Source organism: Homalodisca vitripennis, chromosome 1 (genome assembly GCF_021130785.1).
Source record: "Homalodisca vitripennis isolate AUS2020 chromosome 1, UT_GWSS_2.1, whole genome shotgun sequence".
NCBI classification, from domain to species: domain Eukaryota; kingdom Metazoa; phylum Arthropoda; class Insecta; order Hemiptera; family Cicadellidae; genus Homalodisca; species Homalodisca vitripennis.
Genome location: NC_060207.1, coordinates 117,379,212 through 117,451,300, shown reverse-complemented (window position 1 = coordinate 117,451,300; position 72,089 = coordinate 117,379,212). Strand labels below are relative to the sequence as shown.

Sequence of the window (72,089 nt, the reverse complement as noted above, 5' to 3'; positions counted from 1 at the left end):
AAAATAAGTTGGTTAGTGCAAACCTTTATGTTTTGTGTTTCCTTCGAAATATGTATCACAAAACGAGGGTTGTAGTTTGAAGGTTTTGTGTATTGTATGTAGTTTTAATATGCTCAAGCATAATTTTGATTGTAATGTGCTTTGTGTGTACTAGCTCAATAGTGTGCCTACGTTTTAAGGCGGTATCACTATTGGCCTAAAATAAACATCGTTTCATTTTCATATCTGGAACTAAAAAATAGCTGCAGCAAAAAATATAGTAACTGCACGCTTTTGTTGCTTTGTGCGAAACTGTATGAAAAGCTGGATAAAATCTGGACGAGTGTAAAATCCCAATTACAAAAGGGCCGAACATTGGCTTCTTCGAATCTCGTCAACTGCAATCAAAGTTCATTGACTCGAGCCTCTGATGCTGATGGTAACTGTTTGCGGGCATTTGTTTACGGTGAATCATCTACAGTAATTGTCAACGATTCACGTATACGCATGTGTGTACTACTTCTCTGATATGAATCACGAATATTGTAGGCTGTATTTGTGTTGACAGTACAAAACATGTATTCACGGTGAATCATCTACAGTAGTTGTCAACGTTCACGTATACGTATGTGTGTTACTACTTCTCTGATATGAATCACGAATATTTGTAGGCTGTATTTGTGTTGACAGTACCAACATGTATTCACGGTGAATCATCTACAGTAGTTGTCAACGTTCACGTATACGTATGTGTGTACTACTTCTCTGATATGAATCACGAATATTGTAGGCTGTATTTGTGTTGACAGTACCAACATGTATTTCACGGTTGAATTCATCTACAGTAGTTGTCAACGTTCCACGTATACGTATGTGTGTACTACTTCTCTGATATGAATCACGAATATTGTAGGCTGTATTTGTGTTTGACAGTACCATTATGTATTCACGGTGAATTCTACAGTAGTTGTCAACGTTTCACGTATACGTATGTGTGTACTACTTCTCTGATATGAATCACGAATATTGTAGGCTGTATTTGTGTGTTGACTTTACCAACATATATTCACGGTGAACCATCTCTTAGGACAATGCCCGTGTATACGGATAACATTTACCTGACTCCGTTGTCCCTATATCGTAGACAGTGTTTGGTTTAGAGAACATCATTTGTTTACGATGAATCATCTGGTTGAGAGGTTAAGGGATGCTTATGTTCTTCAGGATAACGGACCCGTAGAACTCAAGACTCAATACAGGCTACTTTAAAAACCATCGTAAACAAACATATCAATGACTTAAAGTCAAGAGTGGTTGAAGATGTCATTTTCACAACATAAATATTATCAACAGCTTTAGATTTGATTTAGTCGGTCGTCGTGACCCTGGAGTGTGTGAGGTGGAAGTAGGCTAAAACAATTTGTAGTCTATTAGAGACAGCCCCGTTTTTAACATGTTTATAAATATCTCTGATAAATAACAGCCCCAAGTAATATGTTTATGAAGATGCTGTATATAAACTATGCAATATTTGCTCTGCGATGCCTGTTTCTACTTTTTCTCAGAATAATCGAGCACTGTGTATTGTTTTTTATTGCCAGGGTGACTTTAATAGGAATTGTATTCTGCAGAGGAGGGCTCTTAGGACTTTCTGGGGCCTGGGCAGGAGGGACAGTTGTACACTCTTATATTTATCTTCCAGCACCAAAATCTTTTCCTACACTGAAACATTATTACAGTACCCGACACAAATCCAAGTTGAGTATAGAAAATTCAGGTTATATTTGTTTAAAAATCACTACATTTATACGGTCCCAAAACGTGCGATTATGTCTCCTAAGTTGAAGTTTTCAAGGCGCGTCTGAGGTGTCTCTGATCGTCGTGTGAAATATATATATCAAGAACTATTTACGATAGGCTATAAATTGTTAATAATTACTTTTAATGTGATGACTAATTATGTTATGACGTTCACACACAACTGTATTGTTATAATAGTGTCAATAAATTATTTTATTTGACAACAACCACGTATACGGATACTACTTCCCTGAGTCTGGGCTCGTAGCTGATATACATTTATTATAATATGTGTCAATTTTTCTGTAGTCCTTATCTAAAAATCTTCAAACATTTTATGAGTGGCCCACGGACAAACTGGGCGGATTCTTGCCGATTAAATCTAATAGGGGTAATAACGGTGTCAGTAATGGGATGGCTATAAAAACGTCTTCCCTGGGGTGATTTTTTGTTCATCATTTAACTTATTTTTTGTATCATCTAAACTACTCGTAAAAGGAAATTGTATTTATAAACGTAGAGTAGACATGAGTTATCTGGAGCTCAGCTGAAATTGTAAGGCATATTATTATTATTACCTTACCATCTGTAGTTAAAATATTATTTATTACCTCGAAATGTATCAGACTTTACAGGCTAGTTCTGACCGGTCTGCACGGCGCGGCGTCAAGCGTGCGGTTAGAGGCTGGAAATAATGGAAATAAAAATTATTACCTGTAAGCAAGTAAAGAAAAACTGTTTTAAGACTTTTCTAAGAACTGACTTGGAATATAAAATATGCCATACACTCACTTATTTAATTCAAAGACAGTTAGTGCCTAATATCGTAATATCCGAACTATATGGTGCCTGTTTGAGGTGATAGGGTGTGTTATATGCGATATTGTAAAGTGGTTTGTTGGCCGCCCACCACCACCAAAATGCTCAAAATCCTTTTTTTTTATTTGTTTTCTTTCCGTATGACGATTTTCAGAAAGGTGTAATCGCCATGTCTTGAAATGTTTAAGTTTATACATGCCCTTATACGATTTTACGTTTTATTCAGAGAGGAAACACCATTCCTCGAAAACCATGTATTTCTGCTGTTATAATAATAATCTGATGATGTTGAGAAGATTATATGTTTGGATATACAAATTGAGGAGGCAGAATAGGGAAGAGGCAGGCCAATTGAAGGATGTGATGGGAAAATAGGATATGCACTGTGGAGAGGAGAAAGGAGTGGAACAGATTAGGACCTACTAAAATAAAGAAGATGGAAATACAGTATATATGGAAAGGACTACATATGTATAATGTATGAAGTAGAACCTATGACACCTTGGCCTTGTTACTGGAATATAATGGTCTCCAATTTTCAAGATCTTGTTACAAGATTATGCTACAGAAAACAGAACACCCAATTTAAAGAACTGGAACCTGCTCTTCTCTTCAAGAGTCCAAACTTAAGATATAAGGAAAATTTGCCTGTTGTCAAGTTTGTCGAGGTCATGGTCATGTGTTTTTGGTGTTGTTTATAATGTTTCAACGTACTTAGCCATATGACTTAAATTTTAACACCAGAAAGAGTCAAATTCCAGTTCTCGATACGTAGTGTTCGTTTTGCAAACAATATAACGATGGCAAATATCTGAAATCTTGTTATCTTTCCCATACCGTTATCCATTATACTTTTTTTATCTTGTTGATATCCTTAATAATTTGAAATTACGTTACCACCCACTGGTGAAGGAAAACTGAGAGGAACGAATTTATAACGCTTAATACTAATAAACTTCACAATGAGTTACAACTGTACGGGCCCTGTAAACAGAACGTGTTGTTAGTTGTGTTTACAACCATGAGGGTGCAGACCCACTATGAATGAAGCCTCACATGTTGTGGTGAGGACCGCCATAATCCCTGATAAAGCTGATAAGGCTAATTGGTCTGACTCGACTGTTGATGAGAGGTTGTGTCTGTTATCCCAATGTTTACAATATTACAGACGTAAACACCGATAGTGACTTCATTGGGTATTGTAACCTAGCGGCTGCGTGTAAGCCTCGCGATCGTTTACTCGTTTCAAAGAGGATATGTTTATTCACTAACTAGCCTTTGATGTTTTGTTATATTCTTTATTTTTCTGTTTGATACTTTAGATAGGGTTGAGAAAACATTCTAAATCCTCGTATTGAGTACTAAAACTGACCTGGACATTTTCTCGTATTGTCTCAAAGACGGTTTCAAATTGTCTAGATATGACCACAAAAGTACGGACAGTTGGTTGGTATGTTAAATTTAATGTTATAGCTTTGAAAATGTGTTCTAATTTTTTATGTGTTAGAGTAATTATCTAATTAAAAACTAAATATTTTGTTCGATTTTGACTATAAAAAAAAATCTGTATGTATTACGTTAGCAGTTGTTGTAAGCTGTGAATATTGACATATCCTGTTCAGAGATTCATAAGTGTGGATTGCCCGCATGTGTGCTCACGGTATATACACAGCTAACAGAAAGACGGCTCAAACTTACTCCAAACCTAAACACAACCTTATCAAATAACACTGTTTTACTGTGACAATTTTTGGAATGTGTTATGTTCTTTTCTGTAAAAATACCTGGAAATATCACTTGGCAGCTGGAAATATCTATATATTGGAGCTATAAAGAAACCTGCAAAATTGTGAACACTAAGTTGACCTCACTAAGTGATCCTCATTCTACGATTACAACCCATATTTTGTTTTATTAATTAAATTTTAATTTGGGAGTATTTTCATAACAAAATTAAGTTTTTTAAATAAAAATTTATTTTTTGTCCGGACATTCCAAATGTTGCTACCAGATCGCGAATCGGCTGAATTTACGAGCCAAGTTACTTTCGCCGGGACATAAGACTCGAGCAGCAATTCTGGCGCTCTTAAATTGGTTAATTTTCACTTTCATTTCAATAATTCTTACTGAAACGAAGCAGTCATGTTTCAACTTTCTTAAAAGAAACTCGCTACTCACATGGCAGTTATGCATCGGAAACTGTTAAACCCCTCCAAGTGCTGAGTTGAACTTCCTTAAGTACTAGGCATTTTTCAGTATGTTTGCAAACGTTTTGAAAGATTTTTTTACATATTGAGAACTTTCTTGTAAACTCAATGTAAATAGTATGTATAGTACATCATTACTTTCAGGAAAGATCACAGAATAAGAAGATATACTTATAGGAATTTTTGTTTGTATGGTAAATATTGCTAAATGTAAATCACGACAAAGAAAAATAAATTTTATTTTTTCACTTTGAGCTTAGATATTATTCACCAAAGTCATGAAAATAAAAAATTCAAGATATAAAAATTGTAGATAATTTAATAATGAACACAAAAAACTTATACATGTTATGGGTTACCTCTTAATAGAATTTACTCAGGGCAAAATATGATAAACTGTAACACGTAAAAAATATAAATAAAAAAATACTGTAGACAGTAATATATGTCAAATTATGAACTACATTGTAACATGTAGTCTGTTTTTACTCTCTGTCTCTAGATGTGTTCGGTTCAAAAAATGTCACAATGAAAATGAACAATAAACTAAAATATTTGATTAAAAATATAATTACGTAGCCTATATAAGTGTACAATATGGTGCGACAAAAAGTGTATTTAGTCAGAGTCAACTTCTTCTTGAGTCTTCCTTTTTCTCTTGCTTCCCCCTGATGGCCTCCCAAAAATTGTACTAGATCTACTTAGTTCACTCATTTTCACATATAAAAAAATAATAGTCAACTAAAACAACAAAGATATGATGCAAACAAAGACGAAACGACACATAAACAGAACGACTGATCAGTATGGCTTGGAAAAAAACATACGCTTAGAAACAGCTGTCGTATAGCGGCAGTCTTTGAGAAAAGACGTACTCTATACAGTATAAACGATTTCCGTTTTTTTCTAGTTTAATACTATATAAAATACTTCGTGATAATCCGTCATTTATAGCCGCCAGCGTGTTTTAAGGAGATTGCGTACCTGTCGTCGCGCTGCGCGTCGTTAGCACATGGAGGGAAGAGAAGTAACTAGCACATTGAAAACATTATCTTTTTTAATGTAGAGAAGTATTTAAGCTGTAAATAATAAAAATCATTATAATACATCCATTTACATTAGCAGGCTTATTCTTGTTTGCAATTCACTGCTTATTTGTGTCCCTTTCTATGACAGACTCGTATACAAATAGGCAAATATGCGAATACATTATAAATACACTATTGAGTACACATACACACTTAATTGTGGAAGAAGCGTAATTACATTCAGATATTGTAGCTACATTCAGGAACTTATCAACTAGCTTCAAAATGCATGATTGTGTTTCCAGGTATAGTTTTATGTAACTAATATTTGACCAAAACTTAAAGTAAAATAGACAATTGTTATCAAAACCGTCTTCTCTCTTGTGTCTAACAAAACAAAATAATTGTTTTGAACTTGCTATTGGACTGTTGTCTCTAAGCTTTTGCTCCCTTTAAAAATAATTATATTTGATCAAATATTATGTTAATTTTAAATTTAAGTGGTTTTATCGGATAAAATAATGTTTTCTGTATAGTTTTCACGCATATCAATGTATATTTTTCACACGAAACTAAAGCTTACGAAGTAAATGTATAAATTATATTATGATATCGACAAACAGTGTAACTTTGCAAACGAAAGAAAAGTGGGGAGGGTAGTGTAGCAATGTTTACGTAAGGACATGATAGAAATGTCCATAACCAACGGCGATTAGAAAGTTGAGAAGAACTTCTAGTGTTAGATCCGGTTTTAACTTTTACCACCAAACTAATCGCCGTATCTCTTCCTACGTTTTCCCGCGACCAGTAAGTGTACAGCGCAGGTTTATATGGGAATGTAAACAAGTTATTGTTGTCAGAATGAAAATAGATTGAACCGCTGGCCTAATTACACAAACCAAACCTTAAATTAGTTGGCTTTGTTTTCGTATTTTGTCCGCCGAATTACGATCATGTTCGGTTGCTTTAACCTGAATCTAACTAGTATATTGAACGGTTTGCTCTTAACGCATCCGTGTTGGAAGTCCCTTTTAATATTTTATGGACAATAATATGTTAGTCAGAGACAGCTGTCCAGAGACAACATTATTTTTGTGAACATTTACGTTTATTTTACGTTTTTGTTGCCACGTTTACGTTGTCAAAAATTATGTGGTAAATTTTTATTTAATAAATGGATAAATCCTTAAAAGAATGTTCCACTTGTAAAATAGAGAGAAATATAAAAGAATTTGGAAAAGAACTCGAAAAATCGGATCATCTTGTAAACAATGTGTATAAACGTTTAGATCGATATTAAAAACAATAGAAATTATAACAAAGACCTGGAGTTTTATGACAAAAAATGATAACAGTCTTAATTACAGACGCACACAATCGCATAACAATCAAGTTATAGATCTGTTAGAACAATATAGAAAATCAAGTCATTTTATAAGAGAAAACGAAATTTTAAATAGATCACTAAACTTTGTCAATATTGTTATTAAATAAATGGCTAGTGCAAAAACATTATTAAACTGTTATAATAATTATGAGTAGGCTATCAAACTGAAGGGGTTTTATTCCCGGATTTGGATGTGGTTCTGGGCTCCATACAATTTTTAACATGATCACCGGGTCTATTAAGAAATAAATGACAAACCGAGCAAAAAATAATTTTTTATTCAAGCTGGTATAAAATTAATATTGTTTTTACAGAGATTCTGAATACAACTCTCATTTTTTACTGTAGAAATATGCTCAATACCGGATCGTGAGATATAGGTGTGTATAAGAAGTGTGGTCAAGTGCACGAGTGATGTACAAGTACATGTTACAGGTCCCTTCCCCGAATACAATATGTATATGTATAAATATGCTCAATAACCGGATCAACAATACTGAATATCGTGAGATATAGGTGTGTATAAGAAGTGTGGTCAAGTGCACGAGTGAATTACAAGTACATGTTACAGGTCCCTTCCCGAATACAATATGTATAAATATGCTCAATACCGGATCAACAATTACTGAATATCGTGAGATATAGGTGTGTATAAGAAGTGTGGTCAAGTGCACGAGTGAATTACAAGTACATGTTACAGGTCCCTTCCCGAATACAATATGTATAAGTGTATGCTCTTGTTCTCCTAGGGTTACGTAATAACCTATGATCTTTGCCTGTGAGTGTGAGTTACATGTGAATGTGCTACCCCTGAGCATGAGCATGAGGTATATGCATATATACTTGGCTACTGACTATGAGAAACAGGCTCATGTTCTCGGCCTCATAATCTAGACGACTATGTTATTGACCTCCTAACGTTAAGTACAGTTGTAAATGTAAACCAAGGCATATGTTTGCCATATAATTATGAATTTCTTCAAGCCAATCAAAATTCGTTGATAATTAAATATAAATAAGATTAAACAAACACTTTCGATTATTTCAATCTTGACTATAAAATACTGTCAATCGCATTCCCTCATGCTCTTCGGGTCAAAAGGTAAACACTTCAGTGTGGCATAATATGATTTTTGTAGTTTAATGGAACAACCATCAGGGTTCAGATTGCTCCATTTAGAAAAAACGGTAAAAAATGTTGGGTTAGTTTCATTACTTTTCACCCGGTTTCGTTTATTATTTGTTATCAATAAGTATTTGTGTCACTAGTCCTAGATAGATCGGAACAGTTATCAGTATAACTGTTTTATTAGAGCAAAACGCAGGTGAGATATTATCGATTGATGAATGAACGTTATGCCAGGTGTTGAAGCTTGCTGCCAAACTATATTTAGATGGCCGTGACCGTGATAGTGTCACCAAGTCAACCGTGACACTTCCCTCGCGCTCGCCAAGACAGAATCATGCCAAACTGGTATTGTAAGGGTGAACGTGAGGTTACCGTTATACTAGGGTCCGTTGTGAGTATTAGTGTACACTCTTAGCCAATTTGGTGTAAGAGTCCTACACATTTGAGAGTAGGACAACGAAACCCCTAACTACTGGCCAAGTTTATCCCGTAATTGTAACAGTTTGTAATTATGATATTTTGGCAATCTTCGATACCAGGTGTCCCATAAGGTGATATTGGAATTAGCAATAAGTCTCATTTAGAGATGAAATGTATAGTTGTTAAATTTTTACAGACTTAGAACATTTACCAAATATATCATTTAATTAGGTTGGTGATGTATCGCCAACTGATCTTTTTAACTATGAAGTTATTTTTTAGTTTACCTACAGGTCAACTCGTAAATGAACGGTAGATATTACAAATATAATTAGTCAAACGATGACTAGTCCAAGTAGCAAAACATAATGTCAGTAAAAGTCGCTTAGTTTCCGAAATATCGGTTTTTAAATAACATAACAGTTTTTTTCTGTAAACATTCAGCTATTCCTAAAAAACTTTTTTTTTAATAATCAAATGGAGTTAATTTACAACACGACCGTATAAACTATTGATAAATATTAATTTTATTCCAGATTAGGTATTGTATATAGTGGTTCATTAATTTCATTTTTTAGGACGTTTGAATTATTGTATATACTTGATGGATTTTTGGACAATAATGTGTAAAACAAATTTCATCTTAACTTAAAATAAGGAGTTATATTGACTGTCTTCAAAGATTCTAGGTAGTAACTTTGTCTAAAATATTTAAATAAATTAAATCTGGTAAATTATTATCTGGGTATAAATAAAACATTGCAAATACAATTGAAATGTTGAAATAATTCAGCCTGGCCTTCAGTGAACCGAATGGATACCGTTATTAAGTTAAAGATATCGTCATGATTCTAGATCAAATATTTTAAGTAATTAAGGTATCCCAGTGACACCGGTATTCATATCAATTAGTTTTTTACGTGTTATCTACCCATAAATTATAAACTACAGTATCTGCTAACGTCATTTCCAGTAATTACGTACACGTAACAATCATTTTTACACACGCTCTCACCACGATGGTACCAGAAGTGATACAATTTAAGGCACCTCAATTTCTCACCCGGAATTCATAATCATAATATTGTAACACTGTATTGTATTATCAACAAGAGAGGAAGTACGCCACGTGTAGTATATCTGTAAATATTGTCGCTTAATTGAAATAAAGTACAAATATGGCTATCACACTATTGTAATATCGAGCACTACAATGTTTACCACCCGAACAATAACACATTATCTTGAGCTTTTGTCAATACTCGTAGCTTGAATAGCGTGAGAACTTAGTCATGCTTGACAAGTCTCTGCGTTTATCATATATTTAAATACATATACTACTACACTAACTACTAAGACCAGCCTAGAACTACTACTTGGAAAATAGTACCAAGGATTCGACTCTGAATTAGGAGAATCAATTTAATTTAATCAGTTAATTTTTTTTATCTGACCACTTTTAAGTGCTGCCTTACTCTATATTGACATCGATATGACATGGTGAACACAGCCATTCTTTAACGATTCTTTCCCTATAGAGTCTAGTCAAGTACGATCATTTGTATTAATCTGCTAAATTGATTAACAGAGTTTAATTAAACCACTCTGATCGGCTAACATTAGGTTTAACTAGATATTACTTCATCAAAGTTTACCCAAATTTGACTAATGAAAATACCTGCAAGTATAAAAAAGCACCATAAATCAGTCAATCTCCACATACCTGAGCATTTAAAAACAAGTTTTCGTGACGTATATTTGTCGAAATTTTTTTTAATTAACTTGTCTCAAGGACACTGGTTAAGACCATTTTTTAACTAATCACTGAACTCCTAGCTGGTAGAGAGCCGCACCGGATCGAAACACGACCCCTACAAGTAGTGTAAAGTACGATGAAAACGCCGACACTGAAGTAGTAGAACTTGGGTTTTTGATGTCGATACGCGTCAAGCTAAAACATATGACTGGTAGAGAAAATTATCATTATGGTGTTTTAATCCATTTCGCTATCCTAACCAAATTTTTTTTTTATGGGAAATGTCTTTGGTTAGGTCTCAAAATTGTTTTTACAGATGATGGTCCTTCTAGTCCCAAGCTACGTAGTCCCATATAGTCCCATAGCCCCATATATACGTTTCCAGAAAAGAACGTGAAGGCTTCCCGTCCATTCCTTTTCGTGTGCCGCGACCACAGATGTTCAGAATTTTAATTATGGTACTTTTATGGCAGACGCAATCAATATAGCAATGTACGCCGATGGTCAGTGTCTATTGTTGTCATTACATTGCGCTGAGGACACACCCGCCTCCCCCAAATCGGCCGCCGCGCGGCGCGCCAGGGTTGAATGTCCAGCTCTGAGCAACTGTCAATATTGAAGCTGAAGTAGCACTGCTGGTTGCTTTAAGCGACATGCCTTAGCGTATAATGTGAGGTAATCAAAGAAAACTAGATATGCACTCTTACTCTAAAATGACATGATACAAATTAAATATATATTTATTTTAATAACAATATAAAATGTTTATCTCGAAACTGCAACTACCCCACTAGCTATTAATATTTATTGTAAAATACAACTAATTCAATACATACAGTTCATGAACGTTATTATATAATTGATATTAAATCAGATCCGTATTCTATTTGCCTAGATAAAACCAGTGCAAGATTGGAATACATTAAAGCGAGGAAGCTCAAATCAGTACAGTTTCTCGTCGATCAGCTTTGGTACTCGCATGAATCAGGATAAGCAAACTAACCTCACGACTGAATGATTTTGTCACACTGCCAATGTCGTTACTTTATGAAAATTATTACATTACCGTGCAGAGTATGTTTCCTTTAAAAACTCAATGGTTTAACAATAAATGGAAAGTTGAGAAACTTATGTTAACATTATGGTTGGTAGTTGAGATCCTCATGGCACTATTTCGATTGAAAAACCGACAAAAGTTTTAAATATAAATAATAATAGAAGTGTTTCGTTATAGCCTATATGAAATCTAAATGTTATATTACTAAATTCCGTCAATAAATTTGTGAATTATTGTGGATTAAAAGGTGGGATGTACACTATGAAATTTTCAATAATGGAAGAAAAATAATGCTGATAATTCTAGAGTTACAAATATAAAAGTTATTCATTGCGATTGATTTAATAATTGCTGATGAGGTAGAAAATACTTGGAATAGAACGGACTTGGTATCTACGGAAAACAAAACTTATGGGGTAGGAAAAGGTAGGCTTGAAAAGTGACCGTCGGCGCATATTGGTGACACTTATTCTTTCTTAGTGGAATTTTCTGTACAGGTTTCACGAAACGTTGTTTATGTTCGTATAAAGTGCAAAATATATCTTGCCTTCTGGATTAGAATTCAATTTTGTAAGAGCTTGTAAGAAAACATAAATTATAAAACATACAAAAAAAAACAATAGAAGTTTGTGTACTCAAATTAAATAAAAAACGGGAAGAATGTTTTTATACGTAATTTTGGAAAAAGTGGACAAAAGAAATGGCAAGGTTTAGAAAACACTATTTGTACGTGTATTAAATAAAATAGAATAAAAACAGGGGTTTATTTTTCGCACGGAGGTCTGATTGAACCAACTGTTTTGTTGGAGATATCTCCAAAAAGATCTCAAGACACGGATTTGCAAATTGATTGATGTACGAGTATAATTAAGAACATGCTCGTACAATCAGTTCTTATTAGAGACTACCAGGTTACGATTAAGTCCAACGACACGGAATGTGGTGTGTCGGTTATGTTTTCCCCCATGACAAATCCTGATCTCTATACTCATAACTCTAATCTTTAGTAATTCAAAACGTAACAAACACTAAACATGTTTCCACGACTGTCTTAGGTTCATTTCAATTCTTACAAATAAAATTTCTCCCACAGCCTACATGAAAGCTTTTCGGTAGCTACATGAAAGCTTCCTCAACCCCCACCCCACACCCCGTCAGGGGTCAGTAAACCTGTCCATCATCAACTTTATGATTATAGGCAGTACAGGCGCTTGTTGACTTGTCATTTCTCCAAATAACTTAGTGGTTTGATGGACGCACCACCCCTCCACCTACACGTCTACCACGTTGTGTCTTGTATTGAATTTTGTATTATCATAATCTATTATGTTATTAACTCCACACTACAGGGTTATCTTTATATTAGTATAATAAATAATCCACTAAAACATTATTTACATTTTATTGCCATACACGTGTTTCGGTATTCAACTATCATCAGTGTAAATTAACCTCTAAAGAAAATAATAAAGGATTAAATATACGCATTGGAGGACCATTTAAACAGATGTTAAATTTATATGACGCAGTTGTAATTTTGATTAGTATTCTGTATTTAATACTCTGTAGAATTACATATCTATCTAAATTATATATAATAAAGGTCCTCATGCCCTTCTAAACAGCAATATAGAAAATAAGACGAACGTAATATTTGAACAAGTAAAAATATTTAATACAAAATACTGATCAAAATTACAACTGTGCCATATTAATTTAATATCTATTTACAGGCCCTGTAAATAGCCCACATATTTAGTGTTTATTATTTTCTTTAGAGATTAATTTACATTGGCAATAAAATGGCAAAAAAGCGACATAAAGGCGTGTGTTTTGATAAAAGCGTGTCATGATAATTATAGAAATATCCCAATTTTTGGTGGGGGTGAAACTTATGCCCTTCCTCCGCATTTTCCCATCCTCGACTCTACACATATTCAAGCCAGTTTTTGTATGCCTTCAATTTGTGACTTGAAATAAATACGTTTTTCTGATAAAATTTGTGTGTAAAAAAACTACTAAATTGTCAAGGATATTTGATGATACTCCAAGAGTATGCATTTAATTTAATAGTATTTAAACATATCGCAGTACTAAAAACTATTAATTATGGTGAAAATGTTTTACAAATATTGTATTTTAAGATTTTGTTCTTCTTCAACGATTCAGTTAATTCTATATCCATAATTGATTTTGGTTGGTAACTGATAGGACTATTTCCTGACGTCACCACGCTGCCTCGCGCCAGTTGACGCGCCCCCATATGTCACGTAGGCTACTGTTGTCTGTATTACTGACAAACAAAACAGGTCGTATTTCTGAACAACATAATTCAAACCTTTGTGGTCGGAAGTGACTTTCTAGGAAACTATACAAATCCTTCAACCAACAATACCAGGGCTGCCTCTTGCTGTCCGTAAACGATAAATTTACCTCGTCCATTAGCCAACAGCGACCAATTATGCACCTACTTGTCCCTAATATTGTAAGTTTAACGATCACAAGCAATTTTAAGTCTTGTTTCTCTCGACTATATCATACAAACTAAGACGGATTACTAATTTATTACAGGGTATTGTATTTGTTTAGTATTATTAGGCAAGCAAATCTTCGAGTATTTAAGATGTAAGAAGATAGATTTTTTTATCTAATATTAATTACTCGTATTATTTATTATTAATTATTTTACATATTCATTTTAATTCATAAGATACATTTCCGTATTGAGTATTGTATTTAATTATTTTTCATTTATATATTTCAATTCATGAAAAAAAGAAAAAAAATATCAGCTTATTTGAATTTGGTGTGTATTACTTTTTACGTTGCTTATTTAAATATTAATTTATGTGTCTGTAATAAAATGTTAAGATGTGTACCAAGATTGAATTTAAGAAGTACTGCTTGATTTAGTGGAATTTCAAAACAATCTTTCCTGAATTTTTCAAATATACGTTTTTGATTTAGAAAATTCATACATTGCCTGAAAATGTGATAATTGTTTTCTTCCATAATACCCAAATCTCAACCTACACATCATAATATCTACAATTTTCTGTTGAGATTTATAATACCTAGCCATTGCATTCGCTAAAATTCGTATAATTCACTTCACATGTCTGTAGCAATGGCATTTATAGGAATTTATGATATCATTGTGAGCTTTCACAAATTCTTATTTCTTATTTCTTTATTCAGTTCTGTATTTTTTGTAGTGGTTTGTAGTCCGTTAGAAAATTTATACTATCGTCATACGGTTTAAACAATTTATCAGCCTCTTAAATTTCTTCGATGCCCGTGTCCTGGCACTCATTACAAAATTATCGCTTTCTTGCCAATAATCATCAATTCGTAAACTATTGAAATGAAAACTATTTTCTATTCTTTCCTTTTCAAGTTGCATCAATTTTCTGCATATCTACTTGAGAGAATCGGACAACATTGTTAGAGATATAATACTGTTCTTAATTATTATGATGCATGAAAGCTTAATTTCTTGCATAATTTAAATACCTAATGCCGATAAAAAATGTATCCTAATTTTCGTGTTATTCTTTGCTTTGCACAATGCATATACCAATCCCAATAGCAAACCCGTGATTCTTATGGTTTTGGATTTCAAACTGTGTGTATAATGATACAGTTATATTTTTAAAACTGGCATTAACAATAGGATAAGCAGTGGGTAGTTCCTAATTATAAAGCCCAGGCAATAACGTGGCATTAACGTATGTACAATGAGTATTCAATAAATTGAAGGCTCTACAACAAGTGTATAATCGTAACTTTACTGTCTGTATTTACAAAATTGTCCATTCCTACAAAAAAATGTACATTGTACTCGTATAATTAATTTCTTTCGTACTACAGCTCACCTTGGCGACGGTTGGTGTGCATTTTGACACAAAGTGAATTTGCGTGCAGAATCCAACACACAACAAATGCAAACTTTGGAATGAACAAACCATAGTATATTGAAGTTTGAAACTTTTTGTATCTTTTTAAGGTACTTCTTATAGAACTCAGAATAGACTTATTGAATAGGAAGTAGAATATTTTAATACTTCCTTTTAAATACTTTTGCCTACATACATAAACACACACGCACTCACGCACGAAAAATACATCTATAACTTATAGATTAATCATCTAGAAACATAATAGACTTTAGGGATTTGTCATCAGTGTTATTAACGTCATCAAGGGCTTCATATCATATCGAACCTATAGGAGATATTGATGCTTGCTACACGTCAAGTACTTGTTTTCTTAGACTATAACAAAAGATATATCAGGTAATCCCTATTCATCTTTTCATACTGAGTGAACTTACATCAGTATTATTTATGCAAGTGCTTGACGCGTAGTCGTTTTGATCGGCAATTATTTCATTTTTTTACAAGGTTGGTGTGAGCTTTTCTTGACTACGCATTGATGATTTTGGTTATCGCCTTTTATATTAGGTCAGTTAACTCTTTACTGTATTCTAAAATAATTGTTGTTTTAAAAATATCTTTAGTAAACATGCAGATGAATACAAATTTATTTCTGATTAATGTCTACTCCTTTTTAACTTAATAGGAACTGTAATACCTATTTACAATGAAGCCTGGCTGTTCAGATTATATAGAGTTTGTAGGTAATTTATACGCATTAAAAGAATTCGGCATACCCACTTTAGTGGTTTGTGAACAATATTTTCCTTTGTTGTTTCACAATATAGACATGAGCTAAAATAGTGGATGTTTATATTCATATATCATTTATTTTTATTTGGGTTTAAGATCCACTTAAAAATAGTATATTTGATTACTCGTTAGTTGAGTAAGCGTTTTTGGGACAATATCATATTTTACGTGAAAGCCATAAAGACAGCAGTGTTGAGCAAAAATAAACTATACTTTACACCGCACTCCAAATAGTAATATTAAATCACGATAAAATAAATTAAGACTCAACGAAGGTGTTTTAGATAAATTTTAAAATCTCCATGCTTTATTTCTAATTTGCGCATTTTAACCACTACAAATAAAGATTTACTATAGTAGACACACTTGACAGCTGTTGCTATTCACGCGTGAAGTAGATTTTGTTTTGATACTCTATGGTGGAAAATAGTCTTTTGAACACAGTGAGTGTTACGTTTAGAAATCTTTCTAGGCTTGTACTGATTTAGACACTTATGCAACTGTATGAATCAAATATTTCAAGATGATACCTACACATGACATCTACTTTTTTCATTTGTACCAGAGGAAAGGATATGTAACCAAACAGTTAGTAATTGGTTGCCATTTTTATCAGTTCCTAACCAAAATAATTTGTTATTAACCATCAGAGTTAAGCTATATCAGGCAACGGCGGTAAAGGTGGATTATAAATTATCCAAGAAACACTAATTAGATCTTCGCTTGTTTTATGTTACTTAAAATGTAATTGTTTTACTTGTCGTTGCCCACGGTAGAGTTCTGCTAGCCAGTGAAAGAATATTTATGGACATCAGTATCTTAATAATTCGGATTTTCTTAAAAATTTAAGCTTCTATTAATAAGTACTCAGAATAGCTACATTCTTCCTTCATTCAAGGTGTTTTTAAGCACAACACTGTTGGTACTGTTAAATGGCATGAGAGAGTTCCGGGTATATTTTGTTTCGTGTGTTCTCAACAAATATTGTGATAACTTTATTCTTCACGGATAACCATATGACGTCATGGTGAACGCTATGGCCCATTTACTTGATTCTAAAAATCCCTGAATGGTGTAAATAATGTAAATGTTTAAAACTATATATTGGAAACATTTCGTTGCACAATACCTTATTTGGTTTACCATATACTAGTTTTGGTGACACATCACTTATTAACTTTCACTATTCCTACATGTTTTCGGATCCCACGCAAATACCTGAAAAATATTCTGCTGTCCAAATGCTTGTATCGTTTTGAAACAAATATTATACAATTATTAGTCCTATTTAAGAGTGTTGAGTTCCCCTACTCCATTTTATAACCCAAACATTTTTGAAGGGAACTTTAATGAACAGTTCCATTCTTACCACAGTTTACAATAATACAAATTTGTTAATTTGTAAGTACGATAATAAATACGAAAATTGTTTAAAGTCAGGCTTAATATTTCAAACAATACAGCTATTAAATAATCTAGTTAAGTATTTGCTGTATTCCATAATAGTTTGCAATACTATCAGTGGTGTCTGCATATACGTGAGCACATACGTGTTTAAGGAATGCAATCCAATCCTTCAGAAATCATTTTATTCAATATTTTGATTAGGTTGGGAGTAGTCAAATACAATTAGATTGTGCGGTAATAATTACTAATTGTTTATTTTTAATTACATTGTTACAAGTATTATGCAATTTATTAAGAATTATGATTATTTAATATGTAGTGAAAAATTTAAATTTAAAAAATATCTTAAGAATCATAATTCTTTCCTCAGTCAGTCATAGATTAAAAAAAAATTATAAATGGCAAATAAATAATTTACAATCAACTCCAAACAAAGAAAGAAGATGAAAGAAGCGTCATATGGACCCCAACTGTTAATTATACTCTCATATCTCGTATAATTATTCTAAAAATAACCACACTGTTGGGCATCGTTCATCGCGCTTTTTGTTTGCATTACCCAATTACGTTTTCCGTATTATATAATTGTGGACTTTAACTTGATTATGTTGTTTCTTCAATCTTTTGCCCTAAAAAATAACCAATTATTCGTTCAAGGATATTGAATATCAAACAACCAATAAATAACCAGCTTGTTTTCGTTTCGTGTTTTATAGCGAAGAACAGCTGAGGCAGCGATAGAATTTCTCTATTTATTTATGAAAGTCTACACTAATTTGTTGAGTCAGAAATCTTTCATTCATAATCAATGAAGAGGAGTTAATCACAATTCCAACGCGCAATATAGGTAAATAACAATCGTTGAATATCCAAATGAAAAATAAGTTAAATTTACTTGATAATTTAATTTAATCGATAAATAAACAGATTTTATCGATGAAAGACTGGTGTGACTTTGGTTACCTAAAACTCAAAAGTTTCTAAAACTGATCCGACATTAGTCCAAATTTACTTAAGAGTACCATGATTCAGTCAATATAACTCAATCGGACCAAATCGAAGACAACATTAAAAATGCAAGATGTGTAACAAACATATCGGCGACCATTGACTTAACCAAAAGAGAAATTTGTGTTCAACTTAACAGTTCAATCAGTGCCCTTGAAATCTTATATGGGACCCTCCAAAATAAAATTGAATGAGAACTTACTGTAAAAATTTCACACTGTTATCATCCAATAAATTGTCACCAGATAATTTTTACTTGACATAATTTACAACCACAGGTTTCTCTTGGGGTTTCATTGTTGATTAACAATAACTCCCCCCGCTTCTCTTTTGGAAAATCCTGGTCACGCTACTGGTTTCGACTTCATTCGGTGTCATGAGAATAAAGATAATGCAGTGAGGCCACAACAGTTGAGCAGATGTCAGTCACTGACGACAAAAATAAACACCATCAGTTAATTAAGGAAATAAATTTTAATTTCTCCCCATTAAAGATGTCGAAGTAACAGTGTATTCAATGTAGGTGTATCAACACCCTGAGAAGTTGTTTATGTCGCCTTCCATAAATAGTCGTCTTAGCCCTATCATCGCGCCCCACATACATTCAGGCAATGACGGAAAAATTATCGTTAGTTTAGATTATTGTTTATGATAAAAGATAGACGTGCGCCACACCACGATTCGCGTAACCGTGGTTACCCATAACACCATTATACTGATCTTTGCTAAAGCTGAGTCAAATCCCATTGAGTGACTTACACCATCACTGAACTTTTACCTATACTGGGTGCTTCAAAAAAATGTATACACACTTTGAACTTCCATAGAACATTTATTTACCGTTCTACAAAGTAAAATTTCAGGAAATTAGAAAGCTTAAAGTCCAATGTAAATGAAACGTAAATAACAAACGTTAATACTGTTCAAATTGGTGACCTGCAGCATCAACACAATTCCGAGTACGAGTCACCACTGATTCTGTACATCGTATCAAAACGTCCAATGAGATTTCTCTACACACAGCTTGAATCTCATTCCAAAGAATGTCTAGGTTACGTGGTTTACGTTTGTACACCTCATCTTTCACTGTGCCCCATAAGAAGAAATCCAGTGGTGTAAGGTATGGAGAGCGTGCTGGAAACTCGATTGGCCCCCTGCGTCCTATCCACTGGCCCGGCAAATGTTGATCCAGGTAAGCTCGTACGTCCCTGTGATAGTGCGGCGGGGCACCATCTTGTTGAAAATAAAAATTATCATTACCGTATAATGCACGAATGGCAGGAAATATGGAATCACCAAGCATTGTTAGGTAATTAATACCAGTTTACAGTACCTTCAAATCGAAAAGGTCCAATGATTCCCCTTGAAGACAAACCGCACCACACATTTACACCAGGCAAATTGCACACAGCCTTTTCAATTGTAATGTGAGGATTGTCTTCAGCCCAGTAAACACAATTGTGCCTATTGACAGTTCCATTAAGTTTGAATTGGGCTTCATCCGACCAAATGATGCTACCCATAAATTCAGGTTCACGTATCACCATCTCCTGAACCCATTCACAAAATTGCAACCATCGATCTGGATCGTCGTCACTTAGCTGTTGCACCAGCCTTGGAATGTAAACACGATACTTGCCTCTCTTCAGAATGCGTAGCACGCTGCTAGCACTTACATCACTTTCACGTGCCCCTTGCCTTGAAGATTTGTTAGGAGAGCGTTGAAACAGTTCCAAGACTGCCGTTGAAGACTCATCACTTGTAGCTGTTCGAGGTCGACCTGAATGACCTTTATGCACGTCACGTTCCATGAACTTCGAATTTGTCTCGTATGAGTGTGATTGTTAATCTTGAAGGTGGTTCTGTATCATAATCCCCTCTCCACTGTCTTTGAACTTCATTTACATTCTCAAACTTCCAGTACCACTTAATAACCTGCTTACGTTCTTCAAAACGCAAACGTACGTCCGCCATGTTGATATTACAAATTCCAACTAACAATATAACATAAAGGGACGATTATGCTGCCACCTGGCGAAGAAATATAGCATTAGCCTTGTAGAGCGGGAAAACTACGATAGTTTAAAGTGCGTATACATTATTTTGAAGCACCCGGTATATCAATGAAGCTTGGTGTAACATTTCAAGTGTACAGGGCACTTAGTTATCAAGATATCGTGCGGACACTCAGAGCGAAATTATATTTTCAGCCCCGGAGTTATAAATTTCGCTAACGCACAACAAAAAACACACAATTATTCTTAATTGACTATAGCCAATATGTTTGTTGAATGAACTCCATTGAATGTTTAAAACAGATTAATTATCCTTAATTTACTTAATCTACACACATATACTAGTTTGTTTCTAAAATTGTGATTTATATTTTGTTACAATTAATTCGTAAATATTTTTTGCAAACATATTTGCTAACTACGGTATATACATAAATGAATGTTTGTCTGTATGTCCTTTATTATAGATTCAGAAACTATTTGATCGATCATTGTGAAAATTTTCATTTATATGTATTTTTCCACGTAGAAGGTTATGTGCTATGCCCATTGATGTCATCCATCGTCAGGTGGCACTGCATAATATAAAAGTTATCAAAGCGCCTGTATATTATGAACTGAAATTACGAGATAGTTACGTATATTAAATAGCCAAACACTATTTGAAGGCGCTAAGTTTTGATTTATATATGTCTTTAAAATAAATCTCTGGTTGAACTTAAAGCTTGAGTGTTAGACCACTTTATAATAAAGTACATGTACGTGTACAATGATTATAAACATACACTTTTGACAGAGTTTCTTGATAGTGGCAACAAGATAAACCCTACATCGGTGTTGGAAATATAATTCACTTTAACCAGAAGTGCTCATACACGGGCAAAGCTTACGAAAAGCGTGCGAGGCCGCGGGAAACAGCTAGTGAGGTTATAAAACTGTTCTTATAAAACAGACCTATTTATAAATCACCCTTTCAGATCAATCGGAATAAAGGTAGATTTCATATGTGACCATCATCTCGTAATATCAAATTGAAAATGCATTATTACTTTAGACGTAAATTTTATACGACACTAATAAAACGATGAATTTCAAGGACGGCATTGTAATGTACTTTTAACACTGATATACTTAGAAACCTTGCAGTGCAAAAACCGTTTTAAGCGTATGCTACGTTTGTTTCCAAATTCTTGATTAAGATTTAGTTACAATTAATTCGTAAATATCTTTGCAAACATATTTTACTTACTACGATTCGATAATATTGTATTCTATATTTGTATAATTTTAACTTTCGCATCTTGAAACCTTATGATTGATGAAAAACGTTAGTGAGCATAAAAGTTGCTTTTAGTCGCTTTACAATTTTATAAAATGTGTCAATATTGATCTATATTGTGAAATACCCAAAATAAAAATGTTGTACGAATGCGAATGACGATAATCTTGACATTCAATTACATTCTGATAGTCCAACAGACAGATTGTTACTTTGATATACTTGGTTGAGAGTTCGGCTTCGCGACATTCAATAAACTTATATCAACAAATGTTGATTAATCTTAAGTTAAGTTAATTTGAGTTAAGACTAACTACTACTAATAAACAAGAATACGTTTTTATACCGGGTAATTCAGTGTACGTATGTAAATTTAAACTATATACCTAATATAGGGTGGTCAAGAAGTGTTGAAAATTGCACGAATTTGTAATGGCATTCTCGTACAAGAGCTAAACCGTAAGCTTAAAAATAAGTGCACAGTTTTTAGCGTCTCTCCCATTTTAAATCTAAAAATTCAGTTTTACAATGCAACAATCGGTTTGGTCTGAATATCACGAAGGAAAACAAATTTAAAGCCAATTTGTGGCATAACGGTGCAAAGTATTGCAAAATGTCATATTGTAATTATAAAATTTAGAATGAGGATTTTTACCTCAGATTTTGAGAAAACCATCTGGTTTGTCCACAATCGAGCTTCAAATAAAAGTTTACATCTAAAATATTCCTTCATCTACGTTTGAAGGGTTCAAGCCCAGATCAGTCACGTGGTTCGCTGCTTCCATCACAGGTCTTCGCTTCTCTTAGTCATTGAAATCATTGAAAGCCACTACGTCCAGTTCTTTTAAATCCTCTTTTCTTACAAACCCCCCAGAACAGAGTTCCGATAAAAATTTTCACCTTGGGGTTCTGCCTCTTTGGTTCGAAACATGTCAATTCCTGGTTAACACATAAGTCATAAAATATTGATGATAAATGTGGATACTATCCGTCCAATAATAGATCCAGACCTGTTACCTCATGTATTGCTTCCATGCAAGAGATTCCTCCTCTATTGTTACATTAGATTGCAATCAGGCGTTTGTGATCCAAAAAACACGAAAGGAAAAAATATTATTGTCAATGACCTGAGAATTCTGAAACATTTTCGATTTTTTCTATGACTCATACGTAATAAATAGGATATAACCATCCTTTTCCACAATTTCAACGGCCGCCATTTTGAAACCTGAAATATAGAAAATTGTGAAAAAACTAAAGTACCAAACATAACAAATTTATCATTCTGGATCTATATTAGAAATAGTCTAGTTATAATCTGTGCATAAATTCTAGTGGTCGCCATCTTGAAGTTTTTTTCTTAGGACTGGTTAACGAACTCAAGCTGCTTGCAAAGACTGTCTCTATACCAAAAATATCTTTGCTGTATAGCTCTAACAATTTACTGCAGTTATCGCGTTCACAGGCTCGCTTTATATTACTAAACCATTTACATGAATTTTCGGATTATGATGGTTTTCTGTTCTGGGGGCCGTTATCGGAGAAAATGCAAAAATCTCCGTAACTTCCCATGTGAGAGTAATTGCTATATTCAAACTTCTATGAAATGTATATTAATTGTTTTACTGGCCAGTTATTAGTTTAATTTATTTTTTGACACAATCAAATCTGTGTTTGTAGCATGTTGAACCTGCTTTTACATCAAGTGTAAGAAAGTAAGATCAACACACAGTGCTATAGCGTTGTTCGCTGTTGTGTGTACACGATGTATTGAGTTCTGAATATTGGAAGGGAACTAACTACATCGTGCTGCAACTGTGTAGGCTTTTACGTTTCGACAACTGAGCGGCCATCCCCGAGTTATGGCTTCGTCAGCACTCACCTTGGCCCAAGGGTAAAGAGATCACTTACCCAGAACTCGATGTGGAAGTAGAATAAACACTTCAATTTCAGTACAAAGACTATTTAACATCTTGCCCAGACAAATTCATGAGCACGTTCAAGAGAGATTAGTCCACCTAAGATAAGATTATCTTCGAACTCGTCATAAAGCGATAACACATTTAACGTTGCTAATGAATACTATGGTAATATTTTATCTCTAATCTCACTGTTTTTCAACGTTTAGTGATAAGCTGGCAGGCAAATCTGCCCACCTAATTCGATTGGACACACCTCCACAGATATTAGAGTATTATTTTCTAACACTTAAGTTAAATTAGTTCTAGGTACATAAAATCTTTGGAAGTGGTTGTGTTTAAATAATAAAATTCGCAAAATACTCAATCATGTTACAGCATTTCTATTTATATACATTAATATTTTAAATTTGAAGTAAAGTTGGTGCTTGTGGTGTGATGCTATGATTAAACTATTTTATGATCGCATTTGGCGAAATATTTAATGCTAACAAACTGTATTTGTTTTGAGAACGAAATGTTTATTGAAATCGACATGTCTGTGTCTCCTCGGATTATATGGATCCCTATATGTGCTAATATCGCATTGGTTAGAGAGGAGAATGAATTTGGTGTGGATCTCAAAAGCCAACCCATATACAAAAATCGGACTAGCCATGATTCGAAATTTATGTAAAGTATAAAGGTAAGCCATTGGTCATTACACTTTGAATTGCCCTACGATCCAACCCGGTAGAGGATTGATTAGTTGTTAGTTGTTTCCGTTTTACTAACTCCGGTACTCGTAGAATTTGAACCCTCGATCTCTGTACTTTGTGTAATGTCAAAAACCTTGGATCGTGTATTATAATTCACAAACTCTTCCCGTTGATGGAATGATAGGTACAATATTGTATACGTAAAGCAATAATTAAAAGGAAATTTCACTAATTTAGAAAGGGCACACCCGTTGGACACTCAAAACACCATTTACCGAGGTTAGCAAGACAGGAGCGACTTCATCGTTTTTGTGTAAATAAATCTCGAGAATATGATTCTAGATTAATCTGATATTCCAATGTTAACTTAACTTTCACAGTATCTAATTAAGTAATAAACATCTGAAACTAAACAGAAAGCTGCGTTTACTCTGTCGAGTAAAGTTGTGGGAGAACCTGCACAAACAGTCGCATAATGTACGAGTAAACAAGTATAAACAATTTTAATTACGAGAACTGTCGCAAGCACTTACAACATCTGCATCGCTTGTTGTTACGGGTATCAATGCAGAGGCTGTCCACACAAAAAAGTTATATCAAGGCAATGTTTATAGTAATAATAATAATTCTTCATTGCCGTTAACAATATTGTAAACGTCATTTTATAATAATGATTAGAAATATAACATACACTAATCCAATCTTATTTTATCATAGGTACTGTAAATTCTATGTGTAAACAGTAAACCTTGTGTAAACCTATCGATATATTTGTGTGTTTCCATGTTTCGGATAAAGAGAAGAAGAAATAAAATAACTGAAATTTTAATATCCGTCACTGCTCTCTGATTGTGCCGAACTGTTCGACATTAAACGCAACAACGCTCGCTAGAGCGCTTGCGTTTAGACTAGCAATTTTTACTGTCGGACACAAAACTTGCGCAACTTCTTACAAGTGTAAACATAGCTTAAGAATAAGGTCATCTAAATCTAACAGAGATCAGTAAAACTATTCCATCCACCGACCAAAGAAAAATTGGAACAGTTGAAAATGAAGTGATTTTGGAACTGCCCCGATAAATTTGAAGGACGCCAATCATATCGATTAAAAAGAACCCGTTAGATTATCCACAAGGTATTTGACTATATTTTTAAACGCTTATTTAAGTAAACGTACCAATCTCATGTTTACCACTTCCAATTCCCTTTTTACCACTGAGGTACACTAAACAAATGTGTGCATTCAGTGCATTTAAGGATTTTGTTCTTTAACGTGTAATACATTTTAATCAGCTCATTACGTACCATTGTACAGTAAAATATTTTTCAAACCGTTTTTAATGATTTTAATATACGCACTGACAAAAAGTTTCCTTGAAAGCAGGCGGTGCAAAAGTGCAAAACAATGACCCCTCGACAAAACCTCGACACTGTTTATCATGCCTCTGACGTAAGATACGATAGAAAAAACTGCGTTCTGACCTCTTAACACGAGAACAACAGCAGTGGAAAATTGTGGACAGAGAGTTAAATCGAGTTTTGGCTTTACGGTGTTAAGTCGATTATAGTTATTTAGAACACCGTGTTTCGTAAGGAAGATTACAATAGGAGAACGATAAACGTTACAAGGCAGTGCGTGTATGCCAGTGCAAGCACCACGGAGGGATTCCAGCAATTCCTACAATCTAAAATTATACATATATTTTTCGAACAATTCTGAGTTAGCAAGGGTGATAAAACAATTTGACACAGTTGAGAATCAACTATTTATGTCAGGAATTTAAATTCTGTTTAGTTTTTCTCTTTAGAAAGAACCTCTAGTCTAACCAATAATCACATTTTCTGGCAAACCATGTTCAAACTTATTTTATATTTTACTAACGTATTGTAAATATGTTTACTACATTGATCTTCTAGGCGTTTATATGAAAAACTTTTCCCTTCCGCGCTGGACACCTGTAAATAACCAATACCACCACGAGTACAATCCAACGCCAGAACCCCGTGTCTTCTACTTCGTTATATACATATAACAAATGATTATGTATCTAAGACTCCGTAGACCGTTAAAATAATACCAATAGTTAAATAAGAAGGACTTTCAGTTGATGGGTGGATTGATAATATATTTCGTTTACTAGAGCAGCACGCACCAAAACAATCCGATCTAATTTGGGGCAATGTTGCCATATCGCTACTAACCACCAGCTATTCCCGCTGTAACGTGGTTATGGACACTTAATTTACATGTTATCTGCAAAACATATAATATAACTCAAACGTAGGCATCTCTTACGGTAAAATCTGACGTTTGTTTATTACAACAGATAAGAGACAGATCGGTAATTGCCCACAGACGTAGAACTGGCAACAGTGTCGGACGCGGAAGATCCAAACTCACCAACACAGGCAGGAAGGTGTCTATTGGCATACATCAAAGTTGTAATTGTTTTGAGTGATAAGTAAGCAAATTGAAGTCACAAGACCAGTCGACTCACGAGACCAGGTCTGTCGGCGGTGAAGTGACTCCTTATCAAAGGTTATTTTTAACACGACACCCATGTATGGTGTTAGTTTGACGTCTGACTTTGATTGACCGCTAGATAACGGCATAACAGTGAAGCGACTAAGTGGTAATACGAGATAGCGTGGTTAAAACATTAATGCTGGACCACTGCCTACCAGAACTCGATAATAAAGTAGCCAATAAATGTATGTAGGACTAATAGATACAGAACCCTGCCCGCAGTACTTAGCAAGCCTGTGCATAATATGTTTTTTTAATATGAACAAACACGTTATAATGGTTTTAAAATCCAGCATCTAATTCAATTTATATGAGGGTATGAATGTAAACTTGCAAAAATCATTTTTATCCCCTTCTTTCTCAAACACTCCATAATTCCTTTAAGATATTTACTATAATAAACCTCGGCTGATGTTCTATACTAACAAGTGCTGATAATGTAGACGTATCAATAATAAAGTTCAAACATTACAAATATATTAAGTTTATTGATATCTTGATGAATTATTCAGAAGAATAAAAACAGAAACCACTGCAGAAATCTGTCTAATTCAAAAGGAAATCACATTCATTACTAAAAGTTTCCTTAAAGAAAAATATTTGAATTACGCCTTTCTTTGTAATTATAACCAGCCAGTAGTGGGTCTGCAAGATACAGTAAGCACTGACAGCAATGCTTGTTTTACCCGTTTGATAGTAAACCTTCACAAAATAACAGGTTCACCCGTTTTAGATACAATGACATGTACACTCTGATTTTAGGCATGACTAAAGCAAAAGATCAGGATTATACTTTACCAGTATCTAGCGATTCCGTAAGAAACCGGCTCCCACAAGAAGTTCCAAGTAAGCCTTCAGATACAGAAAACGTCCACCAAACATAAAGTAACATCAGGGTTCTTTTGAACAAACCCTTCCATCTGTTACAAAAAGCTACAACAATCCACATATCTGGGTAGAGAACCAGAAGGTTGTTGACAAATACCGAGGTACTTGTCCAACGAGAATAAGAAGTATGCCACGACTCGAAGAACGATCCGGAGGTTCCATTGTATCAACGCGGAATACTTTGCACAGTCACCCACAGTCTTGAACAGGTATGGTTTTTTCAATTGACAATTGGATTGCTTCCCCGAAGGTATGACTAGCACAATCAGCCTGAGTTACGATGAGGAATAATTTTCCCCGCTTACAATCACATTGCTTCCCCGAAGGTATGAATAGCACAATCAGCCTGAGTTTAGATAAGGAATCAATTTCCCCATTGACAATCACATTGCTTCCCCGAAGTTATGACTAGCACAATCAGCCTGAGTTTACGATGAGAAATCATTTTCCCCCACTGACAATCACATTGCTTCCCCAGCACAATCAGCATGAGTTACGATGAGGAATCATTTTTCCCACTGACAATACATTGCTTCCCCGAAGGTATGACTAGCACAATCAGCCTGAGTTTAGATAAGAAATCAATTTCCCCATTGACAATCACATTGCTTCCCCGAAGGTATGACTAGCACAATCAGCCTGAGTTTAGATAAGGAATCAATTTCCCCATTGACAATCACATTGCTTCCCCGAAGGTATAACGAGCACAATCAGCCTGAGTTACCATGAGAAATTGTTTTCCCTCATTGACAATCGGACTGCTTCCAGAAAGGCGTGATTAGCTTAATAACTTAAATCATAATGAAGAATCGTTTTCCCTATGACAATCGGATTGTTTCCCGGAAGGTGTGAATAGCACAACAACCTGAATCATAATGAAGAATTATTTTTCCCTTTGACTATCGGATTGTTATCACGAAGATATGATTAGCACAATCAGCCTGAGTTTAGATAAGGAATCATTTTCCCCATTGACAATCACATTGCTTCCCCGAAGGTATGGTGAGTACAATCAGCCTGAGTTACCATGAGAAATTGTTTTCCCCCATTGACAATCGGACTACTTCCAGGAAGGTGTGGCTAGCTTAGTATCCTAAAATCATAATGAAGAATCGTTTTCCCTATGACAATCGGATTGTTTCCCGGAAGGTGTGAATAGTATAATAACCTGAATCATAATGAAGAATTATTTTTCCCATTCACAATCGGATTGTTATCACGAAATAAGACTAACAAAATCAGCCTGAGTTTACGATGAGGAATCATTTCCCCCATTGACAATAGTATTTTTTTACCCAAAAATATGACTAACAAAAACAGCCTGGGTTACGTTGAGGAATTGTTTTTGCCACTGATAATGGATCTGTTTCCCAGAAGGCTTTGATTAGTATAATCACCTGAATCATAACAAAGAACTGTTTTTTCTATTGATAATCTGATTGTTTCCTCGAAGTATTGCTGGAACAATCACCATGCATCGTGTTGAAGAATTTCGTTCCCATTAAAAATCGAATTGTTTCTATGAATGTATGACTAACTCAGGTATTAGGCGTCACTTCACCCAAATAAAATATTATAATATCTTGTTCAATATTTGCGTGGTGTAGAGGATACAGAAACAATTCCCAATGGAACAGAAAGCTTGGTCACTTTAATGTGCACGGTGGTTTCCTGGCCGACAGAGAAACTGTCCACTTCCATAAGATTACCTCCGAACTAAGTGTTAAATGATAACAGAGTTAAGTGTGACAATGAAATATAATCGCCCGCTTGTAGTTTGACATATGATGTTATAAAATGCCAGTATTTCACCTCTTATCTGTTTATCAGTGCTTAGTGATACCCTAGAGGGCAAATCTGCCAATCTCACTCGATTAAACACACCTCCACAGACAACAGATTATCTCGTAAATGTACGTTATCTTGTAAACGCGCTAATGCAAAATTAGTTCTAGGTACGTTAAATCTCCTGCAGTAGGTGTGTTTAAACAAGAGACGTAAATATATTGAATTAAAACTTTATTGAGTTTCACTTGACATTTAGATAGATTTTCAATATACGTATTATACTTTATTTGTGTACAGAAATTTACGTCTAAATATAATCACGACTAAATCTACATCTGTAATGTTTAACGGATCACTAGTACGGATAATGTGGTTCAAGTTTGTTGTCGAGGCCAATTGGAGCGAGCGAGGTGGAGCTACGATGCAAAACATAATTCTGCATACAATAACCCTAGGACTTGTTTTAGTAGCAAGAAGTTTAAATCTACCGAAACCGAAATTTTAATTCTATAAAAAAAAGTATTCACATAAAATGCGAGATATTTTTAAGGCTCCTTTTACGCCAATGAAGTTTTAATTTATTTCTAAATATTCATGAATTTTTATATTTAAATATTCGTTGGAATACAATTTATTGACACAGAGAATTATTCGGCTTCTTTTCAGACAAAAAGATCATAAACATGTTCAGTAAAATTATCTTAAAATCCTTATAGCTCATAGAAACTTCCTCAACACAGCGCCGCGCAGAAGCCGAAAGCTCCTATTGGTCACAATCGTTTAGTTGTTGGGGTCTACTAGATGTTTGGCGAACCCATAGACAATATGTTTCTAATGTCTTGGATCTTCCTGAAATCGGGAGACTACCGGAGGAATTAGTGATTAGGAAGCTACCAGCTGTCAAGAGCTTGAGTCATATCATATGAGGTTTCAGAGGCCAGGAGCTCTTAATGTCTATACACGAAACTGCATGAAGGCCGGATACGGCTTCTATAAGCCATCCGTCCTCTAAGACCAGAAACTACTAAAAGCCAATGCCTGAGAACCGAGTGGAAATCAAAACTCATATTATTAAAGAGGTCTTTAAGAGTGAATATCGTGAAAACAGAAGTTAAGGCTTCTCGAGGTTAGATAATCTAAGACGGTAAGGACCTCAAACAGACGGGCTTCAAGAGTAGGCTAGGTCACAATATGGAGACTCTTTGAGGGCAGTGTGCTCTCACTAGACCAGATAAGTGAAGGTACCAAATGGTTCTATGGATGGGACTTCAAAGGAGCTTGAAAGCGAAGGACGTCAGACGGTTGCAGCTTGTTACTGAATAATGAATAATAGATCGAAACAATGCAGCAAAAGTATATTGATGATAAGTAAGTCCCCTTAAACACGTATTGTACTTCCCCGACGTAGAGAAACACGTAGTGGAGAAACTAAGTTAAACGCGTATCATATGTGTAAAATAGTGCATCTTAACATTAAAATACAATGGGGTATTTTACCTCAAGAATGTTCCACGAACCATAAATTCCATGAGAAATTGAAAACAATATTTTTGATCATCTCGTAATATCAAATTGAAAATGCATTATTACTTTAGACGTAAATTTTATACGACACTAATAAAACGATGAATTTCAAGGACGTCATTGTAATGTACTTTTTAACACTGATATACTTAGAAACCTTGCAGTGCAAAACCCGTTTTAAGCGTATGCTACGTTTGTTTCCAAATTCTTGATTAAGATTTAGTTTACAATTAATTCGTAAAATATCTTTGCAAACATATTTTACTTACTACGATTCGATTAATATTGTATTTGTATAATTTTAACTTTTCGCATCTTGAAACCTTATGATTGATGAAAAACGTTAGTGAGCATAAAAGTTGCTTTTAGTCGCTTTACAATTTTATAAAATGTGTCAATATTGATCTATATTGTGAAATACCCAAAATAAAAATGTTGTACGAATGCGAATGATGATAATCTTGACATTCAATTACATTCTGATAGTCCAACAGACAGATTGTTACTTTGATATACTTGGTTGAGAATTCGGCTTCGCGACATTCAATAAACTTATATCAACAAATGTTGATTAATCTTAAGTTAATTTGAGTTAAGACTAAACTACTACTAATAAAAAAGAATACGTTTTTATACCGGGTAATTCAGTGTACCTATGTAAATTTAACTATATACCTAATATAGGGTGGTCAAGAAGTGTTGAAAATTGCACGAATTTGTAATGGCATTCTCGTACAAGAGCTAAACCGTAAGCTTAAAAATAAGTGCACAGTTTTTAGCGTCTCTCCCATTTTAAATCTAAAAATTCAGTTTTACAATGCAACAATCGGTTTGGTCTGAATATCACGAAGGAAAATAAATTTAAAGCCAATTTGTGGCATAACGGTGCAAAGTATTGCAAAATGTCATATTGTAATTATAAAATTTAGAATGAGGATTTTTACCTCAGATTTTGAGAAAATCATCTGGTTTGTCCACAATCGAGCTTCAAATAAAAGTTTACATCTAAAATATTCCTTCATCTACGTTTGAAGGGTTCAAGCCCAGATCAGTCACGTGGTTCGCTGCTTCCATCACAGGTCTTCGCTTCTCTTAGTCATTGAAATCATTGAAAGCCACTACGTCCAGTTCTTTTAAAATCCTCTTTTCTTACAAACCCCCCAGAACAGAGTTCCGATAAAAATGTTCACCTTGGGGTTCTGCCTCTTTGGTTCGAAACATGTCAATTCCTGGTTAACCACATAAGTCATAAAATATCGATGATAAATGTGGATACTATCCGTCCAATAATAGATCCAGACCTGTTACTCATGTATTGCTTCCATGCAAGAGATTCCTCCTCTATTGTTTACATTAGATTGCAATTCAGGCGTTTGTGATCCAAAAAACACGAAAGAAAAAATATTATTGTCAATGACCTGAGAATTCTGAAACATTTTCGATTTTTTCTATGACTCATACGTAATAAATAGGATATAACCATCCTTTTCCACAATTTCAACGGCCGCCATTTTGAAACCTGAAATATAGAAAATTGTGAAAAAACTAAAGTACCAAAACATAACAAATTTATCATTCTGGATCTATATTAGAAATAGTCTAGTTATAATCTGTGCATAAATTCTAGTGGTCGCCATCTTGAAGTTTTTTTCTTAGGACTGGTTAACGAACTCAAGCTGCTTGCAAAGACTGTCTCTATACCAAAAATATCTTTGCTGTATAGCTCTAACAATTACTGCAGTTATCGCGTTCACAGGCTCGCTTTATATTACTAAACCATTTACATGAATTTTCGGATTATGATGGTTTTCTGTTCTGGGGGCCGTTATCGGAGAAAATGCAAAAATCTCCGTAACTTCCCATGTGAGAGTAATTGCTATATTCAAACTTCTATGAAATGTATATTAATTGTTTTACTGGCCAGTTATTAGTTTAATTTATTTTTTGACACAATCAAATCTGTGTTTGTAGCATGTTGAAACCTTGGGGGGGGGTGGGGGGGGGGGGGGGTGGGGGGGGGGGGGGGTGGGGGGGGGGGGGGGTGGGGGGGGGGGGGGGTGGGGGGGGGGGGGGGTGGGGGGGGGGACAAAATCGGGAGAGAAGAAGGATATAGTCTAGGAGAAAGAGATGGTCCATAAACTATCAAACTTTTATTTTGATTGTTTATTTCTTGAAATAATAGATCCACGACGCACGCGAAATATGCCAATAACTTCGCAAACTACTAAACCTCAACAGGCATATCTGAATAATACAATACGGCTGAACATGCACCATAGAAATAAAATATGATATTCGACTGTTTGAATGATTTATATACATGTATGGTATACTACCAAATAATTTAAGGTTTATGATATCAAAACGTAAAACATTTAATCTTCTGCTGTAGAGTTAATATCAAAAGAATACTTAAAATAACATTATGTTAAATGTTGATAATGTTATTTTGTCCGTTCATATTGTTTCATTTTAAGTTATTATAATAGTGTTTAGTTGTATATGCTTATAATAAATTGTGCAATTATTGAATAATGTTGTTTTTTTACTGGTGTGCCCAGGGTACTATAAAAATCCCCAAAATCCTCTTCAGTATTTATAAAGTTAGAGCGGGAAGACAAGGTATCTTACAGAACATTTAGTATGCTTACATGGTTACACCTTCTGTAATCAGGAACAAAATTATTTTCTTCGTATCCAACTTGGTTTGGATCCAGTCGTAGCGAAATACAGAGAGCAGAATGCACAACTTCCGCAGGAACAAGAGTATCTATGGCAGGGGATATGATGATTGAATGAACAGTGGAAAACCAGGTCCAATATTGTTCCTCTATGGTTAGGGATAGAGTTTAACTGGCAAAGATTGAAGAGGTTGGATAGCTCTCTAAGACACCTCACTGAAGAAGCACTAAAGTCAGAGAAAGTCTAGTTTACATTGGGAAAATTTAAATTACCAATTAATGATAGAGAGCTGCCTTCGTGATGTGATAGCTCTCACATCATCCACAATGTCACAGTAGAGCATGTTCTTTGAGGCATGTGAAGAGGATGGAATATACACAATACTGAAGATACGACAAGCCTCAGAAGAAAGTTCCACAGGAATGAAAACACACTCAATGTCAATATTTGGAAGTATAGATGACTTGAGATTTTATATAAGAGAAAACTGCAATGAGAACACCTCCACCGCTAAATTTTGTACTAGTTTGGGCAGACCTGACCATTCGGTAGACTGTGCATGAGGAAAAACCAACTTCGTTATTCGAAATTTCAGAGGAAAGGTTATTCTCGGTGAGGCATACAGAATACAGAAATATTATGCTTGGCTATACGAAATCTTTTATACACTGTTAGTGAGAAACTAAAAACCCCTCGAGATATGAAACAAAGAACAAGAAATAGCATAATCCCGGAGAATTTTTATCTTATCATGTAATATATACAAATTCCAATGATTCTGATCACGAATGTCTTACGGACACTAATGAGGACTGCAGCAGCATGCACGGCTGAAAAAAACGCAAAATATCCTTCGAGTTAGTTTTAGGTTATATATTCAAATTCAGGGCCGTCCCCAGTATTTAATGCGCCCGGGGCAAATCATGCCTTTGGGGCCCCCACATAAAAATTACATTTCGTCAGTACAGCCATACCAAGGATAAGGAATTTTTGGAAATTGTTATATGTAAATAAATACTCCATTTTTCTGTGTGTAACAAAATACCAAATATATTATATATGTACATTTAAACATGTTTTAGAATAGATAATAGAATATTGAATAGACCTATATACATAGATATAAATAAATTATTACTTTGGCCTATTTGGCATACAATACTTTTGTGGAACTTTAGGGCTATTAATAGTAGTAACAGATATAAACGCAATGCATAACTATTTCAATCTTAATGTCATAACTATTATTTACCTTTGACAGAGATAGTTTTATTTTTAAAAAGAAATCTTCCTGGCCTTTGCACTAGCAAACTTCTTGATAACGTCTTCTAACTTCAGCCTTTTACATTCTTCATTTTCAATAGACAGCATGGCAAGGGATGAAAGTCTCTCCTGAGACATTGAAGAACGCAAGTAGGTTTTTATTAATTTAAGCTTACTAAAGCTTCTTTCACAACTGGCAACAGATATGGGAATAGTTAGAAGGATTCGAAGTGCAATCCATAAGTTTGTGTATAGGTCCTTTCTGTTTGTCTTCTTAATCACTTTTAAAACTTGTAATGGGGTTGCCTTAGCTAGGCTTACTTCATGCACAATAGTTTTGACATGAAGGAGTTCCTGATAAAGTTCTTTTCCGCTTATGTCAGAGGTTTGCCCAAACGATAGGTGTTTCTGTAAATTTTCACAACATTCCTTCAAATCTTCTGCGTGAGGGAGTTGTTTAAGGTCGTATAAGAACCCCCATTTCAAGTTTTGGTTTGAAAAATGAATCAACCTTTCTTTTAGGGAAGCCTGCATAATGTCCAATAGTGGGTAGAAAACGTTTCTTTTAAATTCTTCTTCTGGGGTTGCTTTGTAGTCACTTTTACTTTCATAATCAAAAAGCTTATTTTTTGTTCTTTGGCGTTTTTCTTTAAACAATGGTTTCACGTCAATTTCACTACAAATCTCTTTGGCTTTTGAAACTGAGTCATTTAAACCGTCTTTACGAAAATCATCTATGAACTGTAAAGTTTTTTTGCAGCAGATTTGATGTTAAAGCAATATCAGTGCTTTTACCTTGTAAGGTTTTACTTATCAAGTTTACCTCAAACAAAACATCGTGCCAAACAATAAGGCAAACCAGAAATGAAAAGTCTTCCATGTGAATTTGGAGGGACTTAGCTTCAGATGAGATTGTAGGGTTATTGACAGTTTCACTCAGTTCTACAAGAGCGTCAAGGACGTCTTTGTACTGGTATCGAACGGCAGATACAGAACTTATTCGAGCCTCCAATCTTGTTTCACAAACCTTTTTCAAAGTTAAACCTTTAACATGGTCACTGACAACGCACCAACGTTTTGGAGACGATGCGAAAATAGTGTAAATCCTTTGAAGGATTCCAAAAAGTAGAGTAGACTTTACGGATGATCTGGCTCCATCTGCAACAACCAGGTTGAGACTGTGGCATCCGCAGGGTGTAAATACAGCTAAAGGATATTCTGAGGATATTCGTGATTGGACCCCTTTTTTAGCTCCTGCCATGTTTGCGCCATTGTCGTACCCTTGCCCGCGGCAGTTACTCATGTCCAAACCACATAACCCTACCTCTTCTGTTAACAATTGAGTCAATGCTTCCCCTGTTGACTCATCAGTAATCGTGTAGCCTATAAAACTTTCTTCAATAACAATTTCACCATCGATCTCCTCTTCTTCGTGAACATAGCGAATGGTGAGAGATGTTTGTTCCTTATGACTTACGTCTGGCGTACAATCCAACATAACTGAGAAGTACCGTGACAGCTTTATTTTCTCGATTATATTGTTTTTCACCTCCTTTGCCAGACAGTTTATCAACTCATTTTGAATATTGACACTTAATATTTGAACTCGATATTCACTCTCTTCAATGCATCTTAAATGTTCCATCATAACCGGATCAAACTCTCCTAGTAACTGGATAAGGCCAAGGAAGTTTCCGTTATTTTTTATAAAAAGTTTTGTCGAGTTTCCACGAAAAGCCAAGTTGTGTTCTGCTAAGTAAATAATAATAGCAATAATTCTACTTAGTATGTTTTGCCATCTCTCGGCTTCTTTTTGTATTTGGCCCATGAGCTCAGTATCAATTGCTGCATTTTGGTTGATTCTACTTTCAGCTTCAATCCATTGCTGGGTAAACTTAAAATGCTCAGATGACGTTTCGTGAGATGAAGCTCGTTCATGAAATTTTTTCCAATTATTGAATCCTTGCTTTTTGCCAAAACTTGAGTGTGGATTATTGTCAAATAAACGACATGGAAAGCAGAACACTGCATCAGAAGAGCAAGAATAAACTAACCACCGCCTTTTCACTTTCTCGCCATTTTCTGCGTGGCGATATTGAAAATCATTTGAAAAATGACGCTTTTCACTGTTTAGTGGATAGTCATCATTACTTTTTTTGAATGACGGAGCACCCCTTGTTATGATTTCATCTCTCTCTCTGACAATTAAATTTTCAGGCCAAGTTGACGGGTCATTTGAAAAATTTTTATTTTGGTAGTTTAACATTTCAACAGTTCCCTTCTTAAGCTTGTCACTGGTTTCCTCCTTCAGTATTTCAGCAGTCTCCTCTACCTCAGTTAAAATTAGGTCTTGTTCACATTCATGATCGAAGTCCTGGGTATTTGAAGTAGCGAGTAAAGATGAAGTAGGTTGTTGGGTAGTGCCCTCAGCTATTGTGAAGAATTTTGTCAACTTGGGTACTTTACTTAAAAGAGCACGGTAAGCTAATTCACTGTCTTTTGTTAATTTTCGTCTCTGAGCACCTGATAGTTTTTTTAGACATTTTAATAAAATAATCTGAAATAAAATGAAACTTCTTCAAAAAATTATGCTTGTTTACTTAAAATAAAATTAAAAAATAATGTTTAAATCTGTTGGTCTACATGTTGCGTAGTTTTTATGCCTACGCTACGACATGCAAGCTAGAGTGCACATAGTACCTTGGTCGAAACAACATTTACATAATTATTATTACCAATATATATGACAACCAACACATATTTTACCACATGTCTGTAGCTTTTGTATATGTAGGTACTAATACAATACGAAGCTCACCTCTCACGTACACATTCGCTTAATTTCACAGCTCTAAGTTTCTACAAACACTAAACAAACACACGAGAGTAGTTAGCAACCTAACCTATACGGTGTAGACGCAATGACAGTGACAGCTGGAGTTGCGAGTGCGGTGTTGCCAAATGGTCTAAGTTGTTTTTGCCGCGCGGTTTTGCCAAACTTAACTTACTAAAAATAAACAGTATTTTTAAGTATATGATTCAAACCAAGTTTTTTTTAACAAATATTAAGGCACCGGATTGAGGGTTTGTATGTATATAGTAGAATATCGTTGAAATTTTGTTTTACAAATTTAATATTGACCCAGTAAGGCACCTCCTAGCCGCGGCGCGGCGCCCCCTTGGCTGCAGCGCCCGGGGCGACCGCCCCGTTCGCCCCCCCTTCGGACGGCCCTGTTCAAATTCTAGAGGGCGTGATTATAATCAGTTAAGGCATTAAGATTTTTGATAATTTGAAAGCCACATATTGAAAGAGTCTCTCTTCCTGTGTTTGGGCGATAATTCTTCCCGCATTTAAACAAAAATTATTCCCACATTTAGACGTCAAAAAACAATGAAAAATATGTTTGCGAAGAAAGAAACGATCATGTCTTATAACTTATAGAATTTACTAATAAAGTAATATTTGAAGTACGAGTAGTAGTTATTTAGTAGTTATTAATTTCAATATTAACCCACTTACTACTAAAAACAATTACAGTAAATTTGGGAATGGAATTTTCTCTCCTGTATTAGCTATAATTCCCAGTACCATTGCTCCCTGCGGTATCTGAGGTATCTCAACGAAAGAAGAAAAAACTTCTTTCTCAAATAATCCTTTATTTCATCAATCCAAATATCATCTTATCTATTTCTAATAGGTACGTATCTCTGGAAAAATAATATTTCAATAAAGAAAAATAACAAGACTTCGCCTAAATATAAAAATTAATAAATTGAAAGAAATACCTAAAACAACAAATAAACCAGCTATAGAAGAGAGCTATGAATATTGCGTAAATTAGTCAACTCTGGTGTTCATTACTGAATTAATAGCCTGCCTGTTTGCCTCACATAAATTCTTGTAACAGAGTAATGCGCCACGCTACTGCGCTGATTGCTAGTTCTGTGAAATAGTGATGGAAGATTGCTAATAGATACCGGATTTTGGCGAAGGTACTGTGTGTTTATGTTATTGTGCAGAGCAAGTTAATTTAGATATTTTGTGTATAGTTATTTATATTTCTAACACAACCGATATGTCTTCGTCATATACTGCGGTTCCCAAAGTAAAGAAAATTATGGTTCAACCCATTAATATTATATTCAGGCATATTCAAAACCAGACCCGAGTGCTGGTTTGGCTCGCAGAAGCAAAAAATAAACGGTTTGAAGGTGATATCAAAGGATTCGACGAGTTTATGGACTTAATTCTTTTCAATACCGAAGAAATCAACATAAGAACAAACGCCAGACGTAAATTGGGAACAATCCTGCTCAGAGGAGAGACAATAGCACTTGTTCAAACTGTCCAACGCAAAGAGGAGAATACCGAAGAAACCACTAAACAATAGAACAATGACAGCCCAGATTTGTGTTCCATTATGTTTGATAACATTCAGCCCATTATAACTTTTGACAGTTTTCACACATTGGACTTTTAATAACTCAGAGCTTTATGATTTTGATATAAAGCATGTTAATAGTAAATTTGATATTTTGTTGTGAAACAGAAAATTATCCACAGGCACTAAGTAACTACTGAATTAAGGTAATTGCCAATTTTCATAAATATGAAATAGATTTAAATGTTTAAGCCTTTATTATCTGTGACACTACTTATGATACTCTTATATTTGTTTTGAAATAAAAGTTTTTATATAGCATATTGTAATTTTGTGTTTTCAATGCCTAGTTAAACTTATAAACTGAAAATATACTTATTAAAATTACAGCACATTAAAAATAAATTAATATTTTTACTACTCAGAATTCCAAACATTTAGCTTGAGTAGATGGAGTACAGTAGCACTTATCGTGAACTTCCATTCCACATTAGCATGTGTGGTTTTTCTATAAAAAGAATTATTGTTATTATATTTTATAATTATTTTTCTATGCTGGCAAATTATTTGTATACTGTCCTGGAAACTGGATGTGGACAGTGAAGGGGTTAACACAAACACTCAAAGAAGATGCTAATCTATTTCCCTACCCTTTATTATGGAGTTTGGGCCTCCAAACTCAAATCCTAGATGTGCCACTGATGGAAGCTTCATAAAGTTATCCGGTTTCCCAACAAATTATCCCAGTAATCAATAGTAAATAGGTAATTAACAGCCAATTGTAATTTTATTGAGAGTTGCTCATCATCTCCATGAGATTTTAGATTGATTGGTTTCTATTGGTTTCCTTTTTTTAATCAATAATTTACAATGTTTATTATTTTAGGTTGACAAGCTTAATTGCTGTACACTAGTATGGTAACAAAATTGTAGTATTTTTATAAATATGAATGAGATATTTCATATCATCCACGCACGTAATATACATAATTCAAAACCATGTATAAATACACAACTTAAATGTGAAACCTACAGGGCCAGTGCAACCGGGAATGCAAAGTGCAAGTGCACAGGGTAACAGCAGCTGAGGGACGACACAGATGAAAGGACAGAAAACATTAAAAAGAAGGAAATAATAATAATCAAATAATGAGTTACTGTATTTTAAACTTTTTATTTCTAAATCATAGTTTTGAACATATTTCCTACCCAAGTGGTTAATTATTCAACTATAAATCTAGTAATATGAATTGGTTGGTGTGTTGGGGAGGACATGAGTGCTCAAATCCTTTACTCCAACACAACACCAACCTCAGTTATCATCTGCCAAGTATGCTTGAGTAACTACTGTTGTTATTTAAGTTTTATTGAATTGGTTTGTTTTGTTTGTATCACATTTTCACTGCTGCAAAAAGCTCTCATTATATACCTGATATGCAGCAAAATTCAAAATATGATTTTTGTTCAATTGGTGCTATTTTGGTTTATTATGGTAAAATCATATTAGATGATATTTTGTTCTTAGTAAGTACTCAGTGGGACTGTTTGAAAGTGAAATCGTAACTTACTAATAGTTGTGATGAGTGGTATCCAAAAAGAACAGAAATGCTCCAGGTGATCTTGATTTTTACATGACTCTGTCTCAAACCAATAACTAACAGGACAGTGTCCTGTTTTATCATATAACAGCTGTGGTGTAGGGTTTCTACACAGAATAGACAGAGAAATATTGTTTGAATAACTGTAATATGAAAAATAACACATTAATTTACAAAGGACATTGTAAGGGTGCGTATGTGAATGTGTTAAATAGACACTGTCTGGTTAGTTAGTAGTCCCACATTGCAGGATGAACTGAGGTAACAGAAAGGAAGTATACTCCATACAGAACAAGTTTGAAAAGAGTCATAGATCTGTGGCAAGATTGCAGCATATGACAGGCAAAATAACAGTACTGCAATGGTGCTAACACAACTGTCCAGACAGTCACTGTCAGTATTGGTAAGGGACACACTGCTATTTGGACACTAGCCCACAGTGAATTTACAAGCAGAAGCTACTGAGTTAATTCGTAGTTTTGGGTTGGTGAACAATTAGCATGTATTTAACATTCGTATGCATTTAATTATTATAATACAAATGTGACAAATTTATTCAAGTTGCGATTGTGAAATAAGTTTTGTGATGTAAAATGTCGGACTATGGAAAAAGGTTGCCTTGTGTCCGGTATAGAAAAAGAAAAGAAACAAATGAACTTGCATCTCAATGCTAAATTTGCACATGCATAAATTTTGCAACTCAAATTTTTCCACCTGATACGACCGAATAAATAGTTTAATGAATTAATACCTCTGGATCCACATACTGACTTTAAACTTTTATTTCTTCATCCTTGATTGAGCTATATCACCATTAAAAAAATGTTGAGTAAATCAAACAGCACAGCAATAATTTTGAGTTTCTGTATAATATAGGGTGTGTCCCGTAACTCTCTGGACCAGGGTTATGCCACTTTTTTTTTATTATAACCACTATGGTATTTTAACCCAGCTTTGGTTATAAAATAGGGACTCTAAGGTATACCACGTTATTGCTCAGGCCACGACAAACATATTTCATCATATAAACACGGTCTCTGATGCTTAGTTTTTCATCTGTCTGGTTGTATGTGTTTTTAGAAAAAAATTAATATCTTAAAAACTAATAATTTTAATTATACCAAATTTGAATATCTTAAAAACCAGCAGTTTTTTCAAGAATTTAATGAAGAACAGTTTTTAGAGGATATTATCACAAATCCAATGACACCTACATTATTTAAATCGATTAATAAATAACTGATTTAGAGCAAATTTACTGTAACAAGACATGGCCCACCTTGAGGTTCTCAGCGAATAGCCAACAATACAAAAACTGAATAAACTGCTGCTCTATATAAATTCATTATTTGGTAATACAATAATTATGTATAGTAAATATGATATATAAAATTTATATACATATGATACTAAAATAAGTACAAGGCAAGTCTGAGGTCTAAAAAACTCCACTAAGAGGAATTTGATTGCCAGTTCCAACCACTACTGTGACATTGTGGTTCACATGTGGTCTATAGCAGCTCCAATAAACAAACACAAAGATGCGAGTGAACTCTGGTCAACTCAGTGCACCAATATTCCAGGAACTCCAGGTGGACTTACCTGTGTTTCAATACTCGATTGATCACAGTCCTGTAGGTTTACCCCGCTGTGGCCAGGCCATCACACTTAATACTTGAAGAATGGAATATTAAGGCAACTGCCAAAAGCAGATGCTATGAAGAAAAAATTTCTTTAGAATACGTCTGTGCTATTGTACTGATTTTGGAGAAACCATGTCTATTGTTTCATTATTGTATAAAATGAAATTCTTTGTTAATTTAATAATAGTTCATAAATAAATTCTGATTTTCTTTTAGAAACATATAGGTTAACATGGGCCAGTTACATGGAAAAAGATAAGACACAAATTGTACCTATGTATAAACAGTTTTACTGGAACCAGATCAATGTACAAGGCAGTCATCACTGTCAATAAATGATATTTACAATGTTCAATAAATAAACTCACATAATTTTGAAATTTTAAATGGAAGTCCTTTTTTAAATAGTTACAAAATAATTGTAAACACTCATAAAACTTAAACTTAAAAATACTCTTAAAACTATCTTCACTTATGACAATTGGAAATTCATCTAAAAATAGATTCATACAATAGTATGGAGTGTATGGCACATGAGAAAATCTGAATGGGAATGACTAGGGATGGTCAGATTATGAGGAAGCAATTCGGGCCTTGAGTGCAGACAGTTGTGCGGCAATAGACTTTGGCAGATCTTCACCCACTTGTTCTTCCAAGTACCTCTCAATTTCTTTAACCTGAAAACATGATGTTATTAGTATATATTACAGAAATAGGTACTTTGGTATTATCGGAGGCTACTATTTTTGGAACAGTTTTTCTTTCCAAAGACATAGATATACTGTACATTATTAGAAAGAACAGACTTAATTTGATTAACTATGAAAATTGCATGCCATTATGACCACCAGTTTTTGTTTTCTGCATCCATAAAGGAAGCAAGGTGGGCAAGAAATAGGCCACTCCGTCCCTATGTACTTGTTATTATGCAATACACATAGATTAGGTTAGGTAATCATAAATATGTTACTATTAATATCAAAGTGAAAGATAACCTTTTAAAAGAGCTCACATGATCTGAACTTAAATTTGGGTACTATATCCAATGAGAGAAGTCATTGATAATGCCTATGCCCATAACTGCGGGCTTTGATGTTTGGTGCTACCCCGCACTTCTCGCCAAAAACATTCCTTGAAATATAACCTAAATTCAAGCTCATAAATAACCTAAGATCACGTGAATGCTCATAAATGTCAACTTTAAATTTTGTATTTATAAATGTGTAGGCTATAAAAAATAGTAGATAGGGACTGAATGGATTCCTCACTGACATTGGTTCCTTTCGGGAGGCAGAAAACAATAACCGACCGTCATAATAATATGTAATATATATAGTAAGTCAAATAAAGTCTGTTCTTTCTACTAATGTTGTTATTTTTAGGTTTCTGGTAAGAAAAACTCTTCAAAAAATAGCACGTGGCCTCCAGATAATACCAAAGTACTCCCTCTTATGTCACTTAATAATCTCCCTGCCTAGAATCAGGGGTAATGTGGCAGTTTCAATCTGTTAATGAAATTAAAGTCGATAATATGCAGGCATCTATTGCTAACCTAAGAGTTTGATTTTGAACTGGGTATAACTTCTATAGGAAGTGACCTGTGTGAGATATACTGTTAAAAGATAGTAAGCTCCGGATAATATCAAAGAACCCAGAAATATACATATGTATATGTATATATGAAATCGGTTACATCCTTTGTTTATCTGGTAAGTTGCTAACTTTGGAAAAAGATTCAGAACCAGTATCAAAATCATTGAAAATTTTAATCTGTTTTTATACAAAATATTGATTTTAAAATGTTTCACTGTATTATATTTAAATTGTAAAAAAATATTGTTTTGGATGTTTAAATTTTATAAAACATCCAAACTTAAAAAGAATTGATTTTATAGGTTTGAAATGTATCCGTTTTTACAAATTTTGATAATGCAGTAAAGTTGTACAATAACAACGTAAAAGAAAATATTATACAGTATAATTATACAAGTATGAGTAGGGTAATTAGCTTTTAAATAAGTTTGTTTAAAAATACATTACTTAAAAAATTACATGCCTTTGTAGAATGGCAGGAATATGAAAAATGTGCAATCATAACAATTAATAAAATTTAGTACTTAATTGCCTAGAAATATCCTTATAGAAATATGCCTAAGTCCCTTATATCCACATGATCTAAAACAAATAACTTATCTCCCCTTGACAAATCCACTAAGATTAACATAGCCTACTTAAGTCACTAGGCTGTAATGCAAAGATGAAATTGTGTATTTATGGCTAATATTGAGTACCTCCTGGGTCCAGAAGTCCTTGGGCAGATCGAACAGCTGTTTGAGGTCAATGTTGTCAAGTCCTGTCAGATTGAGAGCGCTGGTGGTGGGGATGTAGCCAATGGCAGTCTTTGCGGCAGTGTTGGGTTTGTTCTCCACCCGATTCAGGATCCAGTCCAGAACTCGGACATTCTCACCAAAACCTGGCCAGAGGAACTGACCCTATCCACACAAATTGGCATTATTTTATTTATTTATTGGCATTCAAGAAAAGTCTTACTGGTAATTTTCTAATACTTAGGTTAACAATAAAATGATTGGTTTCAACACTATTTGTCTAACAAACAATGAGTTCACTGAGACATGCAGTGTAATTTAGTAAGAATGCTCTACCCCTCCTCTATTCTTTCCTTTCTTACTATGACAGTGTCACTCTGCTTTTCTAATTGAAACGATTTTACATTACCACCTTCACTACAGTCAACATATTGAGAGATAGTGATTAGTGACACTAGACTACTGTGCCATAAGGCGTCTGCCGCAGTCAGCGTGTTAAACTACTGTACAATAACTGTCTAGCTATAACTCATACAGTTAACATCTTCATGAAATTTTTGAAATATTAGGTCCTAAAATCGTTATTTTATAGTACTGAACTTATAAAAGAAAGACAAAGATTATATGTACAGAGTTTATAGTAAAAACACTATACCACCAATCTCAAGGTAGCTTATTCACTGATACTTAAAATATTCTGCAACAAATACAGTTTATATGAAGTGAGTTTATAATTGAGTACGGTATATAATGTATGTTAGAATGGTATGAAACTTGTTATTGAATTACCATCTAAACTTTTATTCTTGACAGGGTGCTCCACAAAATTCAGCATTTGTCACATTATGGAGCGCTTTAGCATTATGGAGTCATTATCTTGAGCATTTAATTTTGTTAACCATTATTTAAAACGTTTAATTTTTAACACAGATTAATTTGAGCAGGTTTTGTCAATTTACCATTATTAACACCTGCTCATTTTAAAGTGCAAATTGATAGACTACCCCGGGCAATGTTGCCTGCTCAGAGCTTGGCAACTCACTACTGTAACAACTGCTAACATCATAACCACTAACAGATACTTTGTTCCGATTATTCGTCTATCATAAGAGTCCAAGTTACAGCAAGCTCCCTTGCTCCTTCGTTGCATACATCTGCCCTGCACCCTTATACAGTAAATAAAATATACCCCAGCCTGCTACATAAGTCTGTTAAATAAATATTTTACGCTCTGACTGACTTCTGACCCCTTTAAATCCCATATTTTTCAATAAGTATCTTAGATATTCCTTACCACATTTTTTGATATTTTATTCCTCCTACAGAGCTTTACAATTCGCCAGTGTAGGAGGTTTATTTTTCATTGCATAAAAATCGTATATTTTTATTCTTATGATTTTTTTAAATTGTCAAAAACAATTTTTTTTATTTCTACTGTCATTTTTGTGTGTAAGAGTGCTAAAAGTAAAATTTTCCCTTGCCAGAGATTGTTTTCCCTCAGGCATTATATTTCTCATTAGAGAGTGACACATCTGTCGCGTTGCTTGCAGCCTCAACTACATAATATTTTAACTTCCTCTGTATCTTTCAAGTATTTGTAGACATAATACACAATTTCACTAGCCTGTCTGCACAGTGGACGACATGAAGGACTCGCCAATTTTGATAAGACGTCATCAATCATATGTACACGCGCTAAGCAACACTTGTATAGGCCTTCACACAAAAATACAATCTAGTTATAGAATAGGTGAGTAGCTGCAATGTAAACAAAACGGCATGAGCGAGACACGATCCATACAGTTTATAAAGAGAGATGCTCATCCCACTCCCCACTGCAAGCCTCTCTCCCTCTGGGACCTCTCTTACTCGCGGCTGCTCAGATATTTGCTTCTGCACAGATTTCTTTGCAAGCAGTTTATCTATCCCCCCTGGTCGGTGTGCCCTTGCATTAGATAGTCTACTGTACTGTAAGGTGTCTGTCATATTCAACGTGTTAAACCACTGTACTTTAACTGATCACCTGTAATACATGCAGTTACACTTAAACTGCGGCTCTATACTGAGAGACTGTAATTAGTGACATCAGACTACTGTGCTGTAAGATGTCTGCCGCATTCAACTTGTTAAACTACTATACAATAACTGTCCAGCTATAATGCCTAAATATATATCATATATATTATAAACCAGAAAACAATGTAAAACCTTCAAATAAGTATTTACCAGAGCCTTTTTTTTAATAAAAATTGAAAAGTGTTTATTTTTGGTTTTTTTCCAAGTTTCACTCATTGTAGCTCTTACGTAACTTGAGATAGTAAGATACTTTCAAATCAGTAAAAATAAGTTTTTTTTTATATAATAATTGAAAGTATTTACTACTCTTTTTAGCCATCATCACTTAAGTTAAGTCTCTTCCTTTTCCCTAAATATGTAATCCTAGGGTAGGGCTCTAACTTATGGTAGTATGTAGGGAGGATGTCTCAGTTCACAGTTTGACACTAGAAAACACATCTCTTTTTATACTAGGGTTATCAGCACAAACAATGCAAATTCTTTTATAATCTTTTCCAGACAAATATGCAAGTAAATGACCATTATCACTCATACATTTGGGTAGTGTGTTTCATCTTCCTGGCTAACCAAATCCCATTTTATAACAAAACAATCAACCATAATTGACTACATAAAAGGTTAACAACAATAAACGTAAACACTGAGCAAGACAAATCACGTGGCGAGTTGTGTCTTCGGGTTATTGTGTCGGTCAGCTTTGTGCAGTGCGGCCTTTAGATAAGCTGATAATGCGTTATATTACAAATATAAACTATTATTATTTATTAATTAATTAGAAATTAATTAATTTTAAAAAATTAATTTTTATTTATGAGCAGAGGATTTTATAGGTGCAAATTACATCTTTATAACAAATGGTTTTTGCATAATAATAGCTTAAAGTTGATCTACAGCTGTAACGTCTTTATCAATTCACAAGCAGTATAGGTGAACGTCTGTGCTATCTGTCATCAGGTGAAGGGTTAACTAGAATGCAAGTTGAGTTCCTGTGTCTCTGTGTCTCTATACTTTTATGAGTAACACACAAACTACCGTCATATACAATGTTAGTGTTCCAATAAATAGTCTTTTGAAAAATTAATATTTATGACGAAGGTAGAATTTCATTATTGTCAAGTAAAGTCACAGTCATAAAATAATTTACTGCTATTTTTCTTATACAGATGGCCATATTAATAAATATTGGGTTTCATTGCTAACACGTTATGACATGGAATATAAAGATTCTGAATATATTGTTCACAAAAATGGACACTGGGTCAGTAAGATTTTATGTCAAGTGAATATGTGATACAAATCACAAAAAGTTACCTTGTCACCCTTGCGGAACCAGTTGACATGGAAGATCTTAGGTAGTTGAACTCCGGGCTTCTTGTTCATGCTGAGCCAGTGTTCCAGGTATTGGCCAAAGTTATAACCAAAGAAGGGTCGCATCGCAAATGGGTCATGCATGATCACCTTGCCCTGTTGGTTGAGTTAACATTTATTATGATTCATGTAACAAAGTAAAGTTTTAACATACAAAGTATCATCATTGTGTGCATAAATTTGATCGCTTATAAGATAAAAATCAAATTATGAAGACAAATACATATGTTTTTCTTGTTGTAATGTTAAAAATCAAATATTTAAATCTGTAATAAATAATTGAAATATTTTACTATATTGTAAATGTATTAACGTTTATCAATAAAACTCTAGATTCATTAAACTTAATAAATTGCTCACACTTGATATTATAAATAAAATTAGACTGTAAGCGAAATCACTGTTAATTTTTAAATATTTTTGCCCATAACTGAAATCAAACTCAGTGGTAGAATGCTGGTATTTGATGTGTTAGACCTATTTTCTTCCATAAACATTTTTGGACAAAGTTGATTTTTTGAAAAAGCTCACCAGCTTTCATATTTATTCTGAATGAATTTTGAGAAATTAGTAATCTGTATTGTATTACTTGCAACTGTATTACGTATAAAAAAAACTAGATGATAAAGAGTGCACATTGCAGTCCGTTGAGTAGTTGTTAAGTATAGGATGAAGTTACACATAATTAACTGAAGATAAAATTCACCTTGAACTCAGCAGCAGCGGTGGCCTCAGAGCGCATGGAAGCTCCAATGAAAACACCATGTTCCCAGTCAAAGGCCTCATAGACCAGTGGTACACCTGCGGGACGACGGCCACCGAATAGGATAGCGTCAATGGGTACTCCTTCAGGTGCCTCCCATTGTGGGTCAATGATTGGACACTGGTTGGCTGGGCTACAGAACCTGTCATAACAGTTGAGTTATCAGTGAGTTTACTTTTTTAGGGCATTGAGAGTTAGAAAATCTTTAATGTAAGCATGGGACATATGATTTAAAAGATTTTGGATTGGAAACATTGATGAAATAGTGTAATTCATACAACTCAGTATAATGGTGCTCGTTTAAAATTTTGAAACATTATAAAACTAATTAGTCAAAATCCTTGTATATAAGTTTTAAAAGTTTATAAAAAAGCTAACATCAAACAAATAACATTAGGATAAAGAGAGTTGAAAAGTTATGTGTTATGTGTCACACATTGAGATTTCACAAACAATAATTATTTAACTTCAGGGATCCTTCTCAAGAAAATCTAGCCATATTTTTCAATTTAATAAACCGTTTTTATCTTTAGTTTGCAGCTTTCAAAACCTTAATAATAGCTACCATTTTTCAGGATCGTTTAACTTACATCTTTATTAAAACCTTTAAAATTATATCTAAGATGTCATATGTTTATATTTAAGATTTTTTTGTACAGTCTTCATGGCTTGTATCATAAGAAATATAAAGAATCAACGATGGCATAGAAAAATAGATTTTCAGCCCTACATTGATATTCAGCGTTTTAATGTATTAATATCAAATTGTGAAAATATTTCTAAGCCTTCCTGGACTTCTGGACAACTCTGTAGATACATGCTTATAAGACGTAGGAATCAACATTAACATGAAATAAAATATTGTACCTAGAGTTGGGGTGGGCTGCAGGGTAGTTCTTGGTACGGTTCCAAGCCTTGCCATGCCAATCAGTGATGGCTACGTCTGGTGAGATCTCCTTCTCCATGCCCTCCCAGAAGACTCCTCCATCACTGGTGGCCGCAACGTTGGTGAACACAGAGTTGGCAAACATTGTCTTCATAGCATTGGGGTTTGTCTCCATGGATGTGCCTGGTAAAGCAAATGCCCCATGTGATCTTGTATTTTTTTGAAATTTAAATTAATATTATAAAATTTAGCTATTATATATAAACCTGAATATATTCAATGTCTCAGCATTATATTACAATGTAATACAGGGTGACAATTAAGTCTGGAACCCCCTTTTTAATTTTTGAACCACAATAGAAAGAAGTACCAAAGTTCAAACGTGCTTACTGGTGATAGTAACGCACACATCTGCCCAATTACCGACCAGATATTCCCTTTGGGGGACGGTCCACAAGGAGTCAGACAAAATTCTTAAATAGCAGCATAGGTCAAGTTTGGTATCAAAGTCACCTCTCGCCAAAATAATATGCTTTTGTTCTTGATGAGCAATAAACAATTAAAGCCTCATGGAATTGTACCATTCTAGATTTTATGTTGATTTGTGCAAAGGTTTGGCACCATACATGAGGCTTATCCATATAAGGTTTGGGTTGTTGAGTATAATATTTTACCCATAAATATTAAACTTATTTATGAGGAAATGTAGTTCTGTTTACTCATAAAAATTAATTAGTTATGATTTGATAGTAGAAATTACCTGGAGCAACACCGAAGAAGCCGTTCTCAGGGTTGATGGCGTGTAGTTTGCCAGTGCGCTCATTAAACTTCATCCAAGCGATGTCGTCTCCCACACATTCGATCTTGTAGCCGGGTAAGGTGCTCTGCAGCATAGCTAAGTTGGTTTTACCACAGGCACTAGGGAAGGCAGCTACAATGTAACGCTTCACTCCAGCTGGATTGGTGATGCCAAGGATCTAAGTACCACCAATACAGATTACTTTTGGTGATCAATATTGATACTGACATGCAGTGCAAACTTGGACAGAGGAATGCACTAAGACCACACAGTGTATGTATTAAATGAAAAATAGTTGTTGAGCGTTTATTCTAGTGGTTAAAATAAAGCTTCCACTTCCTTTAAAACACGGATATGCAATTTACTGTTTTTTCGGCAAATTAGGTTCAAATAGTTTTTTATATTACAGAAGCCAAGGTAATACATGACAAATTACAATATTTGTTATATAAGGGTATTTTTATGTAAAAAACAATTATGACCATATAAATATCTGTGATAGCCCTTCTGAACTGTTATTTAAATTGAACTGAGTTGTTATGGAAATTGTACTTGAACCAAGCTGAAAGCTGCCTTTTAGGGAGATGGCGATACACAGAAATTTTGGAACAGTACATTGAGGGCCAACTTTTGAAGCTTGTAGTTATAAAAAGAGTTGTTTTCAGAAAACAGTTTTTTTACACCCAAAATATATTTACAAGAGGTTTTGCAAATATTCAAAAAACATACACAGATTATGCCCTGACACTTCTGAGGTGAAGGTGTATTAGTGAGCAATGAAGATTTTTTAGTTCCATAAACATGTTTCTAAAATATAAACCCCTTTAATGCTGTGCCATTTTAAAGCTGAAGAAATAGATCATATCAGACAAAAATTAACTGCACTAAACAGAAAAATTTGTATAAAATTAATGTTCCAAGTTTTTGGAGGTATTACATTAATTTTGTGTCTTCAACAAAACCACATGAGAAGAAGTTTAAAGGGTAAATATTCTAAAAAAGTTATTTTATACTGTTTGACTAAATTTATAATTAATCATGAAATTTGGCTATAGGCCTACAATTTATCATATTAAGTACCTACAAAAATAGGAAAAGTGAATTCTTATATTTTTTCAAAAGAATATGCTATCCTTAAAAAAATTAAAATTGTGAAAAAGGGGATCATCAAGTCAGTCAAGAAGTAGGAGATGGTTTTGCTGCTAAGGTGTTTGAGCTCCAACAAGGAGGCAATTTATACCATAATATAATATGATCTTACTTAAATATCTACATAATGGTTAGTTTTTCTTTTATTGAATATGCATTGTCTTGGCTTTAAGCTAATTAGTTTGGGGTTGTTTTAGATGGATTTGCATTGACAACTTCATGGAGCTAAGATTTGTTTTGCCAAAATTTCGTAGTCTCAACTTGGTTTATTCTGCTGCAATGTGAGCCACACTATAGGATGCTCAGTGATGCAGAGAAAGGATTGAAATGATCCAGAACTTAGTGACATTGGAAAGGAGTTCATGGTTGGAAATAAAACTAGGGTTAGGGCAATCTTTGAAGATTAAAATATTTAGTCATTAGGCAACTCTCCAGGCATAGCATTATTTGTATAATAAATAATTATAAGCCCTGAAGGCTAACTTTTTTTTATTATTGTATACCTATATTTATTTATAACTTAAAAACCCTCTTATTAGATACCATTACTCCAAATAATTTAATTACATTAAAAGAGCAATAGCCTTTCAAGAGTTACATTACAATAATGAAATATGTATATTCTAATGTTTTAAAGAAAAAAAAGGTTTTTAATTTGACTTCAAAATACATCCTAGAACTTCGTCACTCAGATAAGTTACAAACTGTATAATTGATATTTTGTTGCTTAAAAGAAAGCAATACAGGTCTGTGTAGCATATAAAAGTTGTAATCTTATCTTATAAATCATTTTTTACAAACAAAAAGTTTAGACTTCTCCATCAGTGTATAAAATATACAAGTCACTTATATTTATAAAAAATAATCTTATTTTGCAGAATTTGATAACAATAACACTCATTCCGTTCCCAGCATAGTCTTTCTGTGCTTCCATGTAAATCCATGTTTTATGAGAAAATTACTAGGGACATGTGCACAAACCCATTTAATGAACTTCCTTGATGCCTCAGGTAAAATTCTATGTCAGTACATCTAACGCCAACTATGTAGCAAAGAAAACAATTGTTCTATAGTGTCAAATATTAAATGATTGGACAAAATACACTCTTAAATACACTTTTAAAACAACAATAAAGTATTTTTGATTGGTTAAAAACATTTATTTGAGACAGAGACTCACCAACATGTGTTCTGCAAGCCAGCCCTCCTTGCGAGCAATGCAGGAGCCGATCCTGAGGGCAAAACACTTCTTGCCCAGGAGAGAGTTTCCACCATAGCCACTGCCATATGACACGATTTCATTCTTCTCCGCACTACACAAATACAGAAGTATATAAATAAATGAGTAATAAAGCATATTTCAAATTTTAACCTCTTTTTATTCGATAAATATTTGTAATAAAAATGAATAGTACAAATATATAGTTCAAAATTTCTCCTGCTCCCTACTGTACAATGCATACTTTCATTTATTCACTCTAAAAATTAGCTTCTGAAAGATGAAGGTCAAAACACCTTTAAAGTAAATATGATTTGAATTTCATTACAAAAATATCAGAATATAATCTCTTTCTCTAAAACGTTTTTATGGAGATGAGGTGTATGCATTTTACTTCTTTAATAAGTTATATAAACACAATAAAAATTTAATAAACACTGCTATATAAACAAACAGTATTCATGTTTTATAGGGTCAAAACAGAACAAAAGATTCAATTTTTTTAAACAATAGGCACCTTAGATATGTTTATAAATTAGGCTTATTGTTTTTTAAAATCATGCAGTCTGAATGGTTTTAAGTTCAATTTCAGTTGGCAATTAGTATTTAATCCTTCATACACTTTAAAAAAATATTTTGAAAGTAAAGATGAAGTTTGTTAAACAAATAATAGACTATAAATAATGATAGTTTAATAAAAATTAGAAAATATATATGAAAAATTATGAAACAAAATATTTTTAAACAAATCTATATATGTACTAGCTGACCCAGTGAACTTCGTTTCACTTACCTCTTAACATAAACCATATTAATTTAAACCCTAATTATGTATTGCAGAACCGGTAACTTTATAAAGGCATCATCATCATCAAGGCCATGCTATGGCATCTTAGAACTGTTCAAAATTCAATGAATACAGCGCGTTCTACACCACAGTTGTTGAACAATGCCACAATAATTAATAAAAAAAAAAAAAAACAAAGGTGTCTTTAAAAAGGTGTTTTAAATTTCTGTCAGATCAAGTGTCAGATCGCTTTGTTTTTATAATTGGCTGAATTCGTTTGTAACGTGATAGTCACTTTCCTTTAAATTGATTGATTGATTTGTTTTTATAGAAGAACTTTTACAATGCATTGTCCCTTTTGCAAAAAGTGGATAGGACGGCAGAATAAAACAACTACCTGTCCCAGTTGCACTAAAAGATTGTTAAGATACGACGAATGTTTGACAATAACCGCTGATACTTTCAACTTTTGTATTAAGTGCGGTCACAATTTGAGCCGCATAATAAGAATTAACAGAGCCAAGGAACAAAAAAATCAAGTGAAACAATTGTTATCAAAACCGAAGTTCGTCTCAACAATGCTATCATCATCATCATCTTAAGGAATAACATTTTCAGAACTTAATTTAACTGGTGAAGAATTAAGATATTTGGATGAGATAGAAGAAAATCAGGAGCACAACATTGGCAATATTCTGGCTTTTCCAGACTTGTCCGAGTCACCGAGGCCTCCCGCCACGCCGTCAGGTCCTAGCGAGCAAAGTGAAGACATCATTAGCAAGCCGGGTTTATAAATAATTTTGATATAGAGGTGGAGTTTAACATTTAATTTTAACCCTAATCATTTGAAAGTTATATTGTTTAAAGATTCAAGTGCCGAGAAATTTAAGAAAATATGTTTCTTACCATAAAGACTGATCAATATATGATTAATTTGATTTGTCGGCACTATAATCGATTTCTGGATCGTAGGAGAATGCTGCTCGTTCCAGGTTCACAGGAGCATTGCGTTTGCGGAATCGGTCAATTTCCTTTTCCCGGGCTCGCTGCTGTTGTGATCGATGTGCCCGAACTCGTTGCATTCTTTGTCTATCCACTTCATTCTGATTTACTGTAGAACGCAAATGTGCCATACCAATACGACTGTTATCGTAATCAGTCTCTTGCTGGTCATCAGTGCGATTAGCGCGTGAGGTAGCTCGCCGCACATTCGATCTACTTCGACGACCTATGTTAGGTCGTTTTCTTCTCGGCATTGTAAGCAGTATCTGATATTAATGTTTTCTTGCACTAATAATGTTAACCTATAATGGCGATGCAATAGTAAGTAAACTTATGATACTGAGACACTTTGTCATTTGTATTTGTTACAGCTGTTAAATTAAATTAAGTTAAACATGAACATCAATCAAACGTTTGACAGGTAAGAACAGTTTGTATGGGAAAATCAAATTGTCGTTTTTAGTATTTTCCTTGCAGTTTTGTTATATTTTCTCATCGTTTAAACCTTCCCTGGACTTCCACAAACATTTCAAGACTAAAATTGGCCAAATCGGTTCAGCCGTTCTCGAGTTTTAGAGAGACTAACGAACGGAAATTCATTTTTATTTATATAGATTTAATTAATTAACTACACATATATGTCAATTCAGTATGAGTGTAAAGAAGATGCTTACACATATGCAGGGATAGACATTAAACAAAATTTGTTTGGCATGGGGTTCTAAAACAAATATTTTGATTAAAAGCCAAAGTAAATTATTTATTTTAGAATAAGTTTTTAAAACTCACCTTAAACGAAAATGTATTGAAGAAACGAGGAAATGTTTTTGAGGAAAAAATTACTATATAGTTTTACCTATATTTCTCAAGACTATATATTCTGAGGTTAAAAACTTCTTCCTGAGAACATAAGTCAAAAAAGCTCCCTTTTAGAAGTAAATGGCATCCAAGGTAGGCTTTAAAAAATTACGTTTTTGCTTAATTTATTACTATTCCACAAGCTGACTTAAAATCTTTTAAATTTAAATAAATTTTATCAAGAACTGCTTGAATTAAGGTACTTAGAAATAAAATCTTTTTTATTTTGAACTTTGTTAGGAATTGTTAAAAATCAATACCATACCCAAAACTACCTGTAAACCAATATCACACTTTTGACGTTTTTTCATATAAAAATACCTGTGATTACTAGATGTTTGTTAGTTAATTAATGAAAAATAAATATTTTGGGATTAAATTTGACTTCAACAGCTCAAAAGGAAGGAACTGTAGATAATATGTCTATAGGTAGAAAAAACATTATTTTGGTATTTTGCAATGCATTCTTGAGGGATTTACATGAGTTAGAAAACATTCTATATGAATAAAGATCACGTAACCAGCTGTCTTACATAGAAATATTAATGCTAATGAGTATTACAGTGTTAAAAACACAAATAAAACTGATAATTATATGTACAAAATTGCTATTCTTGTTAAGAAACCAAAAAAATATTTACTTTGACACTCTTTATAAAATATTTATTTTTGCAAAATACATTATTAAAAAATGAAAGATTTATATAATTAAATAGAAATATTTACACAAGGAAATAGGCATTGAGTAATACACACACAAAATGTGAAAGTTCACACCACTCACTTATGAAGGATGATAGTGCGCTCAGGGTCACAGGGCCAGCTGGGATATTCATGCTGACCACTGGCTGGGGTTCCGAGCGCATGGAGGGCCTTGACAAAATCACAGTTGTTGGAGAGAGCCTTGAGCGCAGGGGCTCCCATTTTAGTCATGATGCGCATAGAAGACACAACATAGGGAGAGTCAGTCAGCTCCACACCCAGCTTGGCTAGGGGAGACCCCACTGGACCCATGCTGAAGGGAATGACATACATGGTTTGGCCTGAAAAGTACCCAATCCATCAGTGGATTTTAAATGGTATTGGTATCTAATCATATGCAGTGTTATTCAGATTTCCAACCCATAATGGTGGTTACCCATTTATATTTGTAAACAAAATATACTCGAGAAGTCACTCAGTTCTAATTTCAAGATATGTGAACGCACATTAGTCTCACCTCTCAACAGATTATTTAATTCCTAATCCTAAAGTGGCTGATAGTGGTTTACTCAAGTACTTCAATGTTCAGGTTGATGATGTACCATATACGCAATTACATACTACGTGTTTAAAATTTTATACCAGTACCACTGTACTGTTGGAATTGATCAGAATTAGTTAGAACAATTAATCTTTTTGTTTAACCATTTTATATGTTTATTCAAGTTTATATATTCTTGTGCTTACTTTAATAAGGTATTCACACCATTAGAACAACCAAGATTGAGTAATGGGGAGAAATACATATTTTATACTACTGGGGGAGGTGCTTGCCTGAAAACAAAACTTCATAACACTAGTTTCAGAGATTTAAAAATGTTGGTATTTCACACATATCCTTTGTGACTCCATTGCACATATTTGGGGCTGTAGAATATTGTTCTTAGCCAATTAAAAATTAACTTGTTTAATATAAAAATATTAATCCTTTATTTCTCAACTGGAAATTTATAATAGGTCAGCAGAACAATGAGCTATAAGAGGGATCAAAATAGATAAAAGTACAATATGAAACCATTGCATGTGATTTAGTAGCTGACAGCTTGAACACATTGTTTGAGTGTAACCATAGCTTCATTCATTATGTGCATGAATGAATTATTACCTGTTGAAAGAGAGAATTAAACAATAAGCAAAGAATACATTGTTATTGTGACCTGCTGAAATATAGGCTCAAAAGCGCAGAGTGCTCATACTCGATTCGTTTTTATTCTATTTATTTGGTTTTGTTTATATAAATTGAAAATTAGTATATTTTTTAATCTTAAAACCTTGTAATAAATTGCAAAATGAACAGTGGGTTAGACCTATCAAATCCTTTGGCTATGCATATGACTCTTACAATTGGAACTACTCTAGACAATAATTCATATAAAATTTACAGCTACTCACCAGATATTTTTAGTACAAGTACAATTCTTACAATATATACCTCTGGGATTAGGAATTTTATATCTCGACTAAAAATTAATTTATATTTGAATAAAGTGTGATCTTCTGCTTGTAGTATTAATAAATACACCCAAGATGCATTTCTTTTTATCAGTGATAGTAAAATAAACTCTTTTTGTAAAATTAAATCAGTTTTGTTTTAATTAAACCTCTTGAGGTGACTGATAAGAGTAATGGAGGGAACCTACATACAAATAGTTGTAAATATGAGTTTAATACATTTAACTACCAAGTGGTGCAATGCCTCACCTTGTGACAGTAATGGTAGTTAAAGTATTATTGATTTTCTTTTTCAACTCATTTAGCATTTTCATAGAGGCTAGTACGATGCTAGAATAGTTATACGGGAGCAGAACTTTTAGTCTGACTAGATCTTCCTTCAGTTACACATACTAAGTTTTTTCATTCGCTCACCTCACTTGTTTATTTCTTTATGTTCTATAGAACAGGTTTCATAGTCCACTAATCACAAAGGAAATAAGCAGTTCTTTTGTGGAAATGCTCAAGTTTTATGCCAAAATTCCAAAAACGAGCAAAATTACCTTCCATGCAGCCAGGGAAGCGTTCCTGGATGTTCTTCTCCATATCCTCCAAGCTCATCCAATTACCGAGAGCTCCAGTAACTCCAGGCTTGGTCTGTGGGATGGTATCTCGCTTGTTCTTGGAGCACATGAAGGTGCGGCCCTCCACACGGGCCACGTCCTTGGGGTTAGTTAGGGCTAACCAGCTGTCAACATGGTATAATTAAATTATATATTTTTTAAAGGGTTAAAAATTGTAACTATATTGCAATTAATTGTGAAAATGTAAATGCTACACTAAAACACTTTTTTTAGTAGGGAATTTGATTGAATATGCCCAATAACATCAGTAGAACCAATTGTTAAATGGGAACAGCTTTTTTGATGTTGAATAACATGTGGATTTGGTGGCTTTGGAACTCTATCTCCAGATCAATATACTTACAAAAAAGGACTTGGTCATACTTTCTAAACGTTTTTCTGCTTAAAAGCTTTTGTTTTTAATGTAAAATGGAAAATAAAATATTATCAATCCTGCCTTGATAATATGAAGCTTCAAACACACTGTTTGTTTTAGTGAGACTTATTATTGGCCTGTATCCTGTGTACTATTGTTACTTGGGTACCATAAAAGTTCTACCTTATAAGTGCATCAATGCTGTACTTTTAACTATTCAATGGACTTTGTACGCGTAATGGAAGGTGGTACAAAAAATGCAGATTTTGTTGATCTAATAATTAACAAATTTGGACAATAGCAAGGATGAGATTGAAGTTTTTAGACTAAACCAAACAAAAAAATGTTTGCATTATAGACCACAATACAATAATGCTTTGTAAATAACAATGAATTATGTGATACAAATGTTTAATTTTTTACTGATATCTCTGATTTCCATATAATTTTCTTTAAACCAGGAGATTTTTCCAATCTGACAACACCCACGATTTGAACTTAATACATACATTAGTGTCCAAAATAATAACTCTGTAATAGATAGAAAGTGTATAAGAATAGCTTGTAGAAAAGACAGGGAATGGGAGAATTATTAAGAAAAAGAACGTGGAAAATGTTTAAAATTAAATAAGAAATCAACTCTTACTGACCAGTTCTTGTATTTAGGAAGAGGTTTGATCATGCCACGACTGACCATGAGGCGAGTCAGCTGGTCGTTCTCAGCCTCACTGCCATCACAGATGTGGATTTGGCTCGGCCGACACAGTTCAGCATTCTTCTCCACAAACTCACGAAGCTAATATATAAGAAATATGTTACCATCTTTCATATTGACAATAGATACTCTTAAGAAGGCTTAAAATTTCTCTAAGGGACAGTTGCATAATTAGAGACAAAGATTTGGGAGGTAGAGAGCTATTCAAATATAATATTTTTAAATGTAAGTACAGGTCTACCTATGTCTTTGGTTGAACTCAAAAATTCCAACTCCATAATAGTAGAACCTTTTCTGTTTAGTACAGTTTCTGGATAATTCAAGAATCCTTTCACCTAATTCTCAAACAGCATTCTTCTCCACAAACTCACGAAGCTAATATATAAGAAATATGTTACCATCTTTCATATTGACAATAGATACTCTTAAGAAGGCTTAAAATTTCTCTAAGGGACAGTTGCACAATTAGAGACAAAGATTTGGGAGGTAGAGAGCTATTCAAATATAATATTTTTAAATGTAAGTACAGGTCTACCTATGTCTTTGGTTGAACTCAAAAATTCCAACTCCATAATAGTAGAACCTGTTCTGTTTAGTACAGTTTCTGGATAATTCAAGAATCCTTTCACATAATTCTCAAACAGGTTAAGCATTCTGTATAATTCATATAATATTTTTTTTATGGAATATTATTTTATCCAACGTGGCACACTGGCTTGTACAATGTAATTTATTAATGGCTAATATTATTGAAGAAAATAATTTCCTTGTCAAAAAAGAGATTAATAACCATCACGTCACATGGAATACAACTCCGATAGGATCCAACTTCAAATTACCCTCAAAGTATAACTTCAGAACCAGCCAGATAGAACCTATGTCTGGGGAGGTATATCATGTCTCCAACCTCAGTGAGTTTAAAATAAAATGATACAATAATCATTGTATTGATAAAAGGTAATAGATACAGACAGTTATGTGATACAGATTATTAATTAGCTAGTTGCAAAACATCAATTGAAAATAATTTGATTATTGCGTTCTGTAATTTCTAGCTTTGACAATCTATACAATGCAAATTGAAGGTGATACAATAAGACTATGAGATGGATAATTGTGTTCACCTTCGGGGAGAGAGTGCTGATGTTGCCATAACTGACAGCAATGCCTCGGATTTGGTTGTTGGCAGCCTTGATGGTCTTGGTGACACAGGTTCTGAAACAGAAATGTAATGTGCTTTAAACAAAATAGGTTTGATTCATGTAACATACTACTATTGCCCCTCTACATGTCTCTCTTCCCTCCTCTCTACACAAATGAATGAAAGTAATCAAGTTTCCCTATCAAACAAATATATAAAAAACAGTTAACTATTTTATTCAAAACTATTCTTACTCAGAGGACAGTTCAATTATTTGGAATGAGAAAACTTATAAAATATCTTGAAACTAAATAATGGCACATATATTAATCCTATCTATGATAAAAATGTACCAAATGTTATAAAAATTCGCCCAAACTTTTGATCACATTGGAATAATAATTACTAATCAAAATGATCATGGGTAGTATGTTATAGGTATAAATTTTGAATTTTAAGTTGTAAGTTAACACTTAGTTATAACAGTGATAAGAGTGTACTTCTGTAAATTTGTTAAGCATATTGTGATATATAAGAAGAAAATATTTAAGAAAATAGATTATCCCAAATAAGTTTGGTTTTTATATAAAAAAAATCTAGTTTAAAAATTGACAACATTTTATTTAGATACTTATAAAATACAGTCTATTTATTCAGCCAAATGTGGAAAATATCATTTTGTTCCAATGAAATTGCTCAAAGAGAATGCTTTAATATAAGATACAAGGTGTCATATAAACTATGCCACCATTGTTTTCTCAAAAACTAATAAATGCAAAGAATAGTTTAACACAGAACTTCACCTTATTTTCAAAGATTAACAAATCGAAAATAGTGAGTAAATTAATTAAACATAACACAACACAGTTGTGCTGTCATTAAACAATGTTTACACAGACTAGTTGATTAAATTTAACAGAATCTTTTAAATAATAATATTTGTATGCAGTAGCGCAATTTTAGAGACCCAGATGGGATTTTTGCAAATTTAGAGACAAGTAAGTAGGACATAATCCAGAGTGATTTTCAAAATAAGATTAGGCATAGGCATAATGTACTGATATTTTACATGGACATTCTTAGGGTTCCTGGTTTTTTGTCAACCTTCCTATAACAGCAACTGTCCTACTCTTTGAATAGTAACAAGGATTTAAGAAAGACTATTATTTGGTGAAACTTTTTATCGTGTAACAGTTATCCAAAACTTTTAGGGAAGTTAATAACCAACAATACAGTATTATTTATTTCCTATCACTTTATCTTAAACCGTTAAAACTTTTATTTTCTAATTTGATTTGATTTTCCTTCAGAAGTATAAAAATGGGTTGTTTTAGACAAGATAATCATTCAAATAGTTTTCATGGTATTATCAACTTTGTCCCATTAAGATAATTAATTTTGATTCCACCCTACTTTGACATAAAGAAATGTGACATCGTTTGGCTCATTTCTAAAAATAAAATCCTAAATATGCTACTCTCCTATATTCTACCTACTTTTTGGAGAATAAAACAGTTGAATACATTTTCAAAAATAATGCTTCTATTATTGATTTTGTTTTATCAATATGCTCTATCAAGGTAGAGCGAGCCAGGGAAGCTTGATATAACTTCTCATTCAAATATTTCTTGCCTTAAACCCCATTTTTGAAAGGGGTGATATGTTTTAGACCCATCAAAAATCAAGTTGTGACATAAGTACAAAAAATTGTCTTTAAAAAGTTTTCAACCACTAAAATATGTAAAGGGTGAAGGGAGCTGAGTGACTTTTGCATTATCAAGGATACTAGATTATGAACAAAAAAAAAAAAATAATAAAAAAAAATAAACATTAAATAAAAAGTATGTTCCAGAAAAGTCATGATTGTTTTATTATCCTTAACAATCACCATAGAATGAAGATTATGTGAAAATTAATAATTTTGTATACACTGACTATTAATCAGTAACATTAAACTATCCACCGAACTGTCATTTTAAAGTAATACATTATATTGCCAGTTGGATGTACTGTATTTGGAAAAAAAATCCACACATTGTTTTACGCAATGTTTATTTTGATATAAGTAACAGCAATGATTTGTCATCATTACGTGATCTAGAAGACGATGGATTGCGTCATCTGTCAGAAAACTGAATGAGCCACTTTGACTAGCAGATAACATTAGAGATCACTTTATTACCAATTAGTTTATCAATTACCCATAGATAATCGGCTGGAGTAATCACATGCTGTTGGACTGTTAAATGGGTGATTAGCAACACGAGAGTACATAAACTTAATTGATTTTATCAAGGCAAAAGCAGACCTCTAGATGGAGGACAGAGGCTATGTTCTTTACACCTGAATTCAATTACCAGTCAGAATTTAGAATTCTTTTGAGAATCAACTCTAAGAGAACTAGTAAAACAACGAAAGAACTCCTCAGAGGGTAATAAAATGCCCCTTGGCATAAAGGGATACAGGAACTCTTCTTTGGGAAAGTTATTAATTTATACATAGGAGATATAATTTATTACTTCATTTCAAAAGAAATATTTTATTTTCTATAAAATCAAGTACATCTGACGGGAGAATATCTCATGCTACAAAAATAATATAAGTTTAATGTATTGTCTAATGAGCTTCAAACATGTAGATATGAAACTTATCCTATAGGGATATATATATATATATATATATATATATATATATATATATATATATATATATATATATATATAATCCTTTTTTACTCATACAAAATGTTAATATATTATACTTTATATAATTTGTTGTCATTAACTTTTTATTAAGGCTAAACCACACCAATAGCTGACACATGAACTGGACAAGCGGTTTAGATAGCACAAGGTGTCTTTCAAATTCTATTACTTTCACAAAGAAAATGCGGATGTAGCATAATAACATGCAATAGAAAATTTTTATTACTATTTTGCTGGAAAAAATATTTGCCTACTTTTGTATGTTTATGTTTAAGCAGGTTGTGAGTAAATAATTCATTTCGATAAGTATTATTGTAATATATGAGTTCACAGCTTAAGGCTAAGTGAATATCTTGTACTTAGTTTGTTAATGCCTCTATCTAAAACAAGGTGACATTGATTAAAATAAAGGGAATGAATGGCAGTTTTGGCTACGTTAAAACATAAATCTATGATGGCAAAAGTTTTTGATTTTTAATTAATTATTTGGTTACACTTGTATTTTCTAAAACTTTAGAAGTGCAAGGAGCATTACTCCTAAAAGATTAAATTTACATTTGCCAATCTTTTATTTCTACTGTTCTTGGTTTTCAAGAAAATATAATAATGCAATATAACAAATAAAAAACTTTAAATTATTAAAATCAGTCTATAGACAAGAAAAACTTGATGTTTATGAAACATGATTAAAAACCACAAAGGTAAAATATAGAGCCTTTCCTTTAATAAATAGAACTAAATTCTTTTTGGCCCAAGCTTTGATATGTATATTTATTACACTTTTATTGATAGAAATATTTTATTAAGCTTGATAGGGCTGATAATTTTTTAAATTATAAAAATATTTATACTGTTTAAAATTGTTTGAATTTACACCTGATAACAGTCAGTATATTTGATGTTGAAAGGCCTCATGCAATAAATTTACAATTATTAGACAATTGTGTATTTTCATTTGCAGCAATAATAAATATTACATAGACTTAATCTATGCCAACAGTTCAATGATTTTAGCTTCTATAAATGAACACCAATCTCAGCAATGTCATGTTAAGAATGACCTAAGAACTACCTATACTTCTTTGATACAAAACTACTCAGTAGTGTAACAGTGTCACATAACTATTTACAAAATACCTGTAGGATATAAGTGGTGGGGCAATAAAATCAATTAAATGAACAAGAATGCCTTTATTTACATGTGGATCTGTTTTACAGAATTGTTTACACAGGCCTGAAGTTTCATTCTCCAATTTTAAGATTTGATAAAATTTGTACCTCAGTTAAATTTAATAAAGGATAATTATTTGCTTTTATTTATTATTTCCTTTACAGGGCCTGATTCAATCTTGATCAAAATTTGAATTGTAGTTGCTCAAAATTAATCTGGGATATCCAACCAAAGCCTAATTAAAGATCTGTCCAAATCTTGACTGAAAATAGTCAATATTATAAAAGTAGTCAATTTAATGTTTATAATAAGCAAAAATAATCTCATAATTATAAACAATTGTTCGTCTCCACCGTTTTATAACATCCTTACTGTCTGGGTGTAAGAGAATTCCGACGTAGTAGTCAATTCAGGTCATTTGTGTGAAAGTTCATCACTAAATCTTAGTTTGTAATGAAAACTGTTTCATTATGCATAACCTCATAATTATGCAAAAATTGTACGTCTCCACTGTTTTATAACATAAACTGTCTGGGTGTAAGGGAATTCCGACGTAGTAGTTAATTCAGGTCATTTGTGAGAAAGTTCATCACTAAATCTTTGTTTGTAATGAACACTGTTTCATTATGCAATTTGTAATGAGCAAGAATAACCTCATAGTTACGTAAAAAATCTCCACCGTTTTATAACATTCTTAGTGTCTAGGTACAAGGAAATTTCGATGTAGCAGTTAATTCAGGCCATTTGAGAGAAATTTCATCACTAAATATTTGATACTATGTATTTTACTTTTGGAGAACAATATAATTGCATAAAACAACAGACACGTTTTAAAAAAGCTAAATTTTATTTAATGAGCAAAAAGTACTATTTTTATTTACAGAGAGATAATCAGGAAAGACTAATGATTCAGTTGCCAGTTATCGAGACCGGCAATTGAGCACACGCCTGTTTTGAGTTCAGCAGTGATGTAGAGCACGTTCAGAGCCACTTGTTTTGTTTCATTGCGCTGACAAGAAAAGGCAAAGTCAAAGTTAATTAATTGTGCAAACGTGCTCTATCCTACGATAAGAGAAGGGCGGTCAAGGTCATGTGGTCCCTGTTGCCCAGCTGAACTTTGTTGACTACAATAAAACAGATAATGGGGGCCAGATAAGAAGTCCTGGTCTTGATATACTACGATGTTAGTTCCAGTCTAATGTGGTTAAAATATGAGTTGAATGTGTGAATTGTTTCATGCAAGAGCGATATTTTCCCTTTAAGAGATTGTACACATTGAATGCCGTAAATAATAAGCCCGACGTTTTGAGAAGTAAGAGGTTAAGAAATGAAAAACACGTTTCAATAAACGTAGTTTCTTAACATGGGTAAGAAGAAAAGAATTCACGATTACTAACCAAAGAACAAACTAATGTAATTACATTAAATGTGAAATTTATCCAAAACAGTCAGGAAATATGATAAATTATATGCTAGGATTGGGTAAAAATATCTGGAAACTCAAATGTACTCAAGATTAATTACATGAGTTGTGAGTAACGTAATTGCAGTACAATAACATGCCTCGAGTTTATATACCCTTAATAAAAATGCAATTAGACTGTTTCAATATTCTCATTTTTTCCACAAAACATTAATTTTTCAAATAGAACACTCTTTATCGAATATAACAAATACACAACACTCACAATCAGTTACGCGTTATTAATCACTGTGACTATTTCTTGAGCACAACGTTAAAACACAATTAATAGCCAGACATGTTTATGTGGAAAATGGCATGTAATTAATGATTGTTACAAGCTTGTTTAAAATATAAATTAATTCATTATGCTACGTTAGTATGAATTATTATAACACTAGCACTTTTAGTATTATGTTGGAAAATGTGTTACTGTTCTTTGTGTTGGCAATTTGCAGCATCCAAACGAACCCATAATCATGCTGTTACTTTGAGCGAAACTTGAGCGCTTTAGGTACAAAGCGTAGTAATTATAAGATAGCAAATCTTTATAGTATTATAAAGGCATAGAAGAGCACTTAAAAGGATACATACAATTTAAAGATAACACAATATAATTTGTTTATAGTGTCGTATTTAAGTTGCTTTGTACACACAATATAGATCTGTTCATGTAAAAATGTGATACATTTTAAACAGAAATTTTTTTCTTATGTTAAGACAACAGTTAAATGATGGAGGGAAATTAATAAACGAAATATTAAAAATAACCAGAAAGAATAATTTTGTTAATAGACAACATGCTGTTTTTTCGTAACTATTTCAATTTAATGACTCAACTCGTATAATTATTATAAACACAGTTTTGTCATTTATATGATGGTTTTAAAGTAACAATTACTTGGATGATTCATTATCAATATAAATCCGGATACGAAGAAGGATTCCCAAGGGGTTACTACAGATTTCGCCAACTCCTATACATTTCAACATAGTTATTTTAATAAATATAGATTGTACAGCAACACTATACGACTGCAGGGACGCGATATTCACTGTACCTGAAGGGTAAAAGCTGCGGCTCGCTTACAAGCACATTTGGTACAGTTTACACAGTTTCTCCTTATACATGTTTAATATAATTGATTAAAGTCCTTAAATAAACAAACGTGTTTGTAAGGTGATCTGAACAGCAAAACACCACCAGTAAACAAAATGAACAAAGATCGAGTAACGTACTCGTAGGTATAGGGTAATTACGACATTTAAAGGTGACATTTGGATAAAAAGATTCGACGTAAATTTCGTGCCTTTAAATATTAATTGGAAAAGAAACTAAATCACGTATATCAACTTCTACCCGCCGATGCGTACTACCTAGGGGTATAATCAGGTAACAAACGCATAATGCAAAAGACCAAATGTTGTTAATTTAATTCTACAATAATGTTCATAGTAATTTTGTATGAAAGATGAAAAACTTGAGGGATATTTGGATATTTTAAAAAGTGTGTTTTCAAATTAAATCCTTCTATAATATTAATGGCAATATATGAAAAAGTAATAATCTATATTATTACAAACACGTAGACATTAAAAGGTGAATATTTTTATTATTTATTTTATTTTTTAACAACGTACTAATTGAAATAAAAGAGTTTTAGTTCATGTGTTATTTAACATAGACTTTTAATCTACATCTATTTGATCAGTTACTTCACATTCTTGGATTGGCTTATTGTTTAGTATTTATGATATTTTAAAGTATACATGTGTGTTTTGATTATTGAATCATTACTTTTGACATACCACAATCTTCGATCATAAATACAATCATAGGTACAAAAGAAATAAATGCAATAGTTTGGCTTTTTTTAAATAAAGAGAAATAAAACTTGGTAGAATGAAACATATTTCATGTTTTAAGATGAATGTGTGAAAAATGCTTTTTTAGATTCCAAAGTTACCCGTTATAGTTGGTGGAAACATTTACACATTTGAAACCCGTAAAAGCAAGAAACAATTTTCCACTTAAAGTTTTTCCTGCATCAAAATTTACAAGATCCCACTGTGGTATAGTGTGGTGGGTGACTTGTATAACATTATGGAATGTTTACATAACAACATATCTTCTAATTAATAAATTTAAGATTCCATTTCTTGTATATGGTAAATTATTGATCGTATGCCATTAATGCTTATGTAAGATTACGCCGTAAAACGTTATCTTTAAGCTGAGCAACCAACCACGTGATGAGTTAATAACAGATAAAAGCCATCCCGTCAGTCAATTTTCACTGTGACGTGTTTTGTTTGATCATACAGAAATATCCATAAGGAAGAATAAAATAAAAATGGTATTAATTTTATCTGAAGTACTGTACATTTTAATGTAAATCATGAGTTTTGCATTGGTGTATTGTTTTTTTTATTTGATTATTGAGAACATTTATAATTGATATATTTTTATTCAAAACAAACAACAATAACAATTATTAGTAAGGTGAACTTACGAATCGGGAATGGAAGAATATCCCACAGATCCGTTGGTAACTTGGGGCATGTTGAAAATAGAGAGTGGTGAGAAGAAGAAGAAACAGAAGAAGAAGGAGAATAAGGAAGACCTCTATTCCATACAATACAACTAACTGATGCGGACGCAGCGCCGAGTTCCTCCCAGCTTACGCTCGGAGCTAACTGACCGAAGTGAGAGAATCCATTGATCAGCTGAGTTAAGTACACTCCTCCCCTCCACCACCACCTCCACCACGACCTACCATCAGCTGATACATCATATTGTCTAATAACCCTTTTATCACGCGTTATTTTACCAGGTTTATTGACCTTGTAAGAACTGTAATTATTTTTCATTACGGAGGCAAAGGTAGTGGTTTTCATCTTCTGGAATCTACCACCGACACAGCGACGCCATTTCTATACAGAGTACCATCAAATTTCCGTTTGAATAAAAAATTTGTGTGATCAGTAAAATTGTATAAAAAAACAGATTGTGTAAAATGTACATGTTTCTGTATTTTCCTCACAAGTTGGAAAGATAAAAATCTTTACGTAATCATTACAGGAGCGTGGCGAATTCCTCACTATAACCACAATCCAAAATTCAAATGACGATTTGGCGATGGCATTCGAATGCTCTGATAAATAATAATCTGTCAAAGTGTTAGCTTAAAGTAATGTTACAATCAAGCTTACGCTACGGTATCTAAAGTTAAAACAAAACAAAATTCAAATCAATATATCCACACCTCATAAATATGGAATCTTTACCATTAGAATCTACATAAAAAAGAATATTAATCATTCAATCTAATAACTACAGTCTGCACTAGTACCATAGAAATAGTAAAATAGAAAAAAGCGCCATCAAAGTGACAAAGTCAATGCTTATTCGGCCCTGTTTAAAAACCACAATAAAGCTTTTAGCAATCTCTCGTACATCCCTGGCAGGGGTTTGTGGCACAGTCTCACAGTGCAACAACGAAGAGTTTACAGGTGTTTGTGGTGGTCTCACAGTGCAACAACGAAGAGTTTACAGGTGTTTGTAATGGTCTCACAGTGCAACAACGGAGAGTTTACAGGGGTTTGTGGTGGTCTCACAGTGCAACAACGGAGAGTTTACAGGTGTTTGTAATGGTCTCACAGTGCAACAACGGAGAGTTTACAGGTGTTTGTGGTACAGACTCTCAGTGCAACAACGAAGAATTTACAGGTGTTTGCTGTGGTCTCACAGTGCCACAACGGAGAGTTTACAAGTGTTTGTGATGGTCTCACAGTGCAATAACGGAGAGATCACGAATTTGAGAAGAAAACCATGAGGATCTTTCGTGTGTTTCCATCACAATAAGTGAATGAGTTACTAGAGAGGGCCAACAATGAAGTTTTGATGGGAATGATTTTTAAGATTTTGTTAAGTACAAATCTCCCCTATTTGGAAGAGCTTTTACTCCCAAAAAATACGGAGTTATTGAGGGCTGGTTGATTTTGTCTCAAAATTACAGAATTGAGGAAGGAACATGACTAGTGAAGGATCTCATTGAATCACCTCATACATGGTCATAGTACGGTTCTTGGTGAATTTCTGCCTTACAACACCGATACTTATGGAATTCCAGACTAGACTCTCTAAGGCTGATAATAGATGTAACAAAATGACTATCAGAGCTGCTAGGGCTGCGTGATTAGTAATAGTTCGACCATAGAATAAACACTTCTTGGAGAGAAAATATTTTTCCAGTTTTGGAATTTTAAGAATGGATAGTCCTGAAAGTGGGGAGTGGCCAACATTCAACATTCAAACGATGAATCAGGTCATTGACGAATGTCTTTTTCTCGAGGAATGATCGAGCTTAAAGTATATATGAAGCACTGTCTTTTCTACAGTAGTGTAAATTGAGTTTAAGCCGATTTGTATAACTTGTAATAACGAGCACAGGTCAGTTATCTGTGACTAGTTACTGCGAACAGGCATATAGTGACTTGTGATCCTTAACTCAGTTTATGGTAATTAGTCTGAATTATATTAGTGTATGTTTTAGCGATGGTGTGTTTAAAGTTGATACACAGCATGTTTGTTGTGACTTGTGACTGATGTCATGACGCATTGGAATAACTTGTCCACTTCAAGCGAGATTCTAGTCCATTGTTAGATTAGTTATCTACCTGAGGATTAGATTGCAGATCTGGAAAGGTATTACCACTTTTTGTTTCACTTAATGATGGAAAATGTCCGAACAATTCTGTTACTCCCACAAATCCTCCATCGTCAAAAACAAACCTTAAACTAATAATAAACTTACAAACTATTCCGTTTCATAACGAATTCCTTGGAAGTGTCAAAAAATTTATTTGCACAAGACAGGATATTACACACAGTTGGGTATTCCACCATGAACATTACATATCTATTTTACAAAAAATATTCGTTTCATTCGTTAACCTCATTTTTACAAGGTGTTAGTACGTGACAGCTTTTTCATCCCTAAGATAAAAACATGTTGAATGGATATGATCTCTTGGTACAGTGAGACCGACAGGAATAGTTGAAGCGTGGAGGCTGTAGCTGCTTCGAAAAGTGGAAACGACGATCTTCCTTTTGTTTGGCCCAAACAAGCAAAATAGAATTAATTTGAAGAGTGCAACATTAATGTATAAAATATAATAAGTAAAATTTTAAAAAAATCAGTATTGTTACGCTTCTGCAACACCTTGCCATTTCATAACCCGAAAGAAACCCGTGCGAAATTAAAAAAAAGACAGTTGCACGTTCCGATCGAGATGTATTATTTTGGATTGTAGCAAACAAACAAAATAGTCGATATCACGTCATCTACTGCGTTTCTAGCCTTGTTGTCTCAATGGCGAACACAACAGGTCGTAATAGCTCTGGAATATTTCCAAGGTTTGTTGACATATTTTATAAAATTTCCTTGCACACAAAATAACTCGATTTAATTGGTTAATTGTCCGTAGTAAAACGTGTGTCAATGAACTGTTGCATAATTCCGTATTTCAATAGAGCAACAATTGGTGCCGAGTTGGAATATTACGAAAACAGCTC

The 72,089-nt window shown here is 33.5% G+C and overlaps 1 protein-coding gene across 1 annotated transcript; it reads right to left on the bottom strand.

The window, feature by feature from the left end:
• Positions 1 to 43,161: 43,161 nt before the first annotated feature.
• Positions 43,162 to 69,231, bottom strand: LOC124370198 (phosphoenolpyruvate carboxykinase [GTP]-like). The gene is made up of 12 exons (XM_046828494.1): positions 69,025 to 69,231; positions 61,157 to 61,247; positions 59,968 to 60,113; positions 58,882 to 59,066; positions 56,910 to 57,168; positions 53,440 to 53,572; positions 51,072 to 51,288; positions 50,293 to 50,494; positions 49,369 to 49,567; positions 48,606 to 48,758; positions 45,183 to 45,383; positions 43,162 to 43,568 (listed from the first exon to the last, which is right to left on the bottom strand). The coding sequence occupies exons 1-12, from the start codon at positions 69,072 to 69,074 to the stop codon at positions 43,464 to 43,466; spliced, it is 1,941 nt and encodes a 646-aa protein (XP_046684450.1). The 5' UTR covers positions 69,075 to 69,231; the 3' UTR covers positions 43,162 to 43,463.
• Between the last annotated feature and the right edge of the window lie 2,858 nt (positions 69,232 to 72,089).

Bases quoted from the DNA above. Each gene is read 5' to 3' on its own strand.
- LOC124370198 (XM_046828494.1), bottom strand. From the start codon at position 69,074: ATGCCCCAAGTTACCAACGGATCTGTGGGATATTCTTCCATTCCCGAT. The intron at 49,568-50,292 runs GTACAATATTTT...CTGTTATGACAG, and splicing joins GCAGCCCACCCCAACTCTAG to GTTCTGTAGCCCAGCCAACC. The intron at 48,759-49,368 runs GTGAATTTTATC...CTCAACCAACAG, and splicing joins CCGCTGCTGCTGAGTTCAAG to GGCAAGGTGATCATGCATGA.